Below are 72,089 nucleotides of genomic sequence, written 5' to 3'. Positions count from 1 at the left end.
TTTTGGGATGAGTGTCCACCTCTTGATTTTGGCTCAGGTCTTCATCTCAGGGGTCGTGGGTCGTGAGTTCAGGCTCCATGTTGGGCTCCACGCTGGGTGTGGAGCCTACTTAAAAACAAAACAAAACAAACTTACCTTCAACTTCCCTAGGTATTGGCAAATTGTTCTCCAAAGTGTGTCAATTTAACATCCACCGTCAGTACATCAAAGTTTCTGTTGCTTCACATTCTTACTAGATGGTATTATATTGACAGTTTTGAATTTTTGTCACTATGATAGATGTGAAAATTACAATTTATATTTAATTATAATTTCTATTCCCCCCGGTAGTAGTAGTGAGGTTAGTAAGCATTGAAATTTATTGACCATTGGGACTTCCTCTACTGCTTGCTTATTTAGTTAATTTCTGTTATTCTGACAAATTAATAAACATTTTATTTTTAGTGTGCTGGACACTAATCCTTCCTCAGTTGTGTATATGCAAATATCTTTTACTAGTTTGTGATTTACCATTTCACTTTGTTATTGTACAGAAGGTTTAATGTGTTTTTTAACTTTATGCCCAATTTATAATCTTTTTCTCCAGGCTTTTTATTATCTTGCTTGAGAAATACTTCCTTATTCCGGTATCATAAAGATATTTTTTATTCTAAATGTTTTGTAGTTTGTTTTCTGCCCTTAGTTCTTAAATTCACTTAGAATTATTTTTTTCTTTAATGATTTAAGGTAGGGGTTAAATCGTTTTTTCCTGTAGAAAAATAACTGCCCTGACACTGTTTATTGAATAGTCTGTTCTTTTCCCACTGATTTTGTAATGCTATCTCCGTGAAATATTATACTTAATTTTTTGTTGAATTAAATTTTTTTTAGAACTAGGTGATCCATCACCTTTAGCATGAAAGTTTTTCATTAAACTTAATGCTGTTTGTTATAATTTTTTAAAGAAATCATCAGTGTACTACTACGATTTTTTAAAAAGTTATTTTGTTTTCTTGCTATTGCTTTCTTTGTAGGAAATTCAAGAAGTGAAAACTCCTGAAGAACTAGAGACCTTTATGCTTAAACATGGAGAAAATATTATTGATACTTTAGGAGCTGAAGTAGATAGACTGGAGAAAGAACTGAAAGTAAGATGTATTCATAATAAGCATAATGCCGACTATTTCTGAAGTACTTACTCTGTGTCAGAACACTATGCGGATTGTATCACGTGTATACGTTTATCTTCTCAGTAACCTCATGGTGTATGACTAGTAATTGTGAATGAGAAAAATCATTGGGTTAGAGAAGTTGGGTAATTTACTCAAGGAAGTAGGAGATTGGGATTCGAACCTTCGTTGGTCAATTCAAAATACTGTGCTTTCAACCACTATCCTATAGTGCTTGCTTAGTTTCTAAAGTAGCTAAAGGTTTTTTGTTTGTTTTGAAGTAAAAAGCATTTTGAAAGTTTCTAGAGAAAGGTGAAAGGGAAAGTAGATTCTCTTCAAAAGTTTGAAAAACAGACTGTGACCTTGAACATACACACATCTTCCTTTTACTCCGTCATCATTTTATATTTTCTTTTTGCTTCTGTTCAGTTGGGGATCATTACAACCTGTTGGTTTTTTACTGAAATATTACTTGATAAGATTATTTTTAAAAATCTCAGTCTTCTCCAATTGTCATTTATTGACTCTTGAGTTCAGGTTATTGCAATAAATAAAACTTAAATGATCTTTAACATACATAGCTTCTTGAAGGCAATGCATTTTCTTCAGCTGATATTGACCATTGTTTAGTTTTGTTAAAAATTGAAGGGAAATAAAAATTTCAGGGAGACATTTCTGTCACTACTATTTTTTCTTTCAGACTCTAGGTGCCAGAGTAATAGAAGCACTTCAAATAATATTATTATGTTTATGTTAATACTATAGTTCACAACATGATTTTCAAGTTTGTAGATGAGCAGTTCTCAAATATTTTCGTTTTAAGATTCTTTATATTCTTCTTTTTTTTTTTTAATGATTTTTTATTATATTATCTTAGTCACCATACAGTACATCCCCGGTTCTTTATATTCTTAAAAATTATTCAGGAGCCAAAGAGCTTTTATTTATTTGAATTAATATTTATTAATATTTACTAAATTATATATTAAAACTGAGAGTTCAAAAAATACTCATTTAAAAAGCTATAACAATAAACTATTACATGTTAATATAAATAACATTTTAATGAAAAGTAACTATATTTTCCAAAATGAAAAAAACAGTGAAAAGAGTGATATTGTTTCACATTTTTGCAAAAATCTAAGACAGATTCCCGTATCTGCTTCGCATTCATCCTGTTGACATATATTGTTTTGGTTGAAGGATATGAAGAAAAGGGAAAAGGGAGGAAGTATTTAAAAGTATTCTTATAGCATTTTCAGATAATTATGATGTTCTTTTTGGATATTACACCAGTACCTGACAGCTGTAGCCTCTTAAAGCTTTGTTGCAATGTGGAATCTGAAACTATATCAGAGAATTTTTCATAAACTGTTTGTGAAGTTAGGGGCACAGTCCACAAGGTCACCCCTCATATCTGACACCAATTGCAAATTTCAAGGGGTTCCTCATATCACTCTCAGGTTTGATAATTCACAAAAAGGACTCACAAAACTCACTGAATGCTCTTACTTATTTATCTTTAAAAGATTATTTATTTTAGAGAGGGAAAGAAAGAGCACAAGTGGGAGAGGGAGAGAGAATCCCAAGCCGACTCTACACTGAGTGTGGAGCCCAATTTGAGGCTTGATCTCAAGACCCTCAGGTCATGACCTGAGCTGAAACCAAGAGTCAGGAGCTTAACTGACTGCTCCACCCAGGCGCCCCCACTGAATGCTTTTTTTTTTTTTTTTTTAAAGATTTTATTTATTTATTCGACAGAGATAGAGACAGCCAGCGAGAGGGAACACAAGCAGGGGGAGTGGGAGAGGAAGAAGCAGGCTCATAGCGGAGGAGCCCGATGTGGGGCTCGATCCCATAACGCTGGGATCACGCCCTGAGCCGAAGGCAGATGCTTAACCGCTGTGCCACCCAGGCGCCCCCACTGACTGCTTTTATACTCATGGTTATGATTTATTATAATGAAAGGATACAGATTAAAACTAGCCAAGCGAAGGAGGTGCATAGGACAGAGTCCCAAACACAGAGTTTCAGTTGTCCCCTTCCCATGGAGTCAAAGACACTGTTATTTTCTGGCAGTGATGTGCAGAGATTTTATTGGGGCTCCGTAGTTGACGGCTTGAGTGGCCAACCTTTCATATGCAGCCACTCCAAGGAGAAGACCACACTTTTAGTCCCCAGTCCCTTGTGGATATACAGCAGATACTGTGTGGCCAAAGATAAAGACAAATTATCAATCAGGACATTCCAAGTGCCTAGAGATCACCTCCCATAGCCAAGGGCCAAGGCCAGACCTCTCTCTAGGTATGATTAATTTTCTGCTATACACTGTTACTTGAAAATCCATTGGTCTATCTTTGTACTTTGAATGGATCTTTTAACTCATGCATGATTCTGGAATGTTATGAATTGGCCATTTGGAAAATACTAATTCCCTGAATTTATGCATATCTTTCAAATGATGATACATTTCTAAGTATTCGGAAGCTGTCGGGGTCATGGTGGTAGATACAAGTTTTTCAGCATTCTGATTTTCATTTGAAACCTTGCATTTTAGCATTAGCAACAAATATTGTTGTTTTCCTTGAAGTAACAGATTTATTTTGTTCATTTTTTAAAAAGATCCCTGCCCAGGTGCCTGGGTGGCTCAGTTGGTTAAGTGACTGCTTTCGGCTCAGGTCATGATCCTTGGTCCTGGGATCAGGTTCCACACCGGGCTCCCCCTGCTCTGTGGGAAGCTTGCTTCTCCCTCTCCTTCTGCCTGCCACTACCCCTGCTTGTGCTCGCACTCTCTCTCTCTCTCTCTGTCAAATAAATAAATAAAATCTTAAAAAAAGAAAAAAGATCCCTGCCAAATGCCCAAATTTGAATAACCATAGTTTGTTAGTTTTTCTTTCAAGTAAAACTGGGGTTTAGATAAGCTCACCTTTTTTTTTTTTTTTTTTTTTTTAAAGTAGGCTCCGTGTTCAGTGTAGGGCTTGAACTCACAAACCCTGAAATCAAGAGTCCATATGCTCAACCAACTGAGCCAGCCAGGAGCCCTAAATGGTGTTTAGATAAAAAAGTGTCAGATTCAACCCATAATTCAAGCAATCTCAGAGGTGTTTTTCCTTGTGACATCAGACTTCAGAAGGGCTTTGGAAATATTTCCCACTTTGTCACAGAATATTTTATTTATTTTTTGAAGATTGTATTTATTTGAGAGAGAGTGTGCATGCGTGAGTGCAAGTGGGGGAGGAGCAGAAGGGGAAGACTCTCAGACTCTGCTGAGTGCAGAGCCTGTGGAAGGCAGATTCCTGGATCCCGAAATCACCACCTGAGCCTCACCACCCAAGCTGAAGCCAAGTTGGTGGCTCAACCAACTGAGCCACCCAGGTGCACTTTCACACACTATTTAAAAAAATGTACTGAAGGGGATGCCTGGGTGGCTCGGTCATTAAGTGTCTGCCTTTAGCTCAGGGCGTGATCCCAGGGTCCTGGGATCGAGCCCCCATCGGGCTCCCTGCTCTGCTGGGAGCCTGCTTCTTCCTCTCCCACTCCCCCTGCATGTGTTCCCCCTCTCGCTGGCTCTCTCTCTCTCTGTCAAATAAATAAATAAAATCTTTAAAAAAAAAATGTACTCAAGGATTGAGGTTTAATAAACTGATGTTTTCACTACTCCATTAAGGACATTTTATTTTATTTATTTTTTCATTAAGGACATTTTGTTTTTTAGATCTATTTTAGAAAGAGAGCGTGAATGGGGGGAGGGGCAGAGGGAGGTGGGCAGAGAGAATCCCAAGCAGACTCTGCACTGAGTGCTGAGTGGGGAGCCCAACTAGGACCCTGAGATCATGACCTGAGCCAAAATCAAGACTCGGATGCTTAACCAACTGAGCTGCCCAGGCACCCTGATCATGAAGGACATTTTAAAGTGAAACTGGCTTTTTATTTATTTATTTATTTATTATTTTTTTTTTAAAGATTTTATTTATTTATTCGACAGAGAGACAGCCCGCGAGAGAGGGAACACAAGCAGGGGGAGTGGGAGAGGAAGAAGCAGGCTCATAGCAGAGGAGCCTGATGTGGGGCTCGATCCCATAACGCCGGGATCACGCCCTGAGCCGAAGGCAGATGCTTAACAGCTGTGCCACCCAGGCACCCCAGGCTTTTAAAAAAAAATTATGTGTCTGACAATAAAGGAACACAGTGACTATGAGTACAGTTTGGTGTCAGTTACCTTGAATTGTACAAAGATGCCATTATTTTTATCTAGCATTGCTTTTGTATGTCATCAGAGGAAATAGCAGCATTACTAGTAAAGGCAAATAACATCAGTGTTAGTATGAAAATAGTTTTGACCTTGGACTATCCCTTGAAAAGGTTTCAGGGGGAGCCTTGGTGGCTCAGTTGGTTAAGCGACCAACTCGTGATTTCTGCTCAGGGTGGTGAGATTGAGCCTGGCATCCGCATCAGCATCCAGGCTCTGCACTCCGCACGGAGTCTGCCTGAGATTCTTTCTCCCTCTCCCTTTGCCCCTCCCCCTGCTCGTGCATGTTCTCACATGTGCGTGCACATGAGTGCGCGCTCCCGTGCTCACTCTCTCAATCAGTCAATCAATCAGTCAATACTTGAAAGAAAAGGAAGAAAAGGTTTCAGGATCTTTTGACCACACTTTGAAAAATCACTGTTCTAAATATAATGCAAGATGATTGTTTTTGTGCAGGGTGACATGAGAATAAATAAACTTTGATTTTCCATTCTATTTGTTTTTATTTCCCTGACATGGATAAAATAACGGACTTTTAGACTAAATCTTTATTTTAGCTTTACTCTTCAGTAGAAACAGTAAGTCAGAAGCCAGATCTAAGTTAACAAATCGGTTATTCTTATATTTACTCTCATCATAATCAGATAAATTTATTGTTTTTATTTAGCTAACTTTGTGCTTTGATTAGAAGCTATTAAATCTTCAGTAGACTGAACTAATTCATACGTGTTTTTGAATTATAAGTCTTTCAAACCAGGAAACAAAGTTTAACCCATAATTTCAGTTTAAAAGCCTCTCTAAGGTCATAAGATATAATTTATCTTAAAGTTCTTCATAGTTGAGTCAAACCAAGAGAGTGCATGAATGTAATTCTTGTTTCTTGTTATGAAAATCAGCTGATTTTCTTTTGAAAACTACAACTTTAGCATATTCCTTTCTTTTTAGTATCTAAAAATGTTTGCCCTCTAAGTTTAAATTTAATAATTATTGAATTATTTTGAAAGATCACACTCAGTGATAAAATTTAGCTGTATAGCCATCTCTGTTGAGTAATGCCATTGATCTAATTATTAGAATAGATGGTATTTTTGGCATAAAATCTATAGCTTGGATAGTTCTGTGTAAAAACATGAAAAATAATAGAAGCTAATTTATAAAGTCCCATATTATAAATGTGAAATATATTTTGTTCTTACTTTGAAGTTCTTTTTTTTTTTTTAAAGATTTTATTTATTTATTAGACAGAGATAGAGACAGCCAGCGAGAGAGGGAACACAAGCAGGGGGAGTGGGAGAGGAAGAAGCAGGCTCATAGCGGAGGAGCCTGACGTGGGGCTTGATCCCACAACGCCGGGATCACGCCCTGAGCCGAAGGCAGACGCTTAACCGCTGTGCCACCCAGGCGCCCCATTACTTTGAAGTTCTTTGAACTGCTAATTAAAATTTTTTTGTTCTATCTCTATATTTCAGTCTGTGGATAGACCCTTCTATCCCTCTATGAAGTTTTTTGTGTTTGGGAGGCAATAATTGTGTTGGGAATTAATGCAGTGGGAAGATGCCATAGTATTTGTAAATTCCTAATAAGTAGTATTCCAGTTAAATGTTCTGCTCTTTAGTCTGTCTTTGACTTCTCGAATTGCATGCTCCTATAGCATTTTCTTGAGTCTGCAGCATTGCAAAATAAATTGCACAGTGTGCTTTTTATCTCTCCATAGTGAGTTTTGGAATAAATTTGTGGTATGTGAAGTGTTTGAGTTGGATAGTGCCTGGAACATAATAAATCATAAGTATTTGTTGAGGGACGCCTAGGTGGCATAGTCAGTTGGGCATCTGACTCTTGGTGGCTTAGATCATGATCTCAGGGTCGTGGGATCGAGCCCCACATCAGGCTTTGTGCTTGGCGTGGAATCTGCTTGAGATTCTCTCTCCTTCTCCCTGTGCTCGCTCGCTCTCTCTCTCAAATAAATAAATCTTTTTTAAAAAATGAGTATTGAACAAATGAATGAAAATTATAAGTTGAGCACCACTTATTTTCATTTCTATTTAACAATATTTATTCAGTTTCTACTATGCACATGATCTCTTTTTAGGCACTAAACATTAACATTTAAAATTTTTCAACAACTTGGTTTCTGCCTGCCTTTCCAGCCTCCTCACTAATCCTGCCCTTTTTGCAGCTTCTGTGGCTAACTACACAGTACTGCCAGTACATACTTCTCGAGCTCCCTGACTTTGCTCATGCTTTTTCTTCTGTCTACGTCCTCTTCATCATCTCTCTGGAAAACTCACTACTTTCAAGACTTGTTTAGATAATATATCCTTAGTGAAGTCTTGCTGGATCTCATGAGTTAAAGTAATAGATCTGACATTTTTGTTCCCAGAGTTAGCATTATAGTACATCGTAATGGTCAGGAGCTTGGGGTCTGGAATTTATCCTGGCTTCATCACTTCTAGCTACGAAACTTTGGGCAGGCTAGTTAATTTCTTCAGACTTCAGTTTTCCCATATGTAAAATGGAAATGATTGAGTTATTCGAGGATTTTAAAACATACACATGCACGTGAAACCCCTTACTTAGCACAGTACTTGACACAAGAGTAACTGCTCCTTAAATGTTAACTCTTATTATTATTAGCTCTAATGCTATAACTCGTAGATGGGTATTGATATACTTGGCTCCCTAGCTAAACTGAGTCCCTCAAGGTCAGGAACAGACTTATTTAATAATCCTAGCTCCACTTTCTAGCACAGTGCCTGGCCCAAAACTATATGTGTTGTTGCTAACATATATGAAACAAGTGAATATCAGTTTATTTCTTCTGCTTATTCTTGTCTTCCAGTGATTTTCTTTTTACCCCAAATGCGTATATTTCCAAAAGCTTTGCAATGTTTGGCACATATGAGATTCTTAATACATTATTGTATTAACGAACATATGAACAAACTCAGGGAGGTGGGGCTGCTTACCATGCTGTTCATAGTGTGTAATATTCCTCTGTTGATTTTTATCTTGCTAACATGCTACCATGAAATTGTTTGACCATATGTTTTCCGTGGCTTTAGTGATCTAAAGGAATAAAAGGAAACAAAATTCTGTCTTGCAATGAATAATGTGGCGGTGATTTTTCCTTCCAGAAACGAAATCCTGAAGTTCGACATGTAGATTTGGAGATATTATAGATTTGATGGGGTGAATCACCTTGGAGGAAGCCTTGGAAACAAGTCTGGCGAGCCTGCTCTCCCACACCAAAGGAGTCCATGCCATTCAGAAGCTGTTTTTTTAAGATGGAGGAAATATTCAGTGTGAAGGGCAATTCAGCAGTCTATAGACCTAATACTACTTCATACTTCTAAGAGACATATTACAAGTTGAATCAATTTGGAAATCACGTCTTTATGTTTCAGTAGGGAACATTTTAGTTATTTAAATTGTTCATAATTTTTCATGTTACCCTGTCAGTGTGTATTGTACCTTGCAATCATGTTTCCTTTCTTCACATCGGTAAAAATAAGCAGCATCCATAGGACTATGATTTTTAATTTTGTGACCACTGAAGATTTCACTCCATCAACACCTGCCAATCTTGAACATTCTGGCTAAATCTTGGTTTTTGAACAGTCACTCTGTTTTTTTCCTTGTAGAATGTGGAAACTATTTCTACATAATTCTGCCCTGGGTACTAAGAGGAGCACTCTCCTAACCTAGTTATCCATAAATGTTCATTCCAGAAATGGCTTAGTTACTGAATTGAAGGGAGACATGTCAGTCCACTCTTTTAGGTTATAGTAGTTGCCATTTTGTAAAATTTCTGTCTCTTCCCTAGCCTTTTTTCTTTGTTTAGTTTAATTTTTCCAGTGTAGGAGATACAAAAAACTCTAGATGTTTCCATAGGCCAGTTTGATGGCTGGTTTTTTTGTTTTTGTTTAACTGGCTTCGGTGTCATAATGTGTATTTACTAGGAGGTAATGCATTTATAAGCATTTTAACATTCTGTAAAATGGACTAGAAGTATTTATAATTTTACAGACAGGACAGCATTTTATTTTTAATTTATTTAAAAAGGCACTACTCATGTAAATCTGAACTGTGGGGTATTTCTTGCTTTAAAAGAGAAGTAAATCTCTTCTTTATGCGGAAACTTGTGGCCATGATTTTGTATAATATCATAGTCAGTAGTGTGTCTGTAACGTGAGTTTCTTGCAGTTATAAATGGGCATTTAACATAATATATGGTTAAAACATGATGTAAGTAGCTTTCTAGTGATCATAAGGTATCATGGTGAAAAAACATACAATTCAATAATGGAAAATTTAGTGCAAAACTACAGCTGTGTCTCCATTCATCAAAACAACTCATATGCACTTTAAATTGGTCAGGTAGTAGTGAGCGTTGTCCAGGCAGCAGTGAGCGTTGTCCAGGCAAGAGCGGTGGCTGGGTGATTTCTTGGCTGGATAAGTGAGTGTTTGACCTAAGGACCTAACTAATTGTATGAGGTCAGCGTCTAAAAACGTACTTAGATTGAAGTTTATGAATCACAGCAAATTGTAATGCTGGAAACAAGAAATAAACATTTGAGTAAAGGGTTTGTAATGGTAATTTTTTTATCTAGAAATGTCATTTATTGGAAAATTATGAAAATTTATATCAGTGTACATTTTTTTACCATTACAGAGCATTTTGCATCTTGTACATTTTAAGTGAAATAACATTCCAGTTTTATTTTTGAAGGTACAAAATTGTTACATACACACACACACACAGAATTTGATTCTCTTCGTATAGTTTCAAATTCTTTACCCCCCCCTTTTTAAACCTTTTTTGATCCATTATACTTCACTCTATACTTCTAATGTCTTCTTCCCTCCCCTTCCCTCTTCTCATTTGTTAGTCCATGTCACTGCCATATGGGGAAGGTACCAAATTATATCCAGTTTCCTCCCAGTAAAATTACTCTGAAAAATTTCATATAGCTACATGAGAGTAATTAACTCATTTAGAAAAAAACATCAAAGTTGGTGTGTACAAGTTACTCTAAGTGGTAGATTTTTTAAGGACTCCCTAAAAGAAACCAATTCCTGGTACTTCTTTGACAAAGTTTTCTAATCTGATTTTGATTGAGGTCATACCTATTCTTAATGATAGAAGGCTTATGTTACTGTCTTTTCTTTCCATTTCTGTTCTGCACTGCTGTTGTAAAGTTTAACAAAATCTGACATAAAGATGTACAGCATTATCTAAGAATTTGAGTATTTCTGTGGAATCAGGAAATGTATGCTATCACTGCTCTGTTTTTTTTCTCCTTTGAAACTAGAGTCCAATTTGAATTTTTAAAACCAGAGAATTTGAGCCTCTTTTTTTTAAAAATAAGAGAATATCTAGTTCAGGTTCTTGTTTTTGTGTTTTTCCAAATTAATCTACTTTAAGGCTTGACCTGATGATGCATAGCATTTGAACATGTAAGCATATAAATCTTAATATTTTCAAGGGAAATAGCTTCTGTGATAGAATACTTGCAAAAGCAATGTTGGACAGTGAAAAGAGCAGTCAAGGGCCCATGACTCTGACTTGTACTAAGCTGACCTCAGGAACTCAAAGGTGAAATATGCTTGTTTCAGCCCTGGCTGAGAATGGATCTCCAATCAGCTGTAAGTAGTAGGCCCCAGACTGTGTCAGGTGGCACAGTTTTTAGACTGTGGCAGTTGGGAGGATGAGGGAGACCTATTTTTAAGTGGACCGTCTTGGTGGCCAGTAATATCCAGTGCCAAAGAGGGAGATTCCTGAACATGTACTGAGGAAACTGAGATAGGATTAGACTGGGAAGTTTTCAGATTTTTTTCAGAAACAAAGTTAATCTCTGCGTACATCCTCCTACCCACACACCAAATAACAAATACCCAGAATAACAGAATGGCAGAAGACTTGAATTTTGGGTATATGATTTTAGTGTTACCTTAATTATCCCATAATTTGGAAAATGCTTTTTGCTAAAATTACACCATCTAAAGGAAATGACTTAAGTTTTAAATCTGATAACTTTTTGAGGTAGAATGCTGGAAACTACAGAAAATTGCACAGGCATTTAGAATTTATACTCTCTTTCTTAGATTGCATTTGTCAAGCTTTGGCATTTCTTTTAAATGTGATGACCCCCAATTTGCCAAACTGTCAGAAGTCAGTGAAGCAAAGAATTGAAGGTAAAATGTTGATTCAAAGATTCTCTCCCCTAAATCCCTCATCCCTGTGTCTGAAATGGAAATTTGGAAGGCATTTATGTAGAAGATTGGTCTGGCAGCCTTTATGTTTGCATTAAGTTTACTAGTATCCCTAGACTTTGGCTTTATGGAAAAGAAAATTTTTGTGTCTATTATATTGTATTTCATCTCTCTGATTTTGCTGGCAGATTAAGATAGTCCTGGTCCCTCAGGATGCTTTTTCCTTAATAAATATCATTGTAAGTAAGAGCAGTTCACTTATTAGTTTGTTTGTTTTTTCCTCCTCCTGATAAATGTTTCGTCAACTTAAATCCTCCTTTATTTCATGTACTAATAAGAACTAAACTGTAAACTGTAGATTGATATATTTTATCTTAAAAATGCCTGTATTTTTGAACAGAATTTATTTTTCATTAAGTATGCTTGATTAGTTTGTAAGTTTCCTGGTTTTACAAAACCAAAATATAACAACTCTTAATCATTTTATAATCAGTTTTCAGGATAAGGAGAACGGTTATGAACATACTGTTAGGATATCATGTGTTTGGTAAAAGCACGAACCCAAGATGTTATATCCCTTATTGGTATATATTATTACATTTTGACAAAATTAGATTATTTAAACATGTTAATTAGGTTATTTCTTCTGAGATGTGTTTATGTAGCATATTTAGAGAAAAAACAAAACACAAAAACACTAAAAGCTGCAACCTAGAGCCAGCTTATTGCACTGGGGCCCACGTTGAATTCTCTACTAATCCTAATATAGGAATTCCAACTGTATTTTCTTTTTTACAGGAAACTAAACCAAAGTAATTACCTAAAGTAATTTAGTATTTTGAGAGCACATATTTCCCTTCCCCAAGTCAAAATTTATTGAAAATAGAAGCACGGGGGTGCCTGGGTGGCTCAGTTGGTTAAGCATCTGCGTTTGGCTCAGGTCATGATCTCAGGGTCCTGGGACTGAGCCCAGCATCCAGCTCCCTGCTCAGTGGGGAGCCTGCTTCTCCCTTTCCCTCTGCTGCTCCCCCTGCTTGTGCTCACTCTCTGTGTCAAATAAATAAAATCTTTAAAAAGAAATGAAAACAGAAGCACAATTGTTTAGAATTTGCATAGCAAAATACAGAATTATATCTGTATCTTTAATGGCTTGTAGAGGCTTAAAAATAGACTTAAAACATACCTCTTGGTATTATAGCTATCAACAGGATAATTTGAGTTTTTTATGTCAGGTACCATCTTACATATATTAACCCATTTAATCCTTACAAAGAATCAGTGGAGTAGAGATGATTATTTACTTTTTTCTGCAGGTGAGGGAACTGAGATACTGATCTATAATGTCTGAGGATATGCACCTGGTAAACGGCAGGGTCTGAATTTGAACTCACATAAATTTGGCTCTCTGCAAGTCACTCTGCTGAGCACGAGAGCCCAAGAAGAGTAACACTTAATAGAAACTGGAAGCAAAATAATCATTTTTTTAAAAAGATTTTATTTATTTGACAGAGACAGCCAGCGAGAGAGGGAACACAAGCAGGGGGAGTGGGAGAGGAAGAAGCAGGCTCCTAGCGGAGGAGCCCGATGTGGGACTCGATCCCGGAACGCTGGGATCACGCCCTGAGCCGAAGGCAGATGCTTAACGACTGCGCCACCCAGGCACCCCCAAAATAATCATTTTATTGTAAAATAAGCCAGTGAATTCAGTAGACAGAATACCAAGCCACATCTGATTTAGACTGCTTCAAATAGGGGGATTGGTGAGGCGGGGTTGGGGTGGGACATTGACGTTTTATAGAAGCTGAGGAATTGGCTGTCACTTCTAAGATTTATTTTCAAACATTACTTACAGACCACCTTAGAGACATACCCAGAAGATAATACTTAGTTCAACTGTCAGTCATTGATTTGAACCACGTAGGAAAGATACTTAGGGAAAGGTGTGTAGGTTAGCGTTAACCAAAAAATTATAAAATAGCCTGAAGTTATATTTGAATAGATGAAACATTATGTGATCCAAAATTAAGGATGTTCAAACAGATACATTGGGAATATTCTCTCTTCCAACTGTGACCCCTAGTTACCCATTTTCTTCTCCCAGAGAAAACTAGTATTACAAGCTTATGATGTATGCTTGTAGATCTTTGGTGTATATATGCACACCCACATACAAATTTATAGCATGTATTTCCTCTGTTCTACACAGATGGGAAAATACTTATACTTTAAGGAATCTTCTTATAATTTAAAAAGTACACAGCCAATTTCCAGAGTTTTGTGTTCACTGAAAATTGTTACATCAAGAGGATGTTAACAGTATAGTGCTGTGCTTTACCGTATGGTAGCCGCTTGTGACATGGGCTATTTACATGTAAATAAGTAAAATTGAAAAATCAGTTCCCCAGTTGCATTAGCCACATTTTCATGTGCTCAATGGCTAATATGTGGCTAGTGGCTACCATGTTATACAGTGTAGATATAGAACATTTCTATTTCACCATTCTTTTTGGACAGTGCTAATATGATAAAGTAATTAGAATCACTTGAATTCTAAGAAGAATTCTAGGAATTAAAGAATTAGAATCTCTTGAATATTTGAGAGTACATTTCTAGTGTATAACAAAGTACAGATCTTCCTTAACCTACAATGATGTTATATCCCCATAAACCCATTGTAGGTTGAAACAATCATAAGTTGAAAATACATTTAATACACCTAACCTGCCAAACATCACAGCTTAGCCTAACCTACCTTAAACTTGCTCAGAACACTTACATTAGCCTACGTTTGGGTAAAATCATCTAACACGAAGACTAAGTTTTGAATGTCTCATGTACTTCTTTGAATACTGGAAGTGAAAAGCAGAATGCTTGTATGGGTACAGAATGGGTTAAGTGTATCCGTTTACTTTAGTGTTTACATGGCTAAGTAGGATTTGCTGCTCACTGCTGCTACCCAGTATCACAGGAGAGTGTCCTACCACATATCGCTAGCTTGGAGAAAGTATCAAGATTCAAAATTTGAAGTATGGTTTCTACTGAATGTGTATTTCTTTTGCACCATGGTAAAGTCAAACATCGTAAGTTGGACCATTGTAAGTCGGGGACCATCTATAGTATCTAGTTTTTGTTGTTGGAGGAAGGGGAAAGAAATTCTAGCTTAGTTCTTAAAAATGTATTGATGTATAATTAGGTCTTGGGCAGTAACTGAAGGCTACAACTTTTTAATGTTACCTTCAATATGTGTATTTCTCGTTTTAAAAATAGTTTGAACTGGACTTCATTTCTTATTCAAATGCACAATCAACATTCTGAACACTAGGGAACAAGTCAACCCTAAAAAAGTGTTCTTGAACCATCAAAAATTCTTACCCAGGATGTGATTCTGAGGGTCAGTGTTAGTTTAACATGGTGGCCCAGCGAAGAGCTAAGTCGGTATGACAGTATTCATCATCTGAAGGCCTTAGAGATGAAAACTTGGGATCAAAACTCCCAATTTCTTCACCTTGCCTTCAAAAGTCTCTTGTAATCTTTTCCTTTTCAGTAAATGGCATCTTCGTTTCTTCAGTTGGCCCAAATCTTGACTTTAAGTCTGGCTTCTCTGCATTTCTCATACAAGGGACAATTCAACACCTTAGTAAGATCCACTGACTCTACATTCGGAATACATTTACAATCTGTTTCTCAGAATCTCAATTATTACTTTGATGTCGGCCATCATTATATCAATTGAATTTCCAAATTATGGGGGAAACTGGTTCCCCCATAATCCTAGCCCACACATTCTATTTCGACACAGCAGCTTGTGATTTTTTGAAAATCTGTCCAATTGTGTCATTTTTTTATAATATTTTTTTATTATATTATGTTAGTCACCATACAGTACATCCCTGGTTTTTGATGTAAAGTTCCATGATTCAATTGTGTCATTTTTCAAAGCCTTCTTAATGGCTACTCATCTCATACAGAATAACAGACGAAGTCCTGACCAGGCCTACAAGTCCTCCATGGTGAGTTTCCCCACTGTCTCTCTGACCCCATTTTCTACTATTCTCTTGCTCACTCTTCCAGCCAGACTGATGTTTCTGCTTTTCATACATCCTAAGATTGCTCTCTGGGCCTTTGCACTGCCTAGAATACTCTTCCTGCCACAAACCCGCACAACATGCTGCTGCTTCAAATATCTGCTCAAATGCCATGTTACCAGTGAGGCCTTTTCTCACTGCTCTATATAAAACAGGGAAAACCCTCTCCATCTTCCCCTCCACTCCCCTAATTTTTCCCTGATTTGTTTTTGACCATAGAAGATATTATTTGGCATACTATAATTTTACCTTTGGTTATTTTTTATGTATCTCCACTAGGATGTAACATCCGTTGGAGCTGTGTCTCCAGAAACTAGAATGGCATCTGACACCTGGCAGACATTTGATAAGTATTTATTAAGTAAGTGAATGTTTCGTGTATGATGCCAGTCTGAAGTATAAAGATAAAAAAGACATAAACTTGGTCTTCTGGCTCAGTCTAGTTAAGTTGACAAGCAGCAGCCCATACAAATGATTTCAATTCAGTGTAATAATGTGCTTATCAAATATCATTTAACTGGATTGATATTAATCTTCATCAAAACTAGGTTTGTAAGATCGGCACACTGATAATGCTGTTGAGGGGAGTGTGAATTAGGGCCACCTATCTGAAGGTACCAAGAGTCAAAAATGTCCATACCTTCTGACCTTGTCATTCCACTTCTAGCAATACAATCTAAGGAAATAGAGTTGCTTCCGTATGACAAAAAATTTTTTTAAATTTGGGAAAACGAAGAGAGCATGGCATATTTATAAGGTAGAATACAATGCAATCTTTGGAAGCATTTTTTGCAGAACAATGACATGGCAAAATGCTTATGGAAGAGAAATATGTAAGAATACACACCCAGGACTTCCAAGTTGTTACAGCTAAGATTTGGGGTTGGGGTGGGAGCTGTTCCTTATTTTTTGTTATGCACACTAAAGATATTTTTATGAGCAAATATTTTGTGAATTTTAGAAAGTGCTTAAGATTCATGTTTTTAGTGAAAAAATAAAAACAGGATACATGACTCTATTCAGAATAGTTCCAATTTTGTGTACATAGAGGACTGAAAGGAAATTCACTAAGACAGTGCTCATACATGGTTAATTTTTCTTTTCTTCTTTGTCATTTACAGACTTCCTACAATGAAAGGCGTCTACAATGAGCCTGTCTTTTATAATAAAAGTATAATTAAAAAGGACAAACAGTTCTTCAATCTTCTTGAGATAATCGATAATGTTAGTGTCTCCTATGTATAATGGAATATTACTTAGTCAAAAAAGAATGAAATCTTGCCATTTGGAACAACATGTATGGAGCTGGAGAATATAATGCTAAGTGAAACAAATCAGAGAAAGACAAATACCACATGGTTTCACTTGTGGAATTTAAGAAACAGAACAAATGAACAAACGAGATGAAAAACTGTTAAATACAGAGAATGAACTGGTGGTTGCCAGAGGGGAGGTAGGTGGGGGGGATGGGGAAAACAGAAAAAGGGGATTGAGAATACACTTATCTTGACGAGCACTGGAAAATGTCTGGAATTGTTGAAGCATTATATTGTACACCTGAAGCAAATATAACACGGTGTGTTAATTACACCTGAGTAATGATAAAACAACCCTAAAGTGTGAGGGGCACCTCGGTGGCACAGTCGGTTAAGCTTCCAACTCTTGGATTTGGCTCAGGTTGTGATCTCATGGGTTGTGAGATCGAGCCCCACATCAGGCTCCACACTCAGCTTGGAGTCGGCAGTCTGCTTGAGCTTCTCTCTCTCGCCCTCTGCCCCTCCCTCTACTCATGCTTGCTCTCTCTCTCTCTCTCAAATAAGTAAATCTTAAAAAAAAAAAAAAAAAACCACAAAAAACCTAAGGTGTGAGAATCCTTGAATTAGAATTTTAATTTTAACACCTCCTTTCAAAAGGAGGTGAGAACCAACACTTTTAAAGGGAAAAGACTTAAGCTCATTTTTTTTGATTAGTTTTTAACTTGGGTTTAATACCAGTGGACTTCAAAGTTTCCTGTAGGGATTTCCACCCCTAGCAATAGGGGCATATACTGTTGGGAGTCAATATGGTGGTGTGCTTGATTCTTTGTTTATATAACCTGAAATACTCTGAGATCTCACTGTGGGTCACTGTAAAGACAGTATGTTTGTCAGAGAAGCCTAGGGCAGTTGTTCTATTGGAAAACTGAAAATGAAATGTTAATAACAGCCTTCTTGGGCGCCTGGGTGCCTCAGTCGGTTAAGCGTCTGCCTTCGGCTTAGGTCATGATCCCAGGTCCTGGGATTGAGTCCTGCATTGGGCTCCCTGCTCAGTGGGATGTCTGCTTCTCCCTCTCCTTCTGCCTGCTGCTCTCCCTACTTGTGCCCTCTCTCTCTCTGTCAAATAAATAAAATCTTAAAAAAAAAAAAACCCAAACAGCCTTCAATTACCATATATACTCAATAACTACTCTTTTCTTTTGGGGTATATAATTGAAAGATAACATTACAGTTGACCCTTGAACAATGCAGGGATTTGGGTCCCTGATCCCCTAAGCAGTCGAAAATTCACGTGTAACTTTTGACTCCTCCAAAACTTAACTGCTAATAGCCTGCTGTTGACCGAAACCTTACTGAAAACTGTTGATTAACACGTATTTTGTATCTTATATGTATTATATACTGTATGCTGTATTCTTACAATGAAGTAAGCTAGAGAAAAGAAAACATTAAGATCATAAGGAAAATACATTTATCGTACTGTACTGTAAAAAAAATCCATTATAAGTGGACCTTCACAGTTCAAATCCATGGTTTTGGAGGGTCAACTGCATAATAGTTTCGAGTGTATAACATAAAGATTTGATATTTGTATACACTGCAAAATGATCGCCACAATAAGTTTCCTTAATATCCGTCACCTTACATAGTTGCAAAAGAAAATGTTTTCTTGTCATAACTTTTAAGATCTGTTCTCTCGGCAACTTTCAAATATGCAAAACATTATTATTAACTGTAGTCTCTAGGCTATAATTTTGCCATAACTTATCAATTTTATAACTGAAAGTTTGTACCTTTTAACCCCCTTCACTCTTTTCTTCCACCCTTCCTCCCCTGCTTCTGGTAACCACCAATCTGTTCTCTGTACTTATTTATTATTTTTAAAGGTTTACATATTTCAGAAAGAGAGACAGCGTGTGCACCAGTCAGGGGAAGGGCGGAGGGAGAGAATCTCAAGCAGACTCCATGCTGAGCATGGAGCCCGACGTGGGGCTCCATCCCATGACCCCTGAGATCATGACCTGAGCCGAAACCAAGAGTCAGACACTCAACTGACTGAGCCACCCAGGCTCCCTCTGTTCTCTATATTTATGAGCCTGGCTTATTTCTTTGTTTTTGTTTTTCAGCAGCTGTTTTTTGAGTGCCCTGTGTCACTAGGCCCTGTACCACCTCACAACTACCTAGGCTGTGGGGATAAGAACGCCTCCTTGAGGAAGCGCCCTGCAAGGCCAGGCACCACGAGCAGGTAAGGGATAGAATGTGCACAAAAACATGGCTATTGTCTTCAGTTGATAGCTATGTCTAATCAGGGTAACACATCTATACAAACAGGAACATCAGAGTGCATTTTCATTCCTGAGAACCCTTCCCCTGAATGCTAGAGCAGATTGTCTTCAGCCTTCAATATTGAGTGAATTCCACTTTGCAACATTTCTGCCGGATCTAGAGAATCATAATCGATAAGAGTCTCATGCCTATTTTGAAATGATATGTATGGTGTCTCTGGTGGTTCCGAATATTTAACTTGCTTCCTCATAAGTGTAGCTTCAAGGTATTGTTTCTTGCTGGAGTTCTGAATTGTGATTTATCTGTTCTCAGTAGAAATATTAAATAAATCTGAGAAAACTCTAAAACCCATTTTTATTGTAATTTTTCTTTTTGAATTCTAGATGTAATCTTAAGATGATTTAGGAAGACGTGAAAGGAGAGGTGGCTGTTAAACTCAGATTGAAGCAATTTAAAATTTTTATAGAAAGTTCTATTTGATACGGAATTTCTCAGTTTATTCCGAATGTGAAAAAGTTTGGACCTCCTGAAGGAAAGAAATAGATGTTACAGCTGTTTCCACCTCATTTGTTCCAGTGGGACTTCTATTCTGCCCAAGCCTTGCAAGGTTCCTCCCCGGCTCTCTGAGCTACCTTCACTTCATTGAGGCCAGGGACCTTTCTGTGTCCTGAACACAGGCCTAGTTTTGCAATAGGACTACCTCTCAAAGCCTGGCGGTGTTTTCAGATTAAAGGGGTTCGATTTTCTTATAAGTTATTTACTTAATTTTTTTACTTTATTGAAGTATAATTGACATTAGTTTCAGGTGTATAGAATAATGAGTTGATATTTGTATACATTGCAAAATGATTACCACAATAAATCTACTTAACATCCATCACCTTACGTAGTTCTTCCTGTGATGAGAATTTTTGAGATCTGATCTCTTAGCAACTCTCAAATATACAAAACCATATTATTAACTGTAGTCACTATGCTATACGTTACTTCCCCGTGACTTATTTATTTCATAACTGAAAGTCTATACCTTTTGACCTCCTTCACTCATTTCTCCAAGCCTTACTCCTGCCTCTGGCAATCACCAATCTGTTCTCTGTATCTATGAGCTCTTTTGTCCTTTTTTTTTTTTTTTTAAGATTCCACATATAAGTGAGATTATAACAGTATTTGTGTTTCTCTGTCTGACTTAATTTCACATCTCATAATGCCCTCAAGATCTATCCATGTCATTGCAAATGGCAAGATTTCATTCTTTTTATGGTTGAACAATATTCCATTTGTGTGTGTGTGTGTGTGTGTGTGTGGTGTGTATCTTTATATATCACATCTTTATCCATTCATCATTTGATGGATACTTGGGCTGTTCCCATAATTTGGCTACTGTAGATAATGCTGCTATAAACATTGGATTGCATATATTCCTTTGAATTAGTATTTTTGTATTCTTTGGGTAAATACCTAGTAGTGCAATTAATGATCATAGGGTAGTTCTATTTTTGATTTTTGGGGGAACCTCCATACTGTTCTCCAGAGGGGCTGCACTAGTTTGCATTCCCACCAACAGTGCAAGAGGGTTCCCCTTTCTCCACATCCTCGCCATCCCCTATTGCTTCTTGTGTTGTTGATTTTAGCCATTCTGACAGGTGTGGGGTAATATCTAATTGTAGTTGTGATTTGCATTTCCCTGGTGATATTGTGCATCTTTTCGTGTGTCTGTCGGCCATCTGGATGTCTTCTTTGGAAAAACGTCTATTCGCGTCTTCTGCCCATTTTTTAATTGGATTATGATAATAGCCTTCTAACAGATATGAACTGTTACCTTGTGATTTTTGATTTGTATTTCCCTAAGGATTAGTGATGTTGAGCACCTTTTTATGTACCTGTTGGCAATTTATTTTTTTAAAGATTTATTTATTAGAGAGAGAGAGCATGTTTGAGCAGGGGGATGGGCAGAGGGAGAGAATCTCCAGCAGAATCCCAAACCCAGCACAATGAGCCTGGTGCAAGGTGGGCTTAAGATTGACGGAGGCGGGGCTTGATCTCCAGATCATGACTTGAGCAGAAATGAGTCCCACGCTCAACCGCTCAACCAACTGAGCCACCCAGGCACCACCTATTGGCAATTTATATGTCTCCTTTGGAAAAATTTCTGTTCAGGTCCCCTGTCCATTTTTAAATGGGATTGTTTGGGGTTTTTTTGCTATTGCATTTTATGAGTTCTTCAGATAATTTGAATATTAGCCCCTTACCAGATATGTGATTTGCAAATATTTTCTTCCATTCAGTAGGTTGCCTTTTCATTTCATTAAAGGTTTCTGTTGATGTGCAGAAGCTTTTTAGTTTGTAGCCTCCCTTGTTTGTTTTTGCTTTTGTTGCCTTTGCTTTTGGAGTTTGATCCAAAAAGTTATCACCAAGATTGATGTCAAGGAGCTTACCACCTATGTTTTCTTCTAGGAGTTTTATGGCTTAGTTATTTAATTTTTTTGATACTCATCTCTGGTCCAACTAAATTTGGCTGAAGTTCTCTTAAAAGATTTACATTTCTAAAACTTTACTGTAGAATGAACTTTCTCCTTAATTAAGATAGTCATCACTGACTATTCTATCCAAAAAACATTTCCTTATCTTCATTAGTTGTTTCATTGGCATTATAACTTAGGTTGTTTCTTCATAGAATCAGCTGGAACTGTTTCTTAAATTTTAACCTGCAAACAAATCACCTGAAAATCTTGTTAATGCAGATTTTCTGATTCAGGAGGTTTGAAGTGGGACTGAGATTCTCTGTTCCTAACAAGCTTCTAGGTAATTAATTTTAAAGGCGCTGACTCATGGACCGCAGTTTGATTATCAAGGACTAAGATTATTTTCTGATGTTTGGATATGCAGCCTACTGGCATAGAAGTATCCAATCTTTTCCAATAGATATATCTCCAAAGAAATATAGGTAGTTATTGTGGTTGTAAAACTGAAACACTTTTAAAAGAAAGATCACTATGAATTCTCTCATAAAGGAGTGCATTTCCTACCTCGTCGATTTCTTGGAGTAAATCTGGAATGGGTGGGAGGATGGGCTAAAAGCATGGTGGGTGTTAAGGAGGGCACTTGTGATGAGCACTGGGTGTTAAATGTAAGTGATGAATCACTAAATTCTACTTCTGAAACTATTACATTATATGTTAACTAACTAGAATTTAAATAAAAATGTGAAACATTAAGAAAAAGAAGTATGATGGGGCGTCTGGGTGGCTCAGTCCTTAAGCATCTGCCTTCAACCCAGGGTGTGATCCCAGAGTCCTGGGATCCAGCCCCGCATTGGGCTCCCTGCTGGGAGCCTGCTTCTTCCTCTCCCACTCCCCCTGCTTGTGTTCCCTCTCTCGCTGGCTGTCTCTGTCAAATAAATAAAATCTAAAAAAAAAAAAAAAAAAAAAAAAAAAAAAAAAAGTATGGCCATAAAATAATGTCAATAGTATTTTAAATAAATATAAAGGATCAACTGAGTGTTCCTTTAAAAACAATCCCTTGTGAGGCTATAGCAGTATTCTAACAATGCTGCCATGTTTAGTATATGTTTGCAACACTTGCTTGGGAGTTAACTAGAGAATTTGTCACCCATCTTTTAAAATAGGCTTGATAAAACAGTGGCTATCTTCATCTTTTGAGGATAATTTTGATTTTTTTTTTTTTTGGAAGCAGTTGAAACTAGTTGGATATCACTGATGGTTGTGGATGAGTGGATGAATGGATGAGTAAGCTGGTTATTTTTTCAGGTGAAAAATAACACTATTTGGGTTAAAAATTTTTGTTGTGTTTGTGGCTCATCAACTCATTTTGTAAGAGAAGCCCTAATTGTGCTATGAACATTGTTAAAATAAGTTTGTGTCCTTTCAAGGTAGTTAGTAATTTGAAGAATAATGCTCACCTGAAGATAAAAATTCTGGTTTGTTGGTTAAAGAAATCAGTCTCATTATTTTTACCATTTCAACTCATTCTAAGTATTCTTACACAAGATAAGATACTTGAAGTCATATAGCCGGTGCTTTGAAAGTATATTAGGGTTCAGATTCTGACTCTGCTACTTACTATATACTTGACCTTAGGCAAGTTGCTTTACTCACTTTGCTCCAGTTTTCTTATCTATTAAATGGTGATAATAGTATTATCCAACTGCATAGGGATTAAATAAGATAATGTGTAAAATACTATATTGTTTCAGACCTAGTAAGAGCCTGATTAAACCTAGCAGATATTATTGTCATTATTGAAGGCAATTAAAATAATTCATTGATTAATCATTTATTGAGTGCCTTCTTGCTAGGCATTTTTACATATTATTTAATTCTTTAAATATACCTTCACTTCTGTCCATGATGAATTAACAGCTATGGGAATTATCTTCTGCTGAAAGCAACTAGAAAACCTAGTTTTCTAGGTTTCTAGTTCTGCTGAAAGAAACTAGACAAAATATGTGAGGCAAGCACTGTTTTAGGACATTGGACGGCAGGTTTCTAAGCTGCAGCACAGAAATGGATACGCCAAACAGTGCCTGGAGAGCTTGTTGAGTTGAGATGAAACTGGAGTTCAAGGAAGGGAGAGCCTGTCAAGCACACTATAATAGACGATGGAGGTACAGAGAGAAAGCCATACGTATCTGTCATGAGATTCCCTCATGTCTTTGGTTAAGTACTTACCTCTGCACACATGTGGGAAAACTCCTCAAAACAGGGGAAATAATTATGGGAAATCAGTAGACCTAGCAATTCCCATCAAGCTGGAAGAGTTTGTTTTTCTATCAGTCAGAAGTGAGAAAACTTACCATATTCAGGAAATTTGGTGGAGCCCTGGAAGGATCACACCTCTGTGAGGTTAAGTTAACCCTAAAGGCTTCTCTGGATCTACCAGAGCGAAGCCCAAACGAGCCTCAGAAGAATCCCCCTGGGAGCGCCTGGGTGACTTAGATGGTTAAGTGTCCAACTCTTGGTTTTGGCTCAAGTCGTGATCTCGTGGGTCGTGAGATTGAGCCCCTCGTTGGGCTCCACACTCAGCGGGGAGTCTGCTTGAGAGTCTCTCCCTCTGCCCCTCCCCCACTCTCTTTCAAATAAATAAATAAATAATTTAAAAAAAAGAAGAATCAAACTGATCTGCAAATAACTTAATTGTGTGAGAACAAAAGCCAACACTTTATAAAAGAGTACGACACGATTCAGCAAGTCAACACAAGATTCACAACGTTTAGCGTTCAGTCAATAATTCGTAGCAGGAGGAGATGACCCACAACTAGGAGAAAAATCAGTCAATAGGAACAGCCCTGGAAATGACAGAGATGAAGACATTGGCAGACAAGGACCTAGGACAGCTATCTAAATACAGATTTGCTCAAGAATATAAATGAAAATGTGAACATATGAGGGCAGATGTGAATGAATATATGTATTCAAGAAATGAAGTGTGTGGAAGAGAAAAGAATGTGTGTGTATGTGTGTGTATATATATTCAAGAAATTAAAAAAAATACCATATCTGAAGAGAAAAATACACAGGATGGGAATAATAGAAGACTTGGCACTGCAGAAGACAAGATCAGTGAATTTGATGTGATGTACACACTCCAAAATAAAGCACAGACAGAAAAAAATAAACAGAGTCCATGTGACCTGTGGGACAATATCAAGAGCCTACCCTACGTTTGTATTAGTTTGCTAGGGCTGCTGTAAAGCAACACACATTTATTATCTTGCGGTTCTGTAGGTTAGAAGTCCAGCTAAGGTCTCACTGGCGTTGACAGGGCCGCATTTCTTTCTGGGGACTCTAGAGAGAGTTCTTTTCTTTCTCTTTCCCAGATTCTAGAGGCCACCTGTAGTGCTTGGCTCACGGTCTCCTTCCTCCGTCTTCAAAACCAGCAACAGTGAGTCAGATCTTTACATTGCACCACCCTGACTTTCTCTAATGCTCCCATTTCCACTTTTTATTTTTATTTTTTGGTTTTCCCTTTTCCACTTCTAAAGATCCTTGTGAGTACATTGGACCCACCAAAATAATCCAGGGTCATCTCCCTTTTTAAGGTCCCCATGCCATGTAAACCTAGCATAGTCACAGACTCTGGGGTTTGGATGTAGACATCTTCAGGGAACCATTAGTTTGCCTCCACGACATGTAATTGGAGTGCCAGAAGGACAGAGGAGAAAGGAGGGAGGATAGAAAGGACACACAAACAGGGCAGACAGAAAGGGAAAAAAAATAAGGGATGAAACAGAAAACCCAACAGCAATATGTAGATTTAAACTGAACTATATCAATAATCACAGTAAGTGTAAAATGGTCTAAATACTTCCAGTAAAGGCAGAGGTTGTCTCATTAGATAAAAAAGTTAAGACCCAGCTATCTGATGCCTATAAGAAATCCACTGTAATTATAAAGACTCAGAGAGGTGAAGTGGAACAGGACGGAATGAGCTCTACCACATTAACACCAACCAAAAGAAAGCTGGAATAGGCATATTAATATCAGACAAAATAGATTTCAGAATAAAAATTATTAGCAGGGATAATGAAAGTTATTTCTTAATGGTAAAGGGGTTAATTCTTCAAGAGGTCAAAATAATCCATGCGTTTATGTATGTAAAAGCAGAGCTTCAAAACACATGAAGCAAAAACTGATAGAACTGCAAGGAGAAACAGATAAACCCACACAGCACCCCTCACACAGTAATCAATAGGAGACCGAAAACCAGTAAGTATATAGAAGATGTGAACAACACTATCAAGTAACTTGATCTATTTGACATTTACAGAACCTTCCACCCCAAAACAAAAATGCTCACATTCTTTTCAAGGGCACTTGGAATATTTACCAATAAAGACCATATGCTTGGCCATAAATCACATGTCAACGAGGATAAAAGATTTATATCATACAAAATTATGTTCTTTGACCAAAATGGAATTGAATTAAAAACCCATAAAAGGTAGGATTAAAATATACGTCAGCAATAGCAAAAAGGACAGCAAGAGAGAAATGGAGGGTATTGTTGTAAGATCCTTACACTATTCATAAAGGGGTCTGACTTTATTTTAAGGCAGACTGTGGTAAGTTAAAGATGCCGATGGTCAGTCCACGAGCAACCACTGACACACACTTGCACATGCACCAAGAGGTACCGCTAATAGCAAGCCAAGAGTGAAGATAAAATGGAATCACAATACATAATCCTAAACAAGGCAGTAAACGAGGAACAAAGAAGAGACAAAACACAAAGAAGATGTCAGCTTTAATTCTTATTTTAACTCGAAAAGGTAGATATCATTTTACAAATAAGGAAACGAAAGTTCTGAGAGCGTTAAATGACTCGCCCAAAGTGACACACCCGGTCTGTCCTGGGGCTGGGATTTCAATCCGGGTTCCATGTCTTCCAAGCATTAGGCGTTTTCTCGAATGCCAAGGCGCTGCACTACTCTGTGTGTGTGTGTGTGTGTGTGTGTGTGTGTGTGTGTGTGTGTGTGTGTGTGTGCACGTCCTAGCTACGGGCGTGTGTAGAGTGATTTGGAGAACTAAACCTACGTCTTCACCATTCGTGCATACGATTGACATTTAAATTTCTGCATGCCTATGTAACTGCAATGCATTCTCACTTTCCAAATGACAGGAAAGCTACACAGCATTATTTCTTGCGTTGAGTGTTTGCCTGTCTGGACATGGTTAGATTCTAATTGAGGGCGTGGGACGAGAGGACGTGAGCAGCCAACACCACGGCTGCACGGCATCGTCTCACTGGCCACAGTTAGGACGACTGAAGTTGTTTCCCACAGATCTCTGCAAATCTTGACAAGCGTTCTGCTGTGTTCATCATCTATGTATGTACGGACACATAAGCACAGTACACTAACATGTTAAAAATATTTTGGAGCTCCCCACAATATGCCAGATACTGTGCTAGGTAAAAAATACAAAAGGCAGAAAAAATTAATTATGTCCCCTGACATCATAGAGCTCAAAGTCTCCTGAGGCATACAACTGATACAAAGAGTCCCACAAATATGCGATTACAGTGTTGTCATATGTGCTACGGGGGCAAGGGAATGCCATGAGAGATAACAGGATGACCCATTCGCTACCCCACCTCACCCCGAGTATTATTACCATGGTAATGCTGCTTGTCTTCCTTTCACATTTCCAGGATATTCCTGTGGCTATTCACTGTTATCCATAAATTCAATGGGAATAGCCATTTTTTCTTTTACCAAGCATACTGAAGACTTTGAAACTATCACAAAACCACCAAGCCAGAAGTTGACAATAAGTAATACAGTTTAGTAATAAAACAATTCTTTCAACTTGAGCATGCTTGGACCCAAAGCGATTTCTTTTTCACAAGGTATTTCTAGTGTAGTCTCTTGAGTAGGAAGGGCTGTCGCCTGCAATTATTTTGAAAGTTATTCATCCTTTCCTTTCCCCTCTGCAAAAAGAACAATATATTTTTTAAAGATTTTATTTATTTATGTGACAGAGAGACAGCCAGCGAGAGAGGGAAGACAGCAGGGGAGTGGGAGAGAAAGAAGCAGACTCCCAGCGGAGGAGCCTGATGTGGGACTCGATCCCAGAACGCCGGGATCACGCCCTGAGCCGAAGGCAGACGCTTAACGACTGCGCTACCCAGGCGCCCCAATAACAATATTTTTTAAGAGTAAAGATTCAACTAGGAGTTTTTCATTATAACACAGACTTTAACCATAGGATTTCAGAAGAAAACACTCAGGCACTGCATTAACAAATGGATGGGATGACTTTATTTTTATTTATTTATTTTAGAGAGAGAGAGAGAGGACAGCACGAGCAGGGAGAGGGTCAGAGAGAGAACCCCAAGCAGACTCTGAGCTGAGCACAATGCCTGAGGCGGGGCTCGATCCCAGGACCCTGAGATCATGACCTGAGCCAAAATCAAGAACCAGATACTCAACCAACTGACCCATGCAGGCACCCGGGTGTAGACAACCGTATGCTGTAATCAGTGTAACCCACAGCATGTAAGGGACATACCCAGATCCTACTGCATTCATTGTGAGCTGTGTCCTGGAGAAACTGAGTCAGGCTTGGCTCCTGGGGGAGCCCACTTTCCTGTCTCACAAGACCAGATCTTGCAGGGGCTATTTCCAATTCTCTCCAATCACAGCTCCCTGGCTAGAGCCCAGTGACCAGCGGTAGCTGGTGGGAAAGCCGCCGTCATGTGGTTCTGAAAAGATCACAGTTCTCCTGCTCCGTCTCCTATGTCTTCTCGGGTTAGAGGGAACTGGAGACCCCAGGGCAGAGCCTAGGACTGACCGCTCACATAGGGCCTAGCCCGCACTACACAATACATGCTTAAAAAAAGAAAACAGGAGAAAGAAAAATAAAAGGAAACATAAAACAAAATGGGCGTTTGGCTTCAGAGAGCTCAAAAGGGACCTGGAACTAAAGCTAGTTTTTGTTAGTTGTGAGCAGGAAGAGACAAAAAGCAATGATTTTAAAAAGCATTGGATCATTATCTGGTTACTTGTTTGTAAAAGTAGCTTTATTTTAGGAATGGATTTGAGTGGCCAGATTTTAAATATTCTCCCCAAGTATTTTCCTGGTGAGGCACTTAGTACCTACGCCATGGCCACATCTGCTCACTGAACAGACATGACTGCGGGGAGCAGAAGCCCTCTAACGGCTCCATTTGCCTTTCTGATTAGAGCAAAGGGGAGGAGGGAGAGCAGGGAACGCAGGGGATGACGTGGGTGGCCGAGTCTGCAGCGTGAGCCCGCCTGCAATGTCAATGGGCAGGTTCGTCTGGCTAACAAAATGGGAAGGACTGTTTCCTGCACAGAATAATTGTCCTCCAAAAATGTTCCTTTATAAATATTTTTATTAGTACATTATAAAGTTTTTAATATTAAAGAACCCACCAGATTGAAGCTTGGCAAAATTTTGCGAAGGTACATGCATTCATTTGTAGGGGATCGTGGGGGAACAAAGCTGTTTTGTTTCAATAATGATATAGCACAATGCTTTTTTAATAGTGGAATTTTCATTTTGAAAATGGCTCATCCATTTGTCTTTCTAATACCCTCCTTCTAGACTAATAATTTGGCCATTTCATTTTAATATTTTAGAGCAGTATATTTTACTCTGAAGTCTTTCCTATGTAGCCAACAAGTGCTCTCAGAAGGAATGAAGAACTGTAAGATAAGCTATACAGGAAAAGGTGGTTCTGAGCAGAGGAGAAGGTGGTTCTCGATTAAGAGTTCTTAACATGGAGACCACGGATAAGCTTTAGGAAATTCAAGGATCCCTGGGAATGTCCTAGAAAATCCTGAGTGTCTGTTCATCTAGGGAGAGAGTCCCTAGTTTTTATAGGATTCTCAGAGTGGTCCTGACCCAAAAGGATTAGAATCACTCTAGTAATATGAGTCAACAGTAGACTGAGTTACATTGCAGTTGTGAACTAAACCTGATATCTTGGTAGCTTAAAAACACAGCTGGTTCTCACTCCTTAAGTTACTTCATCTAGCTTCTGTCAGACAACAGACACTTGTTCGAGAGCTTGCTCTCTCCAAGGCTCGCAGGTAGGATCCCAGAAAGGGAAGGAGTCAGGTTCCCGGACATCACATGTCAGTACCTCTGGGCAAGTGCCTCACTTTTCTTCCTCCATCAGATTCTTACCCTCATTGCAGGCAAAGAGGGGACAGAACCCTGGTGGGGAAGTGACAGTAAGGTTGAGAAGACATATTCTGTGGATAAGTTGGAACAGAGAGTTTGGAAACGTTTTTGTGAGTGTGGGACCGGTGCAGGGGCAATGATGACAGGAAGGGGTGGGGGAGGTGTCTTATATCGGAAGTTCGATTTTGAACACTACTCTTTATACTCCAGGAAGCATTCTAATATACTTACTGTCTGTAATTCACCTATTTTCAGATAGAAATAGCTTTTAATAATAAAGCACTGTTAAACTTTCAAAGATAAATGCAAAGGGAAGAACAGAAAAGATGGCTGACAGTGGTAGAGAATTAGCATACAAGAAACGCTGAGCTACGGGAAGATACAATGGAGAAACGTCTAACACTGGGCTCCCTGGCAGCCAAGGCAAACAGGGAGACACCCCTAAGAAATTTGCACAAGTGGTTGTAAAACCACTGTTCTAGGGCACTGCATTATTCTGATATTCATTTAGGCACTGCTAGTAAATAGGTCCATGACCTTGAGCAGGTTACTGGAATTTTCTGGGCCTTACTTTTCCTTAAGTGATGGTAACTGCCTGTTCGATCAGAAGATCTTTAAATTCCTTCTATCTGTAACTTCTCGATTATTGATGACATTTCAAGGTAAAGGCTTGTTTTATACTTTTCACCAGGATTAGACGCTTCTCCATTAAAATACATGTTTATAGCTCCTTGGAGATTCATGAGAATTTTCCTCATTAAATATCCCTAAAGAGAAATGTGACAGAGGTCCCCAATCTTTACCAATCCCAGAGCTATCATATATTTCATATATCACGTGCCTAGTTTTGGCTTTGACCTTCTTCTGCAGTCACAGAAAAACAGTCTATCCAAAAATACACCAGAAACCGAAAGGGTAATTATTTAGCACAAAATGCTAATAGAAAACACAATACAACCCACAATCAAACACATTATTATGTTTTTTTTCAATTGAATTGAAAATGCTTCTGTGTTGCCAGGAAGGAGAATGAATCATTGTCACTGGTACAAAAAAAGAGACAGAGTAGAAGACATTTCATATACCTCTGTTCCTCCTATCTCCCCAGGGCCTGGATTTCTCCTTAGAATCTGGCAGAGGCTGAAGAGTCTCTATTTTTCGTCTCTTATTGTTGGAAAGTGGACCCTCGCTTTTTAAAAATGCCGGCATTTAGAATTCCGTGTTCTTGTCCCTGTGCCGCTCTTCAACCACACAGTCTACTGTTTGTTATATTTCGTTTTCATTAGTGGTATTCTGAAATATTTTTGTGCTTTGATGAATTTTGATTTTTATGATTAAAGAAAGTAAAAAAGATCAGGATCAATCTGGTCTATAACATTTTTGGGAAATGGGAACGAACGTCTATTTTAAAGCTCGATTTCAAAACCATTGCATAAGCCAATTTATTAAAACTTGACATTTGAGAAGTACAAAGACTCAGGTTCTATTTTAGTTGTCCCTCATTCCGCCTTATTGATGACTGACTGACTGAAGCATTGTTTCTTAAACATCAAGACCAAGGCATCCAGAGGGCTGTTAGCAGAGGCACTGAGACCGTGTCTCTGATGAGCTAGGACCGCAGCAGGACCAAGCCTCAGCCGGGACCCAGAAGTTGCACCAGTGTTCACCTGTGCCCCCCCTTCGGGGCCTCGTGTGGCAGGCTTCTCAGACAAATCGAGAGAGAGATTATGGTTTGACCAGCCAGGGCCGGAAGAGGTAAGACGGAGCTGCTGCTTAGCCTCAGCGTTGCAACTTTTCCCCTCGGTCTCGAAAGCCTTACAGGTATTACCTTCAAAGGTGAGTTTTACCTCTGCTGCTCACCTGCAGGCGGACCGCCCGGATGGCTACTTGGCTTCACCCCTGGGCCACGACTGGCTCTGTAATCTTGGGAACTTCTGTCAGTTGACTCATCCAGAGAGTGGGGACAGTATTACCTTACCTCATAGACTCACGAAGAGGATTCAGCGTGATCATGTTAGTGAAACACTTAACCTGCTCACTAAATAACTATTCCAATTTACTAAGAATTGCAAGGTCGTTTATGGAAAGACGTCCACTCCCAGGATTCCAATGAGGTGGAACCCAAGAGCTCTTAGGACCATCGGACTAGTGTCCGTGACCGTGTCAGTTGCGCCTCACATCGTCCCGCTCTCCTTTCTCCACCGGCTCGGTGTCCCAGGATGCTGACTTGTATGGATACAAATGGGTTCCCCGCCTTCTGGTTTCCAGATGCTTTCAGCTAGAAGGGAGCCGCGGCAGGAGATGGAAAAGAGCGGGAGATCAGAGTGCTGATTCCGCGCTTCCTCCCCGCAGGCTCTGCCGAGTCTAACATGGAGACCTCGCCTCCCCGTGAGGAGCCTTCCCCACACAGCCCTCTGTAATCCCGGTGCCACCAACCACTCGCTCGGCCTGCCCCTCCAGGCTACTGACAATCCCCGGCTGGCGCTGGGTCCGGACACGGCCCTCTCGCTCGGAGCGGCAGTCCGTCCTGCCCACACCTTCTCACCAAAGTCTTTATTAAACGCTCCTCCGATGGATGGGGCCCTCTGTCTGCTGACAGACTGCCTGGAACACCCCGTGGGTACCCCCAGGACCGTGTCTGTGGGAGGTCTGAAGAGCAGCTGTAAAGGCGGGGTGGGGGGGAGAGAAAACAGGAGAGTTCAACGAGGACTTGGGAGTAGCTAAGTCACGTAAGAACCGGTCTTCCCGAACTGGCATGTACTTTGGCAGACAGTCGGTCGAGCTGTCTGGGGGGACAGAGGCACAGGCTCGGTGGCACCGTCTCTCGTCTTGTGCCCGAGTCAGCTTTTTGAGTAAAGCTTTATTCGCAGGAACAAGTTGCTCCGTGGAACTTGGGGTTTTCTCACAATTCATTTTCCTCCACATAGGGATCCAGCCATGGGCGGTCCTACTTCGGTTCTTGGGACGTGATGCGTGATACAGTGCCAGGCACATCGGGCTCTCCGTAAATCTACTGTGTGAATGATAACCAACTTTAAAGGGATTCTATCATAATACATGTGGCTCCTTCATTATGTAAACCATGTACTGAGCAGCGTACTCTAAAATTGACCTACCTGGTATTTTGACTATTCAGAAGAGTTCATATCAATGGAGCCCTAGAAATGTAGCCTTCTGTCTGGCTTCTTTCATTTAGCATCATGCTTCCCGGGTCCATTCATGTTGTAGGAGGTGTTGCTGTTTTTTTCCTTCTTTATGGCTGAATAATATTCCATTTTGTGGCTACGCATTTTTTTTTAAACACCACATTTTGTTTACCCATTCATCAATGGACAGACATTTGAGTTGTTTCCACTTTTTGGCCATTATCAAGAATGGTCCTGTGAACATCTGTATACGTTTTTAGTTCTCTTAAGTATATACCTCTGAGTAGAACTGCTGGGTCACATGTTAACTCTTTAACTTCTAGCAACTGCCAAGCTGTTTTTGAGAATGCCTGCACCATTTTACATCCCTACCAGCAAGGTATGAAGGTTCAATAGCTCTGTATCCTTGCCGACATTTGTTACTGTGTGTCATTTTCGTTGTAGCTCTCTTAGTGAAGTGGTATTTCATTGTGGTTTGATTCATTTCCCTAATGACTAATGATGCTGAGCATCTTTTCATGTGCTTATTGGCCATTTATACATCTTCCCTGGAGAATGTGTATTCGTTGTTTGCCCGCTTTTAATTGGGCTCTTTGTTTTTATTGTTGAGTCCTATATCTTCTGACTACAAGTCTCTTACCAGGTACATGATCTGCAAATATTTTCCCCTAGGTTGTGGGCTGTCTTTTCATTCTTCATAGTGTTCTCTGAAGCACAAAAGTAATGAAGTCCCCTTAATCTATTGTTTTCAATGTTGCTTATGCTTTTGGGTTTCACACTGAAGATGCTATGTCCTAATCCAAGATCATGAAGATTTAATACTATGTTTTCTTCTAAAAGTTCTATAATTTCAGCTCTTTCATTTAGGTCTATCATCCATTTTGATTCCTTTTTTTGCATATGGTTTTGAGGTAGCGGTCCAACTGCATTTTTTTTAAGTAATCTCTACCCCCAACATGTGGCTCGAACTCACGACCCCAAGATCAAGAATTGCATACTCTACCAACTGAGCCAGCCAGCCACCCCTCCAGTTGCATTTTTAAAAATATTTGAGAGAGAGTGAGCATGTACTCATGAGTCGGGGGAGGAGCAGAGGGAGAGGGACAAGCAGACTCTGCACTGAGCTCAAACCTTGATGCAGGTCTTGATCTCATGACTCTGAGATCGTGACCTAAACTGAAACTAAGTCAGACACTTAACCGACTGAGCCACCCAGGTGCCCCCAGCTGCTTTCTTTCTGATGAGGAGATCATGTGTTCCCACCACCATTTGTTGAAAAGACTATTCTTTCCCCATTCAACTGTCCTGGCATTTTGTTAAAAACCAATTGGACATAAATGTAAGATGTCTATCTGTTGGCTATCTGGGTTCCCTGCATTTCTATATGAATTTTAGGATCAGCTTGTCAATTTCTGCAAAGAATTCTGCTGAGATCTGGATAGGAACTGCAATGAATCTGTAGATATTTCCAGGAGTATTACCATCTTAATATTGTATTAAGTCTTGCACTCCATTATCATTATTACTTAGATCTTTTAAAATTCTTTCCATTGATGATTCGTAATTTTCAGTGTACAGGTCTGGCACTTATTAAATTTATTCTTAAGTGTAGTATTCTTTCCAATATTATTGTAAATGGAATTGTCCTTAAATTCATTTTCAAGTTGTCTGTTGCTGGTGTCTAGAAATACAATTGATTTTTGAATATTGATCTTATATCTTGTAACCTGAATGAATTTGTTCCTAATACTTTTTCAAGTATTTAAATCTGAAGCTTACCCTATGTGTCTGGGGTAAATATTCAAAATATTTGAGAACATTTGAAAATATTTAAGAACCCAAGTTAGTTAACAATCCTCTTTAATGCTTTAGAATAATAAAATAATTTAAATTCAGTTTTAATTGACACCCCAATTGAAACTCAAATTATTTGGACCAAATTACTGCTTCACCCAAAACACCTGGTTGAAATGTTGCATCTTCTAGTGAAAAAAATCACATCTTTAGATTTTCCCTAAAATGAAACAAGTGTTTTTAGTTTTTAGTCTGATTTATGAAATGACATTTACCCAATTTTATCATTCTACGATGGCTGATATGTCACATTCATATTTTATGTAATAACTAAACGTGGGAAGCCACAATCATGCCACTTTATTTAGCCATGACGACTTCGGTTTTGTACTCAGATCACTGTTGGAAAACCATAAACAATCAACATTTGTTCATTTTTAAAGGTCAGGAGTAGCAGCTGTAGGATTTTTTCCTCCGTGATAGAAGGATGCCGTTGCGTAGGAAACAAGCCGTGTGTGAAGTGTGGACGTACAGAAACACACAGGGCAGAGGTCCCTTTGGCTTCCACGCCACTCTCCGTCATCACTGCTTGTCCTCGGTCACGGGATCAAATGACTTTTTTTGGATGATTTTTGATTTGTTCCCTGACATAACTTGAGTACCTTTTATTTGGGTTTTAAGTATATAATATTTTCTTGGCATTCAGAGACAAGCAGAAAAGCCTTAGCTTCAGGGGGCATAAAGTTCTTTAAAAAAAATAAAACAACAAAAACAAAACAGAAAAGCTTCTTCAATGAATTGGAGAAAGATGCAGAAACACTTAACAGAGACTTGACATTTATTGTGCAATTTTATCTCCAACAGAACGTGTGGCATTCTAGAGGTATATGAGGTAATAAAATCAATACTCCAATTAGAACACCTGAAATAATTGGCTCTAGTAACAAATGTTTCTTATAATTAAAAATATTGAATGTTTAAAAAACTCTTATAACATTTTAAGTTCCTAAAAGAAATGTGCCTAACACTTAAAAAACAACTTACTTTTCTATATAAATTGTTCACAAAAAAATCTTGCTGTTCTATATTACACTATGCGTTTATAGTTTTATTAACATATCCCTAGTGGGTATTAATTCTACACAGTACAATCAAATAGAAATTATTCATAGAGAATCAACAAGACTCCAACAATAAAAATATTAGGATCAATGGATTTGTCACAGTTTCTCCACAAGTGTTCATCATAGAAAATAGAGTAAAGGCAAGTTGGCCCCAGTGTTAGGCTGCTACATGAAGTTCCAGAGAGGAGAGACAGAGAGGCGATGCTTACATTGGGCAGGGTCGGGCTGGACCGGTGACCTGGAACGTTTCAGGACCCATCTCACGGTCTGACACGCCCTGTTCTCAAGGAACACAAGCTAGGCCCGCATGGCCTTGGCAGGCTCTCGAACTTAACACAGCCAAAGAGATGTTAAAGCCATCACTACAGGCAAGAATCGACAGATGACTGTATTTTCCTACAAAATCTTCACAACAGTTCTCACAGTGACATCATAAATGAAATCCCTCTCTTCCAAACCAGACTCATCAATTCTAAGGCTACAAATACAACAAATGTGAAAAGTGAATGAAACGTTAGCTAACCGATGCCCAGTGCCATTTCTAACATCTAGGAGTTCCCGAAGATGATCACTTCGCTGACTTCCAATTTTTGCTTTTATATATCCCTGTATTTTTTTTTTTACAGGAAACCTATGAAACAAATGTGAACAAATTAGCAATTTTAATTTATTCACTACTTTAAAACTTTTTCTAGTCTTCAACACGGGATCTTACGTAAGTCAAGTCTTACGCAGAAACCCGGGCAGTTACCAGAGGAGATACGGTTTATAAGGTCCTATTTAAGCATCAACATACTTTAAAAGTGGTTTTTAGTAACACAAATAACATCTTTTCCTTGATGCCATTAATTAAACAAAATCCATTCCCAAGTGTTGACGGGCTTTGAGAACTTTGCTTTGACTACTGGGGAAACTGAACTAGTCACCCTGCTTACTAAGCCCCCCGTGGCCCCCTTGTGAGCGGAGCACCGCGGGCAGCGTCCTTGCGATCAGCCGGGATAACGGCCGCCACCGCCTGGGAGCGTGGCTCTGAGGATTCAAAGGAGAGAGCGGTTAAAGTGCTTCGCGGGGTACCTGGCCCACGAGAACTCAATGGCACCAGCTCCAGTTAGGACAGCTGCTGCGAGTGCTTTCGGGTGGGCCTGAATCGTTTCCCAACGGGGCCATTTGTACGGGGGCAATTATTCTGAAGGAGTCTTCTTAGCAGATGTATTTTCATTCTACTTTGGGGAACTGTGATTCAACCACCACCCAGACGTCAGTCAGCTACGGATGGTCACGAGGAAAACGTCTCTGGCCACTTTACCACAAAGATTTGGTCAATCTGGTGCTTCAGGAGGCAACCTGACCAAGCTGGTCACTGGGGGAAGCAAGCCCAGTCCTCTCAACGTTTCCTGCAACTGAACACACGACGGAGGGCGAGAGCGCGATCGGTCACGGTTTTGAATTTTACACACGAGGAGGCAAGGGCCGGTGGCGTGACAGGCTCGGCCTCCACACTGCCGGCTGTCCATCCCTCACTCTCTCAAAGACACAACTGCCACTGGCTGACGATGCAAGTAACATTGCACAGGGCCATCAGCTGGGGAGCATTTTCCTACATTATTCCAAGGGAAGTGATTACTTTATTCACCACTTATACATAAGATTGAAAGAAGCCATCGCTATGTTTACAAAAATACATCATAATGATACATACCGCTGTTTAGACACATGGACATTAGAGTTCTGACTCAGGCGTTCTAGTTGACACGTATTGCCAAGCAGTTATGGCAAGTGTCGCCACATTAAACATACAGCAGCAAGACTTGCACCATATGTGCAAAATTGTTTTCTATTACATTTCTAGAAATTTGTGTATGAGAGCTGTCAAAATTATAGATCTGTCCTGTGAAATGACAGCACTGAATGAGAAAAGTTAGGTTTAAATCTTTTCTAAAAATAAAGTTATCCGAGAATGAGATCTTAACAAACTACTGAAATCTAAGAAAAAAATAAGGAGGTAGTCGGTGGGTATTAGGGTTAGAATCTAGAGCACAGGTTGTATGATAAAATCCAAAGGAGGGCAAATGTAGGCTTGCTTTTCTGAAAATTGTGCCTGTTTCATCTCACATGATGCTCTGTCCATTTTCTGAGAGCAACAGGAGGGAGGACAAGATTAAAGGTGGTAGGAAATGTAGAAATCACAAACCTGCGGATTCCCAAGTTTGCATTATTGTCTAGATTTGGGGATAATGTCTCATACTCCAAGAATAGCTACTGGCCTACAGAAACCATTCCACACATCTGACACGTGGAGTAGCTGGACCAAATAATACACTGTAACAATTTATACCTCTATAATCCTGATAAATCTCTTAGGTCAATGTGTTTATGACTCACGAAGGGCCAAGAAAGATCCAGAATATAAATTCACCCACTTGCTCTACAGCTGTGAAGTAGCTACGTACCGCTCTCAATTCCCTCACCAAACGAGAGGGCAGTAATTTTTTGCACACGCACTGTCATTATCCTCCTACCTCCCTAGTAAAACCTTCTGAAACACCAATGGTGACAGGAACCTGAACCCTGTGGTGGAAATCGGCAACGCTAACAGAGAGATGCCCAGTTTCAAGGGCTGGATGAAATGTTTTCCAGTAAAAAGGGAAGGAACAAACTTTCACGTCTACAGATTTCCTCCAAAGCATTTAACAGTAGGGTTACTAACCCATGACACCGTGACCAGCGCACCTCCAAGAGACAGTGAGAAGTGTGCCTCCAGTAAAACTCTCAGACAACAGTGCTCCCCTCCACAGCTCCCTGGCCTACATCCTCCGATGTGGGTCACTGGACGGTTGTCCTGAGCCCAGTGGAACGGCCTCTGGGCCTTCAGGTCAGTTTGGAAAGTAGGCATACTCTCTGTGGTAGCATTTGGATTTGGGAAGTCACAGGCTGCGATCGTGGAGCACGCCTAGCTCAGGTAACAAGGCCAAGTTGAGCCTGTCGTGTCGCGCCAGCCCTGTGACCGCCCTCCCTCATCGAGGACGCGGAGCACAGCTGCAAACTGAGTGGCTTTCATTCAATCGTTTTATACCAGTGCTGAAGGACTCAAGGAGGGGTCTGCACGCTGACACGAGACTGAGTTTCCAGTCATGAGCAATCTGTCCAATTGCCAAAAAAAGGTAGAGAATCAACTCAAGAAAATAAGCAACGCCCTCAGGTCTCTGAAGAGAACAGAAAGGAAGACGGAGCAGCGGAAGAGCATCCAGTCTTGCTCTGTAGACGGCACACGGGTCTCACCAAAAACACGTGACCATCCTTTGTGAGGCCTGATTTAAAAGTGAGGTGACCATGAGGGCCCCACCATGAAGCAGGTTCGCGCACCAGCCGGAAAGCTCAGGTGGCGGCACGGACCACACACGGAGGGGACGGCAGAGCATCTGTGCCACAACCCAAGGACTGTCACCGTCCAGCTCAGGCAGGGCTAGGCTAAACAAATCTAGCTACACACACAGGGCGAAGAAAGCCGTGGAACACCCGACCTCGGGCTGCTGATCTTAGGCCCCAGGCGAGGCGCTCGAACCTGCTGTGCAATGCTGAGGAAGCCAGTCCTCTGCCTGGGTCTCGGTTTCCTCATGGGCTAAGAGATGGCCAACATGTAATCCTGATGTGGAATTCGTGAAATACTGGAAAACAAGTAATTCACTTGGAATTGGGGGCACGGGAGGGAGACCAGGTGTGCCTGTGGAGCAAAGGCTGTGTACGACCATGTGGCCTGGGGGGCAGATCTACCCTAGTAGCCTTCTCAGGTGATGCTAATTACAGCCAAACCGAAGGTTCCCGTCACCCTCTCTCGCAGCAGCTGTGGAGAGTGAGGGCAGACACGCTCTCAGCAGCCCCCGCAGTCAAGACCAGCACAACACAGGGCTCCACGATGATGCTTAGATGTGAAAACATGCTGAATTTTCAAGCTTGCAGGAAAGAGAAGAGTTGGAAGTTTTTTTTGAGCAGTGGTCAAATAATTGTTGCTAAAGGAAAAAAAGGACATTGTCCTCAGCAGTAAGGATAACTAAAGCCTAATGCAAGAAAGCAAAGGTAAGATGGAAAGACAGAGGAGGTTATGGTGATAGTTGTGTCTGGCCAAGATTTCCTGTCACCAAAGGATCTCGTAAGGCATTGACTTCAGACCTCTGAAAACTCTCTGAAGTCTCCTTCTTCCTTGGATAGCCAAAGACAGTAGCCTCCTGGTTCCTCTAACCAACATCACATTTGCCCTTATCATTTCTTTTACCTATACAATTTGCTAACTTGCCCAAAACAGGATTGAAGCATTAGTTCTCCCCACACCACTGAACAGATCTGACAAAGGACCATCTCTATAAACATTAAACTTTTCAATGGATGAAACTAAGAATCCTAACAAAAGCTAAGGACGGACCTATTTCCAGGACCGCGCATAGAGTTGGTGTTAATTACTGAACACAAAGGATAATTTATTGCCTCACAAAAAATGGTTGCAAAAACCCCTCTTTATAAGCGGATGCTCATAAACCTTAAATGAATTTCCAACCAATTTTCCAAACCCTTAGTCATGTTTGTAGACATTAATAACCTTCAGTAACTTCTGCCCGTTTAGCCCTATGCTCGACAAAGACTGTAATAATCGGATTAGTGTGCTAGAGGAAACTGCTCCTGCTATCCGAACCCGAAGCCCTCGGAAACAGATTCTAGCATCTCCGTAGTTCGTAGGTGAGGAATGCTCCCAAGGACAGTACTAATTTCACGGATGGAGATCAACAAATTAAACAGGAGAAAACAAGTGGGAGTGGTTTAGTGTGAACTCAGCCAGAGCTTGTAGTTCAAGGGAACATGGTGCGGGAAGGGGGGTGGGGAAGGAGGCACAAAACAGCAAAACAGTTGGGATGAAACATTTTCATCAGGGACAAGAAACAGAAGCTTATGCAAATTCTAAAGATCTACTCAGAGAAAAGACCCTCACATTTCAGAGAAATTACAGACAAGCCCATTGCATAGCTGTCAGAATGGCCTTGAAGCTGTGTGTATACAATTCCAGAACATCTGGTCAATTCAGTGAATACCATCAGTGAGACCACTTGTTTGGTCTCCAGTGCACCAAACAACTAATTGATTGAAATTCTCATTGCTCAACCCATCACTTTGGCGTTGTGTCAACAAAGTCTGAGTTAAGGCTGTGGAAACTGTGGGTCTATGAACCTACGAAATCAAGCATTTGAAAAGGGTTTTGGATCTTTGGAGGTTTCCTGACTGACATAAGGAAAACTTACGGTTTATAAACTCCAGAGATCACGTAGTGCTGTTCTGATCAACATGGTACAATTTTTTTGGGGGGGATTCTAAAGTAACTGAAAAAACCCCACCTGATTTCCAACAAGTCATTGTCTAGCAGTGACCTCTCTTCTGGCTTTTTCATATAGGCTTTGTCAATGTTGAGAGAGCTCAGTGTCACTTATCCTATGTCTTTGCTGAGAAGTATGAATTCAAGTCTTTGGAAAATAAAAAGACAACTTATTTCAATTAAAGTAAGAGAATGTTTGTTTGTTGTCCCTTAAGATAACTCCATGTCTACCTTCTCTTATGGGCAGGGACTCTAACCTGCAGGGACCAGCTCAGCTCAGGAAGCAGAGCTTACATGACGTTTCAGACAGGTGACCGGCAGCTCACCTACTGTTTTCACCCTCACTGTCTAGCTAGGAATCAATTCAATTGTGGTTTTTTTCCTTTTTATAATATCCTGAAAGCCTGTTGTAGGTTCCATAGACTTCCCAAACAACCCTAAAATGGATTTCTATTTGGGAATTGTGGCAGTAGGTCAAGAGACTTAAGGTTTGATATGTGTCAAGTCTGGCAGAAAGACGTGCTTTGGACTCTCAGGTGATGGTAACAGGACACTGACAACTGGAACTCTTGAGAGGACCAGCTGCTACAGTGTCAAAATTCTGTCCACTAATCCCCAGACCCATCCTGGGAATTTTTATTGAAGACCTCATCCTGGGAAGCCTGGTGATCGATCCCTTCATAAAACGAGCCGCCGTTGTGCAGGAAAGTCCCCACTGCCCGCCCCTGCCGGGCGTGCCCCACGGCGTCGCTGAACACTTTGTTTATTTGCTCCTCCGAGGGCATCCACCAGTCAGGGTTGGAGGTACAGTGCATCCTAATGAATTCTGTGGGAATATACACAACAATAAAGAGAGAGAAAAACAGCTGGTTTTTGCAGAAGATGATGGACAGGCTGCTTACACATTTACAGAAGCTCTATAAGAAAAGCTGTATGGGCAATCCGATGTAATGCTATGATGATGTCACTTCTTAGACTCAACTAATTACATGTAGTCTTCTACTCATGCGCAAAAGTAAAAACACATCAAGTGAGAAGGTGATCCTCCTATGGAACATCTGCTACTGAAATGAAGGGTCAATCTGATCTGGAAGATGTACTATACACCGTGCTTAGTAAAAGTTACGGACTACATTTCAAACCTACGTCGGTATCTGCTCACGGTTTTAGCATGTTCTCTATTTCCGGAAACAGCAAGTATCATTAGCATGGTAATCTTTAACCAGCCACTAATCTGCAGATTAAGTGCAATGGGATAACAAAATCTCAACGGCTGAGAAACTGCCTGAATTTTAGTTCAGAAGAGGTTTCCACGTTCTTAACGTGTATTACAGGTCATACGTATTTCTCTAATTGGGGTAGCCATACATGTACTGACAAATATTTCTTAAATGAGATTTCCTCTAAATATTTAATTTCACCAGAAGGCAATCAGCATGCCTACAAGGGTGAATGTATAAAAAGTAACTAAGACTCCAATGAAACAGACTCGGCCTCCCTGTGGGTTGAGCTCACACCATCCTTTCTTCAGTTTTCTCAGGGGCTCGGGGCACATACGTAACTCCTACCTGGCTATTTTAATATGGACACTTGTAAACTGAAGTGAGCATTTTGGAAAAAGTTCTAAGTCAAACTCTGTTATTTTTGCACAGCTGACTGAAAGTCCAAGGTGACTGTCATTTACACACCGTTTCTTCTCCAACATTGCACCCTCTACAACAGGTCTGGTTGTAGGACTGGATTTGTCTGAAATGACTGTGTGAAATCCTGGCCCTATTTGCCCTTAGGAGTAGCTGATGCTTTGCAAGTATTTGGACCCCCCAAATCTCAGGAACTGAACTGTGCCCATCTCAGTACAGGCTCTAGCTTAGCAGAGAAGCAGGCATCCCCTCCAGTTCTGTGCCTGAGGGGAGAGTCCCAGCCCCGGCTGCCTTACTCAAGGGAAAGAGCAGTGTTTATTCAGCAACTCATCCTGCAAAACTGCCAGATCAGACGGCGTAGTCTAGGGTGCAGGCCTGGGAACCACTGGAGGCTAACTCCCTAGTCCTCTTCTGTGCCCCTCGCATCCCTACTGTAACCAGTAAATATCCAATAACTTTTGTAGTTTCCGTCTCCATCTAGATCCCCCACTCGTATCAACACAAGGAAATAAAGGCTAATGGATGGGGCGTTGTGACCCTGTGGCTCTGAGAGTGTGCTGCTCTGTGACACCTGTCAACCTCCACTCTCTCCTCGGTGTCCACTGTGGAGACAGGACTTTCTCGAATATCAGTAAAGACTACTAAAAGCTCATTCTGTTACACAGACAGGACGCATCTTCACAGGCCCTCTTCCCTCTAGGGTCAAACCACCTTCAGGAGCGGTCAGCTGGGGTTTGGTTCCATTCCAGAGCACCCTGTTTTCCATCACTAAAGTGTCCAGTGGTCCAAGGTTTCCTTGGCTGTTCTAATCTTGCTCACCCAACACGGACATCCACCCCGGGAGTCACCAGGTCTAAGCCTTTATGAAAGGAATCTCATCTGGGTCACAGGAAGGCCCAAGGAGTTCAGCTTTTGGGACAAGCATGTAACTGTTCTGATCAGCTGCCCCTGACACAATCACCGTTGTTTGCCTCTGTCTTCTCCGCCCCACGGCAGGGTAGAAGCCTGTGGGTGTAGCGCCAGGTGAGGCATGAGCTGGAGGATATGGATTCTGTTTAGCCAACCTGGACTGTGTCAGTGTCACAGAGGGTCAGGCAACGTTCTCAGGGCAAGGCACGAGGGCTTTGGGATGTATGCTAATGCCTCAGTTTCACTCACTTGCTGCTTAGAATGTAAAATGTTGAATAAGAATTTCTGGGAAGGGATACAATGTGAGGCCCCTTGTCCTGACTCCCCCTTATAGGCCCCAGGGCAACTTCTTGGAGTACAGTGTTCCCAGGAGAGCCCCAAGCTCACAAACGCCTCTGTTACTCCTGGTGAGTAACTCTGTCAGCTCTGATGATGTTGAGGAATAAAGGAAACTATGGCTAGTTTGCTAAGACAGGCCCTGGAATTTTCTATCACCCACTCTGAGTAAGTGGAATTTTCAGACTGGCCAACAGGGGGTGCTTGGCGCACCTGTGCCTAGTTGTTACAGGTGTTTTCATTCCAGGTGGTTTTCTCAGGCATGGGCCACCTGCACGAGAATCACCTGGGGGTGGTTGTGCCGAGCAGCAATGCATGCCTCTCCCATTCCCACTCCACACCTGCTAAATCGGAAGCTTGGGGTGGGCCCGAGGAATTCCCGCTGTAACAAAATCTCCATGTGCCTCAGGCACACTAATGTAGAACACTGTGGGCATCCCAGGAGGGGAGCTGGAGTGTCCCTTCTGTACACCAAGGCCTTATCAGTAATAACGTCTCTTCACTGTGACCTCCTTGCCAGGAAATATTTTGATCCCTGTCTGGAGTAAATTACTAATAAGTTTTTCCAACCACTAAAATTACTATTGAACTATACAGGTTAATACTTGAGCTTTTGGGTATCAATTTTTCAGGTGTGAACAGTGTTCCTGTTGGCACTAGAATGCTTCTACTTGTCTAAGTCTGTGTTTACTTGCACCTGCTGAATCAACTATACACCTCTTGACTCCTCCTTCTCATCCTCTGCCCGGCCCTACCATAGTGTGGATCGGCTGCAAAGTAAGCAGCTCTTAATCCTGAGGAAATGGTTACTACTGAAGCAATGTTTTTAATATAGAGACTTTAAAAAAACTAACAGAATAAAGTTTGACTGGGCAACAAATACTTTAGGCACCCCAATTTTAAGGAAAATTAACTCTAAATAAATTTAAGCAGTTGGGGGCAAGTCCTCTGGAGAAAGTAGCTGGGGTGGCGGGGAGAGGGCGGCACAGGCTGCAGATGGAAATGGGATATCTCATTTTCCTAATTTTTAAAAAATTCTGCATCTTCCCTTCCTCTGTGCATTTCCCCATGCTCCAGTTTTGCTGGAGGTAGCCTTCTGTGGCAGCAAAGAAAATCTGAATTTAAAGCGTGAAACATGAGGTGCTATGCAATGCTTATGGGCCATTAAGTGAGAACGCCAAGACTAAAGCAAACGAAGAATTTTAAGGAACTTCTCGATACCAAGTAGATGGGCCACATGAAGCCTATAAAATACAGTAAAGGCTGAACACTTGCACGGGGGAGCCACAGCCAATGCGGTGAAATGAGATCACAGATGGTGACACTGAGCGGAAGGATGCGGTACCTCGGAGGCATGTTACTTTAACTGGATCCAGAGGGCGTCTTTCAGGACCTGTCTCTCCTGACTGCACTGACCTTTTCCTTTTCCCAAGGCCGCATGAGTACTTAAGCTCATCGGTTGTGAAAACAAATCTGATGAGGTATCGAAGGAGCCGTCTCCCGTCTTTCTTCGAAGAATTTACAGCCTCGTCCCACTGTTTGCTCGTTATGTAGACAGGATAGTTGTTCAACAGCTGCTTGCTTCCCTGGAAAAGCCAAGTATTTTCTCGTTACCTACTGAGCCAGCCGCCGGCCAGCCGCGAAGGCGATCTCCATGTCAAAGGCAAACATGCTTTGTAACCGAGTGGCTCTGCGGACAATGACCCAGGTACTGAAGAGCACGGGTAATTGCGCGCACTCAGAACGGGCACTTTTCAAATTACATTTGCATTTTCTATAACAAGAGCCAATGAGGTATAATGAACACCTTTGAAAGAGGAGCTATTTATAACTTGCATTTTAACAGGTAGGTTAAAATGTGTCAAGATCCAATGACAGGGAACACTATTTAAATATAGCCCGTAACTTTCCCTTTCAATCTATTAAAATATGCAAAAATGACTTTGAAGAGTGTGATCAAACAGGTCTCTTCATCCTCTGGTTGGCGGTTGAGTATTTTTAGAAATGATGCTGGTGGTCTATTTTTGTAAGGTACTACGTGTGTTTAATTCACCTAACACCTGATAGCCATTGCCTAACCGTGGAAACGGCATTAAAAAGTGAATTCGAAAAGGGGAGAATTGTGAAACCCCCCAAAAATCACCATTAATAATAATAATGCAAACCAGGTTTCCTCAAATGATAGCTTCTGCAAATGCCATTATGTCAACTCAAAATTTTTCTTCCTTTTCATCTTCTTAATTTATGTCTGCTATAAAATTCCCAGGCTCAACAGCTGCAGTGGGACTAATTACAGGAATTTCTGTAACATTTATAAGCCAGGTTTAGTCAATTCCACCTACACAACCATTACTTTAGTTCCAGTCGTCCATAAAATTCTACAGTCCAGGACAAATTAATTAACCCATGATCGTGGTTTTAATGTACTCCTTCCCCAGTAATTAAGGTGTACAAAATAAAGAAGGAAAACTCATTCAGTTTTACAACTCTGCAAATTTACTACAGGTGATAAATTTGGCACTGTTTGGGTCTGATAGGGTTCTATTTCAAAAAGTGCTGTCGTTGAAGCCCTGAAAAGGGCAAGTGGCCCAGGAGCCAACAGGAAAGAGGCAGCCAGCCTGTGCTCTGGAGCGGTCGTGGAGTCACACCCATGAGAAGGCATCACCGCGGTGTTCCTACTTCCTTCAACTAGCAGTATGTGACTCAGTTTCCTTAAGGGACGCAGTTGAGGTGCGTGGTTTGTGCTTTGAATTTAGAACAGTTTGAACTGAATCTTGGTTCCGGGATTTGTGTTTCTTGAGCAAGTGACTTCAACTGGCTGAACCAAAGCTTCCCTGTTTGTAAAATGGGAAGAACTAAATTATCATGGGTTTAAGATGTGAGTATATGGGGGCATAAACCAGCGCTTGGCCCTGGTGCTATTGATGGTCAAAAGACGGGCAAGAGCCCAGAGGTTCCAAAGGGCCCCTCAGCCCAGGCTGCTGTTTCCCGGCAGGAAGGGAGAGTCAGGGTGTGCACATGTAGGGGGTGGGTGACAGGAGTCTGTGGTGGACCAGATGGAGAAGCAAAGAGGAAAGATGTGGAATCCAGGGAGTCAGGCAACCAATTCAGTGAGCCAGGCTGTGGGGCACTGAGGAGTCAAGGTGACTCTCAGATGAGATGGAGATGTCCTTCCCAAAGATAAAGAACAGCTGGTCACGGCAGGGAGGAGGAGGTAGACGGCAAGGAGGAGAATTCTTGTGCTTCCCACGCACAGGGAAGGAAGGGGTTAGGGGGGTTCTGACTCGTTGAGCCCTCGGTCCTCAGGACAGCCGGGTGGGGCCTGGGGAAGCTGGCATCCAGGGCTGGTTGCCTCAGACCACAAATTGTGTCAAGAGTATTTCTGTACGAGAAAATTAATAACTGTCACCATCTCCTGAGCCAGTGACCCCACGCTCCCGGCAGCCCCGGCCCCTCACAGGTGCTGCCGCAGAGCTGGGCCGGGCGCGGGCCTCTGCCAGGTGACTCACATCTACACTGTGGCCCTGTCTGCCCAGGTAAGGAGAACGGTCCCAGCTTGCAGCTCTGTGGTGAGGAAACCACCCCTCTCCCCACCTGGAGATAAGCCCACGAGGGCTGGGGTTTTCAATCGGCTTTACTTGATGCTCTGCTTAGCGTGAGAACAGCGTCCGACACACAGTAGGCGCAGTAAGCATTTGTCGAACGACCACTGCCGTAGACACCAGCGTGGGGGGCACCAAGCACACACTCGATAATGGCGGCTACAATGAACAGTTCTTTTTTCTTTCCCTTCTCTCTTTTTTTTAAATGGCTGCGGCCCCGGGACCTTTGAAGAGCTTCTGATGAATATTAATTGGCAAAGTTAGAGAACTTCAAGAAGAGCAACAAAGACGAGGGGCCATTATAAAGTGGGTACTGGGGAGAGAGCTTCCGCCAATCCTTAATTTAAGACCACGCTCTCAGTTATGGTTCTTGTAAGTACACCTGTTAGCCTTAGAAAAGGAGACTGAGCAGCTGGTTGTTAAACCTTCTATTTATTTAATGTTGTGCATGTATTTTTTTAAATTTTATTTATTTGAGAGAGGGAGAGAGCAAGAGAGAACAAGAGAGAGAGTGCGCACAAGCAGGGGGAGGGGCAGAGGGAGAAGCAGGCTCCCCGATGAGCAGGGAGCCTGACTTGGGGGCTGATCCCAGGACCCCGGGATCATGACCTGAGTTGAAGGCAGATGCTTAACTGACTGAGCCACTCAGGCTCCCTTAATGTTGTGCAAGTTTTAGAAATAGCTTTCCCTTGGGTATCTGAGCTCATCGGGCAAGCCAGGCTTCCCACAGCAGTTTGGCCAAGGATGTTAAATCCTTTTCAAGGTCTCACAAGGCAAAAGCAGAGCTGGGAACCTGGTCCCTGAATTCAGAGCTTGCCCCTAAGACCAGAGTTGAGTCTGTTTCAAGATGAGAGGTGCCTGAGATGACGGAGCTCACAGCCTAAGGAAGGAGCTTTCTCGAATCCTTAAAAAGAATCCACTTATACAGAAGAGCTCAATAGCTCTCCATAAAACGAAGCTCTCCTAAGTGTAGAAATGCCATTTGGAGGTAATTTTCTTCAAGAAAAAGGAAAAGAAAGAAGAAAGTCATTTACAGCCTCAAACAACTCAAATGCTCTCTGTGTTATGGATGAGATTTACCACATTATTTTAGCGTAGTTAATAGAAATAAAATGTGATCAATACTACTGAGAAAATGCCCATGTGCCTGAAATGACAGTAAAAATAGCATAATAATGATGATGATGGGTAATAAAAGTTTAAATATTCCCATCTAGAGGAAATGTAGATATGTCCCCTATTTTTATGTTTTTATAGAATTCTGAATGCATATTCTCTTCAATTAGCCACCAACAAGTTATTAAACTAATCTATGAGTCACTTTGAAAAAACCAAAATGAACAGCATTCATTTAATGTATTCACAGACTCACAAATAAATGGAAGACCTATGTATGCATTACTATTTAAGTAACTTCTAAATTACTGTTAGGAACAATGTGCTCTGTGAGCACAGAGAAGGTGTGGCAACCAGGGACAGCTTCTTGGAGGAAGTGGGCTTTCGGAAGTGCTTTTTTTTTGTACAATAGAAATGTCAAGTTCAGAAATGTGGACCCTATTCTAGGGAGCAATGAAAGGATTTTAAGCATGTGACATTCCTTTTGAATATTTAATTTAGAAAATTAACCTTCCAGTGTGGAGAAAGAAGAATCCATTTAACAGTCCAGGTACAAAGTGTGAGGAAGGAGGTAGAGAGAGGAGAGACTACCAAGATGTCAGGAACCAGGAAGGAGGAGGAGTCCGTGATGCCTCAGAAATTTCTCTGGAGAAAAAACTGGGGTAGGGATGGGTATTCAGAGGCCGTGCCGAGTTCGAGGTTACAAGGGCATTCCACTGTTGGTCAGGCAGTTGGGCACTGTGGCTGGGAGTTGGGACTGGTAGCCTAGATCTCGATTTGGGACTTGTTAACCTGCATGTAGCTGGTGTTCAGAGAAAGCACATAACTGGGCGGAGAAGGGCAGTGGTCGGTGAGGGAAGGGGATGAAGGCTGACACTCTGGACAACAGCGGATGCAAAACTCCTTACAACAGAAGAAAAGGACAGGGAGCCAGGAGGCAGTCCTGACACTGAGGCCAAGAGAGAGCATGGAGGACGAGGGTGAGGTCCTGGGGAGGACCAGGGCTGGAGGAAGTGCCCCCGAACTGCACAGTTGGGAAAGTCACCAGGGCCACAGGCAGAGGACTCTGGGAGGCAGTGGAGGTGCAGCCGTGGGGGTTGGGGGGCGGAGAAAGCAAGGAGAAACTAAGACTGGAGTAACAAACACAGACCAGTCTTTCAAGTGTTTAATCCCTAAGAAAAATGAGGTCACTGTTCTGGAAGTGCCTTCAACAACAGGCACTGGGGACGTGCGTGGGATGAGACCTGTGTCCCCCTTCACGGAGCCAGACGCATCTCGGAGCAGAGTGATGTGCTGACAGAGGCTGTGCTGGAGATGGAAGGAGAAAGAAAAATGATGATGGAGGGACAGAGGGAGCATCAAAGCAGGCCTGTTTTCGGGTGGGGAGACCTGAGTGTGTCGGACCCAGCACCTCCATGCACAAGACAAGGAATGACTGATGGCTTGGAGTTCTAGAAGCGGGGGCAGCGGAGGTGAAAGAACAGATGTGAATGGGTGGTGCCGGCCAGGGGGAGGGGCACTGCTTCCTGGGTGAGGGCGCCAGGTGTGCAGGAAGGTAGAAGTCAAATTCACTGGATTGAGTTCAACTTGGTATCACTTACTTTTTTGCTGAACTCAGGAGGGAGCATGGTGGGGCCAGGGATAGGGCCTGGAGGGAAGGAGCAGAGCTCTCTGAAGTAGCTTCTCCAAGCTTCAGGGGAAGCGAGTGCCCACCAAACGGTCTCACGCTACACCCAGAGGTGAGAGTTTCAATGTGCACAAGACTGCCTCTACCTTTTCCACCCTCTGGTCTCTCTTACGTGCTGAAACGTGGAAAGGAATGTGTTCTCGTATTTCTTCAGCAGCGAGGCCTGGGGTCAGGGTGGCAAGGGCAGGGGCACAGCTGGATCTCTGACACGGTGCGCACGAGCATGGAGCCTCGAGATGATTTTAACTAGACGCAGGGAGTGTCGAAGGATGTGTGAGGACGAGATAGGAGAGAGAGGGTCAGGGCCTACCGCCACCGGCATGAACAGCTCACCTTGCTGAGTGAAGGAAACTTAACTACGTGAAAAGAACTTATCTACTGTTATCGATCCAAGACGTTTCTAACCCCAGCAATTGCTTCTTCTACTGGATTTAGGTTCCAAAATCCATAAGAAAAAAGTAACACATATTCAAAACTAAGCCTTGAGAATCTTGTAAAAATGTGCCATATTTCCACGGACCTACCCTTCCCAGCAGAACAGACCATCTGTCCTGCACTTTGGAAGAGACGGTGGCTGCTTCTAGTCCAGAGGAAGAAACGTTCTGGAGCCCCAGGGTCTGGAACACGTCCACCTAACACTCGAGAAGCTCACTCAGTGTGGGAGGTGCCTGAGAGCAAGGGGCTTTCTGGAACCCTGGCTCTGCCAGAGAAGGGCAGGTCGGTGTCTCCATTTCAGCCCCTCTCCCAAAAGAACGCCGCGAGCCTGGCCTCCGCTATCTGCACCGCTGTTTCTGTATCTCCCCCTCTCTGCGTGCAGCGCTGAGTCCTGCTGGGTCTGGATACTGCCGCTCTTCCTCCGGTGTGTCCACGCACAGGCAGGAAGAGCCACAAGCCTCAGGGAGTCAGGGCTGTGTCTTGCTAGCCAATCTGCTCTGGGGTATCCGCCCACACTATCGGGAAGCTTCGTCTTCGGGAAGTTCCAAACAGAACCACGTCTACCCTCCTGCTGGAAACCTACCTCGGTGGGCTGCTCGGCGGGCTGAGGGACCAGGAGCTGGTTGTGGTGCTGCAGGACTGTCTTCAGGTAATCCAAGACGGTCTGGCAGGGCACTGCGTGCAAGAAACGCAAGGATTACAGATGAGCTACCCTGTGACAAGAAAATGAAAATCTCTAATGTTTAAAAAGAGTTTTGATGTAAACTTCTAAAAAAAAAAAAGACTTATTTTCTAAAGGAAATAGCATCTTCTTTCTTTTGACATCCGTAGTTATTTCAGTTTGCAAATACAGAACAGATGCTATGGTTTGGGGAGAATTTTTAGGGCTCAGCACAATTCACTGAAAACTTTCAAGTCATACTCACTCTAAGATGAATTTGGGTCAACGATAATGATCAATGAAGAGATATTATCGTGTTTTCTTTGACTCAAGTTGTAACATTAGCGCCCAAAGATGCTTTTAAAAATCAAGGTACCGCAAAATAATGTTTCACCAGCTTTAAATCGATAATGCTCGTTTTAAACAACAGATTCATTCCTAGTTCTGCAGGAGGCAGGAATGCCATGCAGTGTAAGCCTGCTTCCCCATGTGCATACAGCTGCCCGGAGCCCCTACCAACCCGGCCCAATGCAGATTTGGTTACTGTGTCTTTCGTTAACTGTCGCACTAATTTTCCGAGGCTTAATCTCATAGATTCATTGAATAATTACATTAAAACTGAACAGATATTTACCCAACATGGAGCCTTGACATTTTTTGTACCTCTGCATAAGTAATTCCTACATCTTAAGATTTATATTAGAGCCCTTTCAGTAGTAGTATTAACTAATTGCTTTTAAAGGTCTTGGTAGCTTAGTTAATAACCTAATTTATAGGAATTATTGCCACTATCTGTCTCAGCTGTGGGTTTTCTTAGACTGTTTTTGTCACATTAAAGAAAATAATAAATATTTAACCTAAACCCCAAATTTAAAGTATCACTGCCTGCCTTCTGCACTTTGTTTTTCCCACTTTTTTTTTTTTTTAAATAGCAAACAGAAAGTAACCATATTTATCCACACTGCTAAAAGCTTTGGATTTTTTAGGTGACATCACATTGTAACGTAACAAATCAAAACGTACATCAACCTCCTTTTGAAGAATATGAATGATAACAAGTAAAAGTAGCTTAGGAGGTTTTTTTGCCAAAAAAAAAAAGTATTTTCTTAAATAACCATCCTTCTGGACCTGTGTCTTACAGTCCTTGAATACAGTCTTCAAATTGGAGAAGCATTTGCTGAACAACCACAAAGTCAACGAAAAGAAGGCAGACATGTATCAGTTTGGAGCAGGCCTTTTGTCAAACCAAAGTTCAATAAAACCTGTCAAATACCTCTAATTTCACCAGCCTATTAAAAGTCTAACCCACATTTACTCCAAAGACACAAATATAGTGATCCGAAGGGGCACCTGTACCCCAATGTTTATAGCAGCAGTGTCCACAGTAGCCAAGCTATGGAAAGAGCCCAGATGTCCATCGACAGAGGAATGGATAAAGAAGAGGTGGTGTGTACATGTGTACACACACACACACACAGAGGAATATTATGTAGCCATCAAAAAAAGAAATCTTGCCATTTGCAACGATGTGGATGGAACTAGAGAGTATTATGCTAAGTGAAATAAGTCAGAGAAAGACAATTATCGCGCGATCTCACTAATATGTGGAAATTGAGAAACAAGGTGGAGTATCACAGGGGAAGAGAGGAAAAAAATGAAACAAGACGAAATCAGAGAGGGAGACAAACCATAAGAGACTCAATCTCAGGAAACAAACTGAGGGTTGCTGGAGAGGAGAGGGGTAGCGGGATGGGGCAACTAGGTGATGGGCATTGGGGACTGCATGAGCACTGGGTGTTCCATAAGACCGATGAATCACAGGCCTGTACCCCTGAAACCAGTAATACATTATGTGTTAATTAATTGAATATAAATTTTAAAAATTTAGAAAAAAAAAGTCTAACCCACTTTACTGAAGCCACAGAGAGCAAGAATGAATCTTCTGTTAATGGCATCAACTGTGGGGAAAAGCAGAAGCTGATGGAGATAGGAAACTGCTGCTTGAGTTCTGCGTTTTCACTCGCTCTGTGGCCTGTGGGACCCCATTTATCTGCTGTGTCTAGGTCTCCTGCACCCAGGGCTGAGTGTGAAGCTTGCAACAGCAGTGCCTTGTCCTTCGTGGCTTGTGCTTAGAACCAAATGCAGCCGTCCACACGCCGCTGCTTCGCCAAGTGACACGTGCAAGGTGGTATTCTGGATTTAGTTGGGAAGTTTCAGTAAAATTTACAGATACTCATCGACTGATTAGGATTTGAATGAAACGTCTTTTGTAGGATTTGAGTGAAACTTCTTTTGATCCCTTACCCATATTTTATAGTCATGAAGAAGTTTATGAAGGGGCGCCTGGGTGGCTCAGCTGGTTGAGTGTGTGATTTTTTTTTTTTTTTTAAGGTTTTATTTATTTACTTGACAGAGAGACAGACAGCCAGCGAGAGAGGGAACACAGGCAGGGGGAGTGGATGAGGAAGAAGCAGGCTCCCAGCAGAGGAGCCTGATGTGGGGCTCGATCCCATAACGCCGGGATCACGCCCTGAGCCGAAGGCAGACCCTTAACGACTGAGCCACCCAGGCGCCCCTGAGCATGCGATTCTTGATTTCGGCTCAGGTCATGATCTCAGGGTTGAGAGATCGAGCCCCGCATCAGGCTCTGTGCTCAGCAGGGAGTCTGCTTGAGAATTCTCTCCCTCCCTCTCTCCCTGCCCCTGCTTGCGCGCACACACTCTCTCTCAAATAAATAAATCTTAAAAAAAGATGTTTATGAAAAAAATGTTTAAATGAAGCATTAAAATGCTTACAAAACTGAATATTCAACACGACCTCAACCATGTCATGAATAATTACGTATGTAAAGAAATTGGAAAAAAATAGACCAAAGTGTTAATAATAATAATAAACAACGATTACATTTTAGCAGTAGGATCAGGGTAGTTATTATTACCACAGTCCTTGTAAAAACCAGTTTTAAAAAATTTCTACAGTGGGCATGTGTAATAACAATTTAAAAGTTGTCTGAAGAATATCGACATAATTGTCACCTCGCCTTCCTTTGCTCTGTATTACCTTCAGTGTTGTCGGTACAGCCCTGGGAAGGCCTGGAGGCCAGCTCTCCCACTCTCTACACTCCCAGGATTTAGGCGGCAGTGCTAAGCTATGAGCAAGGCCAGCTGATTCAGATGTTGGAAGACAACGGAATTTCATATGCATTTACTGGCTGTAGGGGCAAGTGGGTCCTGTAGGCTGATATCTGGGCACAAGGATGATGGCCAGGAGGCCAAGACAAAGCTCATATTTAGCGAGTTACAGAACAGAAACAGCCACCGGGCGTGGCACGGGACCCCGAGTCACCCCCTCCCTGGCCCTTCCCTGGCACGCTCCTGCCCTGACCCTCACAAAGCAGAGGCCTCCAGGCCCCTACCTGGCCCAGGGCTGGAGCATGTCCCTGAGGGGACAGACTTGGAACGTCACTCCCTACTGGCGCTCTTCGGAGGGTTGCCTAGATGTATACATGGGAAGCTGTAGAGGCAAATGAAACATTTTTGGAGAAAAAAAATAAAGTCTGTGTGGAAAGTAGAGAGAGTTATATCTATTCAAGAGGGAAGAAAGTGGAAGGAAAGATAGTACCCTGACCCACAGCCACACCATGCTGCCTTCTGGGAGAAGCTCTGGGCCCCGAGAAGAAAATCACGGAAAACCTCCTGTTCTCTTGCCCTGCTGTCCTGTGGACATGCTGTGGGATTTCCTAGTAAACACACGGGGCCCCTGGAGAGAGGGAACAAGGGGCCTGTGCTTCCTGCAAGATTCCTGCAGGCCAGGGCAGACACTGGTCCTCTGGCTTTCAAGGGAGAGAGAGTGAGGTCAGGGCTTCCAGCAAAAGAGCAGCGGGATCCTCGAGGAGCTAATTATGCCCCAGATGCCTCCACATCCAATTGCCTCCTCACGCGCATTCTAAATATCAAGCAAGTCCCTCTTGCCGATGGAGAAGCTACCACCCCAGACCCACCGGGCGGGTTTCATTTATCCATGTACGCATTCCGCCAAAGAAAGGCAGATACACCTAGCAGGTTTAATGAGACAGTACCCGAGGAACCAAACACTGTAAAAACTTCTATTAAAGGGAAGTGAGAACATAAAGGTACCCCAAATGTCCCCAGTATCTACCCTATCAGTAATTATAACCCCCCCCTCCCGTGTAATAGCATTTTAAAATGCACCAGAGAACCCTAGGAAGAGTAGAGTGAGAAAGTTAGTAAGATCTTTGGTGTCAGTAAAGCCTGAGAGAAATCGGTTACAAATGCTCCACTGCGTATCTGAGACTCTAGACCAAGGTACTGCTCTCAAAAACAAACAGGGCCCCTCGCCTGGATGGCTGGATGTCGTCATGGTCAGGGTGAAGTTCACCAAATCCACACAGACTGGGTCTAATATGTTATCAACTAGAAGACAAAAAGTTGTGGAAATGGGTCCTAAAGTAATTCCTGGGTGCTTTTTTCTCCCCCATGTACTTCTCTGGCTCTAGGAACTCTGTGGTTCTGGGAAGTTACTCAACTCTCTTAGCCTCTGTTACCTCATCTGCAAAATGGGGGGTAATTACCTGCTGCATTACACTCACTGTGAGGACTGAAACAACGCCTGTAGAGCAGAAAGCACCCAGTAAATACTGCCCGGTGTAAGCAAGCCTTATTTTACGACTAGGAGCCTAGTGAACTCCTTGGAGGTCACTTAACTGACTGTTGTTGCAGCTATTAAGTAAAGCTCTTCCCAGGAAAACTGCTCCAATTCGGTGTTCTTCCCACGTTAGGGATGCTTGGGTCTTGAGTACCTAATTTTCACTGCAGAGCATTAAAATCTTGATCAGAGTTTCTCTAGCATTATTGAATCTACTTTGCTGTATCATTGTTCTTAAAGACTCACAAAATACACCACCTATGATTTTAGACGGAGACTGAAATTATTTACTGTCCTCTGATGACCATACCATCTGCAAGCTTATATCCTCCATAAGTGTCCTTTTCACATCGTGTCTGTGAAGTGTAAGCTCCTGAACTGTAAATAAGTAGAAAGAAACGATGAGCTTGCAGTACTCAGCCTTACAGAGGCACGGTCATGCTTGTGATTAGGACCATGTCCTGTCTCCGTGTAATTTCACTGACACGTGGAGATGCCCCAACATACCCGACACTGGGCTCGGATTTGGGACACACAGATGAAGGTGGTTTCATCTCTGTCCTCAAAGAGCTTACATGGCCTGCCTCTCCTCATATCAGGACACCCGGGAGAGATGGAAAGAGTAAAAACGAATATACAAAGACCTCCCCTGATACGGACTTTCACAGAAGTAGGCATGATGTGCAATGGAGAGTGGTTAATTCTGGGAACTGGGGGAAGAATTTGTTACAGAGGCGAGTGGCCCCTGAATTGGGTACTGAAGGATGAGTAGGAGTTTCTCAAGCGCGGAGAGGAGAACACGTTCTTGAATTGGAAGGAACAGCAGGTAAGGGAAGACCAGAAGCCAGTGTCAGGCTGCTCAGGCATCACCGACTGTCACCTGGGGCTGGAACACTTGGTATATGGCGGAAACTGGGATTCAGATCTCCAAAAACGGACAGGAAAACATTCAGGTAGTGAAGGGCCCCATGTGTCATGATCAGTGCTGGAATTCATAGACCACGTGAGGCCTTTAGAGGCTTTTCAGCAGCGGCTGATCTGGGGCTTTTCAGTGGGGAGGCTGGAGTCTGGGAGGAGGTGAGCGGCTACTGCAAACGTCATTGCTGAGATAGGCCCGGATGAAAACAGTGGAGAGGAGGAACCCAAAGTGACAGGCATCTGAGAGGTGGAGTCCAGAAGGAGGCTGATGTGACATTGTTAAGCGTTACGGCTGGATCTGAGCTGGCTAACCTGGCTACCTGCGTGCTGACCTCTTTACACGGTAAGACTACTTACAATCTAAGAACACCACTTAAGAATTCCGTATTACTAGGCGCAGGACAGTTTCCCTCTCTCTGTTCCTTAAAGTTGCTATTTATTGAGCACTTACTGGCCGACCTGGGAGGCACTCAGATGCTACCTGGTGAACTTAGTACTTCCAACAGTATTATTAACCTCACTGAGGTCAGAAGAAACTGAGGCTCAGAATGGTTAAGTGACTTGCCAAAAATCACAAATAGCAGAAGCAGAAATCCAAACCCATTCTCTTTCACCACACGTTGCCCTACCTCCCTCGATCTCATGGCCACAGCAAGAGTTGTGCGGACTTCTACCAATTTCTAGTGAAAAGAACTCGATCCTGTACTCCTCTTCCTATCATTTGCTCCAAGTTCTTACTCAGAATATATTCACGGGTCTTCCTCCTGTTTAGAACCCCCACACTACAGGTGGTCCCTATGCTTCTGAGGATCCGAAGCCGCCCTGAACATTTCCCCACAGGCACTTGTGGGCGTGTGTGAGCGGGGCTGGAGAGAGGGCCCCAGCGCGGCCACACCGCTTTCCCTCCAAGGGCTTTTAGCTGTTGCAAAATTAGTTACCCACAAACTTGACATTCCTGATCTATCTTTTAAAATCCTTAGGAAATGACCCCTGTGGGCTGACAGGGTCAGAGCCGCACGATCCAAGGTGAGTTTTCTGGTTTGTACCCTCGAATGAGTGCAGTCGATCCTCATTATTTGCAGATTCCACGTTTTCCAATTTGCCAACTTGCTGCCGTGTATTTGTGACTGTCAGGCCCACGCGTGTGGGGCTCTGGCAGGCACCTGCGGACTTCTGCGGGTCACCGAAAATCCCAGCGGCCCGAAGCACACACTCCGCTGAGGTGGAACAAGGGAACGCCGCGCCTGCTTGTTTCAGCCCTCGCGCTGTAGCAGGTGTTCTTTCCATGGGCCACGTTTTCATAGTTTTGTGTTTTGGTGATTTCGCTGTTTCAAGGGGACCCTGAACGCAGAACGGAAGGGCTGTCTAGTGCTCCTAGACGCAGGAAGGCCGTGACGAGCCTCAGCGAGACAACAGGTCTTAGATAAGCTTCCTTCAGCAGGAGTTACAGCGCTGCTGGCTGCGAGGTCAGTGTCAATCCAACAACACTATATATTAAATAAGGTCTCTCTAAACAAAACCATACATAAATGTGCATTGACCGGTTGATAAAAATGTGACCTGAGATCCTCAGAAGCCCAGCTCTGTATTTCCCCTGGGGGGACACTTTGGGATTCAGTGTCGACCGTGACTTTATAGAAGGTAACTACAATGAATTGTGAGAATCGACTGTATTTTGAGGGTGAAAAGGGGTAATAAACTAGATCTAGAATCAAGAGGCTTGGATTATAATTCTAGCTCTGCCACAGACTTTGCCTGTCCTGTTTTCAACCTCTTTGCCTATAAACTGGGAAAATTAATACTTGTTCAGAGTTATGAAGATAAATTGAGAAATTATAAACGTGCTTTTTAAAAAGTAGAAAGTCCTTTAAGAATGTCAGTAGTATATTTCTGTATATTTGGCACTTGGAATGTCTCAAGGTATTTTTAACAGGTCATAATTATCTTACTTTGGAAGGTATTTTCTAAAATTACCATATATCATGATTCTAAGACCCACATTTTTTCATATTTGCTTGTACAAAGGGAATTCTAAGGGGCAATTATGTTTCGCAGTGTCGTCTTCTTCTTTCTTAGTGGAATATAGAATCGGTGCGTCTTGCATTCAACGAGGTCTTAAATTAGATGGCATATGGTATTTTATATCCAACCTCCCTTATGAGTTCTCTCGCCTCGTGCTGACCCTAAGCCTTCTAAACAAGTGTGCCAGCTCTAACCTGACACCCTCTCCAGTGAGATGTCTCCCAACATTTCCTTTTTAATAATGTCTCAACTTTTCATATTCCTGATCAAAATATTTCCTTCTGTGGCCTGCTTATTTTATTTATTTTAAAGATTTTATTTGACAGACTGAGAGAAAAAGAGAGAGCGTGAGCGCACAAGCAAGGGGAGATGCAGAGGGAGAGGGAGAAGCAGGCTCCCCACTGAGCAGGGAGCCCGATGTGGGGCTTGATCCCAGGACCCTGAAATCATGACCTGAGCCGAAGGCAGATCACACTGAGGTGATCACCCATAATCTGGTTTGTTGTTTAGCCAAAGAGGGAGTTTGGGCGGTGTGGGCAAAGGGACAGTGATGCCTTCTTTTGCTTCAGGTTTTCATTGTAAGTGACACGATCAACTGGATGGCCAACGCTACAGCGTCCCTATGTAATGAGTACATGTGTTAAGTCATCACAAATAAGCTAACTTTTTTTTTTTTTTTAGAGAGTGAGTGTGTGTGCACACGGGGAAGGGGAGGAGGAACGGGGGAGAGAGAGAACCTCAAGCAGACTCCACGTCCAGCATAGAGCCTGACATGGGACTCAATCTCACAACCCTGGGATCATGACCTGAGCCGAAATGAAGAGTTACACACTTAACTGACGGAGCCGCCCAGGCACCCCTTAAATAAGCTAATCTTTCTTGAATTTTACACTAATTTTTTTCTGTTCATAACTGACAAACTGATTTTTTCTTTTTTTTTCTTTTTATAAAGATTTTATTTATTTGAGGGAGAGAGAGAAGAAGAGTGCATGCACGAGGGGCAGAGAGAGAGGGGGAAGCAGACTCCCTGCTGAGCAGGGAGCCAGACATGGGGCTCGACCCTGGGACCTTGAGATCATGACCTGAGTCGAAGGCAGACACTTAACCAACTGAGCCACCCAGGCGCCTGGACAAATTGATTTTTGTTTATATAGCTGGGTTTCAGGATGGATTATTTACAGTAATCATGGTTCTCCATGCAAAATGGCTTCTGACTCAAGTTCATGGAGGTGGCTATCAACAGGGCTGGACTGTTAACCCTAACAATGGTGATCACAGCCTAATTTCAAGTATCATTCAATATTGGACCATCTAGAAGGTTCAAGAAATTGCAGCATTTTTGTCTTTCTGGGAAACAGAGACGGTGATTAGCGGCAGGTCAGAGATGAGTTATCCGTGACACAGACATTTCACCTGGTACAGATTCGGAAATGGGAGGAGGACTAAATCCCAAATTTATTTGGTATTTGCCAAGGACAAGCATTTAGGACTGGGACTTAGACAATACTACTCTGGACATTTGTGTTACCTGTCCTTGCACTCTGAAACTCTTAGCCACAGTTCTGAATGGCTGATATAAGTATCTAAAATTCGCTCATCTCCAGGACACTATTTTCTCCCCCAGGGAAAGAGGAGGATGGGGAGCAAGATGGAAAATACTCCTTTGGGGATGAAACTCCAAGTTAATCAACCATAATTTATGGAACTGTGAAAGCTGTAAAATCCCACAGCGTGTTAGCTGCAGCCCTCTCTCAGACTTAGGAGAACCCAGTAGAGCTCTGGTTCCGCTGCACTGAGTTCTGTCTTCTGCACTGGCTGCCTGCCTGGCTTGGGAAGACACCACGACCTTTAACCCCACAGCTCAACTGCAAAGGGAGAGAAAGGATTTACTTCACCTCTTGCTTCTTCCCCACAACACAACTTCACTAAATCTAATTCCAACATAGTGGGAACCAAACCTCAGGTCTATTTGGCGAATGCTTTTAAATGAAAGGACGGAAGGAAAATAAATTTCTGATTTGGCAATTCTTAACACTTGCTTTTGTTTTTGTTTCGTATGTGAGCTAACAAACAAGTGGGTAGTATTCTTCAATATTTCCTTCTTTTTAAAAAAGTCAGCTGCCAAATTGGGTGTTTCAAAAGACACGGAGTTAGGAAAAGAATGAACTTTTTATTTCTGTATCTGTCTTAAAAAATTTGAATGTGTTATATATTTATTTTGAACATATTAGTATAGTAGGACATGCATGTAATTAACCAATAATTGTGTACATTGGATACATGCTCAAAAATTTGTATCAATGGGCTGCATTTAAAAGGGTTTGAAGATACTGTTCTAGCTATTGATCTTACTATCTTTTATAAGTCACAGACATGCAGGAGTGAATTCAAAGATATAAGCAAAATCGGTACCTTTTTAAATAGTAAAAAAATGGCTTTGCAACCCAAAGAAGATCTTGCCATAAAAATGACTTTACTACTCCACAAATCTAGTGTCTCTAAGAGGCAGGAAATGCCTGCTTTGCCAGGGGGCACAAATAGTTTGGGATCAGCTTAATTACTGGTCTGTCTTTGATCTATTCCTTTCAGTTTACAGTTGCTTATTAACTTTAAGGGGGAGCCTGCATGCTAAAGAGAGACTATGCCCATTGAAACTTAAGAATGGCAAGAAATTAACGGAACAGAAGAGACCACTTGTTCAGTACTACTCACATCCCCCCTCTGAAAGCATCATTCCACCTTACTCTCTTACTAATAAAACACATAGAGTGAAGTCTTTAAAAATACAAAAGCCACTTTTAAAAAAGAGGGCCGCTTTTTGACAAAAACTCAGGCTCATGGCGCTGGGCCTACTGCAATCTTCACCGAAGTCTGGAATCACTTTTATATGGATAGACATATACAGGACGGTGATCTTTAGGTCTATACCCGACTTAAACATAGACAGGACAAGGCTAGTAGTTCATCCTGAAATTTCTGTTTGGCACTGGAAGGAGAAGGCCACCCTGTGGGCATGCCTATTTTCCCCAACCTTTCTCCCTTGTTGGCCCAAACGGAAGAATAGATACATCCACACACATGCATTCGTACACACACACAGAGCTGAGACAACGGAAAGGAAGGATCTGCAGGTGGCTTGCAAGGAAAACGGCACGGTACCTGGGATGCTCTCTAATTTCCGCCGGAGCTCTTCATTTTCTTGTTGCAGCGAAATAACCTCCTGCTCCAGCTCTTGGCATCTCGGACAGTAGCCTTCCTCTTCCTCCTCCTCCTCCTCCTCCGGCAGTGTAGAAGAGGATGGGTGCCCGTGGGATTCGGAGGTCGCCGGGGAGGTCCAGCCACCTAGCGTATGCACGGGGGAGGCTGACAGAGGATCCACGTCGGCCAGGTGGCCGTACTCACTGACCGATGAGGTGTTTGGAGTCGGGAAGCTCCCCGAGAGCAGGTAATTTTGTAGGGAGTCAGTGAAAACCCTCAGAAAGGCAGAAGTCTGTTGTTTCCTTTGCATATATTGCATGTCTATGTCTACGTTATCTGAGGTCTGACTGTGGACCCCTTTCCCAATGGGACACTGCTCTTGTCTTTCAGTATAACTCGAGCCTTCCTGCTTTACGCAAGAAATCATGGATTGGGAATGGTTGGAGTCCAGAAGCTTTCCTCCACAATTTAAGAGACTAAGAACTCGACTGCATTGCTGGGCAAAGGCATCCAAGATCATTCGACTCTCTGAAACACATGAAAAGACACATCAGAGACGGATAGCCAAAGACAAGGGATAAGTGAGGTCCTCAATGTTGAGCTTAACATTCAAAAATGTTAAAAATATGTATTTCTACTCTCCATCCCAAACTGAGGTGACAGGGTAGGATGCATTAGCTTCCTGTCATTCTGTGACCAGAGGGGTGCCTGCAGACTTGCCCCCACCCCCTCACTCTGGGAAATGTCTGGACTGTGACTTTGGGCACCGTATAGAAATTTCCCTCGCTGTGGCATTAACTGGCCTGCACAGGTCTGAACTCACACCTTTGGCTTCATTAATATCCTTACTCTAATGAATCGAGCCAGCCACTGCAGACTCAATTCCTCATTGATAGGAGGGCTTACAGCAATCATTACTTCTATTTCTGGAGTGCCTTCATGCCCTTGCTATTAATCAGCTGATACAATCCCTGCCGAGAGTACGTTGCTCCCAGATGCAAACTGGAGAAGAAAGATAAGTCCTTTTGAAGAGCTCACTAGACATCTAAGGTAAAACAAAGAGCGGCCTATAAGGCACATGATGATGAGCCCGAAAGCAAAACTGTGTTATCCGACATCTGTGTTCACTATGCTTTCTTTTCATTATCTGTGAACTTGGATTTCTTGTCAAGGCCAATGTTTAGGCCAATCTATATAAGTATCATGTGAAAAGCAGTAGTGCCTCTTCTTAGAGCCTCTTCCATTAGATTGCCAAGTCTCTTAAAATGGCATGTGTCAAGAGCGGTGGTTAGTTCACAGAAACGGATTCGAAAGCATATTAATTGTCAATCAATGAAAAGTAAAAACCAACGGAAAGCAATCAGTTTAGAAAAACAAAAACCCCTCAAATTGTGAAAACATATTTTCATGTTGTCAGTCTAAGGGTCTTGAAAATTCACCCTAAATGCAAATGTCACAAGGTACATTCTCTTCTTTCCTGACCACCACCCAGAACAGACTATTTATAAATACAGGCTTACAAAGAGGTGGTGGATGCCTCTCCCTTCCTCTCTCCCTACCCAGAATAACGGCCACAAACAAAATACTGTGGATTTTAGATGCCAGTAACTATTTGTGATAGAAATGTAGCTACCTGCTGTCTTTGAACATGTTGATCAGCTCTATTTTTTAGGGGGGGGGGGATAAACTTTAAAAATAAAAAATGGTGAGATGCCTGAGGGCTTCTATGGGGACAAGATATTTACGGAATATAACAGGCAGGGCCTCTTGTAAATAAATAGATCTTAGAGCATTTCATATTTCCTTGGCTGGAGTGGCAAGAGCACTCTGGGCAGGCTGCGAGCGCACAGGACGATTTTCTTCCTGGCATAATGCTTTCCCGCTCTTAGGAACAATACTACCCTTAGACACAGGCAGGAGGGCCCCTGCCCTAACCATCCTCCTCCATCCCACCCACTCCCCATGGTGAGGTACCCAAGATCCAGGAATTCCTTACTCAAACTGCTTCGAGGGCCTGTGTTGGACTCTTCCCTGAGCCATTCTCCCAAAGACAGACCATGGTGCCAGAGCCTGGAAGTTTGGACTGGGGCATCCATTCCTGTGTATGTGAGGTTCCTCCTAGTGGAAGATGAAGCTGGGGGTGGGGAGAGAAGGCCATGGGCTGGCTGAAAACTCCAAAGTCAAATCTGGTCATTAAGAAGGTGTATTTATCAGGGTAGGTGAATGGAACATATTTTATTTAACAGATTGTTAATTATTTAGATATATGGTATGTAGGCCTGCATTTGTACTCTTGTCCTAAATTCCACAAGTATTAGGCACAGGCCTGTTTTTTACACAATGATTTTTGATTCCTGAAGAAAGAACCAGATGTCGGGTATAGTTTCAGGCTAAAATTGACTGATGGGCTGGGTACCGCGCTGAAGCAGCAGCCAGGGTAAAGTCCACTTGCTATCTGGGAGAGAAAGGGATGTGGATATGGGAAGTAACTTTTTATACCAAAACACTGGAATTGATGCCTCTGCCCCCTGCCAGGTGGAAGGGAAGAATGGGGCCCATGATTTAAAACAAAACGTAATGGGGAAAGACCTCAGATATTTGGGTATTATTTCTTTACATTGACCCAAACCAAATAAACAAAGTAAACAGTTGAACCATATAAGTGGGAAGACTTAAGATGTTGCATTGTCACTTTCACTTCTGGGTTTTGTTCTTTTATTAGTAAAATCAAAGGATGATATTGATTGAGAATTTTCAATTCTAGCACACTAGCAGTTTTCATTCATTTTAATCCTATAATCCCATTCTAGACCTGAAGTTGTATTTACTGTTTGCATTTTAATCAGCACAGTCCCAATTGATTTACATCCTGTACACCTTTAACATAACCTTGATGAAAGGAACAAAATATGAAAAGAAAGGCTAAAACAGAAGTGCCTATAAAGAGTTGCTCGAATATATTTGTTCAATGTCCTAAAGCACACTCAGGAGCTTTCATCATATTGATAAATCACATTAGGGTATAGATTTTAAGGAAAAAAACTGACTTAGGGACAAGCATGATTTGTTTTCTTAATTGAAGGATAAACTTGTAACATGATGAGAAAAAAATCATTATGTAATACACTACATTATGAAGATAATGTATTAAAGTACTCTCAGAATATCAGAGAATAGCTACAACCATAAAACAGTTCTTGCCTTCAGTTTTTAAAAATGCTTCATTCTGAATATGTTCTAAGAACTGACAGATGCAAAAATAGCAACCATAAACCTTAAAGTTGAATTTCCCCTCTTTTTGGTACCTTAAAACATTTAAATAGTGTTTTAACATCAATACATGGAAGACTATGATGAAAAATATTACTATTACACTTGGCAGAAAACAGCACATCTTTCTACTTACTACATATTGCAGCCAGCAATACTTTAGCTTTCCAGACAGAATATAATTAGAAATGCAAGTACTGTGCAATGCCCATTATCGCTAAGAAATGGAGAAAAGTTCTGTTTTCATATGAACACAATTGAATGGTCACTGACCCATGATTCTTAATTGAGCAAAGTGTGAACATGTATTTTGAATTTTTTTAAAACTGTTTTTTCCCCCTAGTTACAGAATGCTCTCCTCAAGCAATAGGAGGAAGTACAAAGTCAACAGTTTACCAAGGGGCTTTAAAACTACCTACTTCGTTCCTAACTTCTCTAAAATTAAACACCGCAAAATGTTAATAAATCACAATCATGAAGCATTGTAAAGTGACCACTTGTAATTTATTTTGCCCTACTGTGCAATCTGTTGGGATAATATCGTGTTGCAAATTGTGCCTAGTCTGATTCCAAAATCTGAACCCGTGATTGTTTTTTTAATTAAAAAATTCATTTCTAGAAATTCTTCTAAATTTAAGTGGTTTAATCCATCCCAAATCTGATAAGTGAATAAGAAGAGGGATGGGAACTCAGCAATCAAACACAGGCGCTTTACTTTAATGTCCTTCTTTGTAAGTAAAGCCTTGAATGGAATTTGCCCATCACAGCATATACCCAAGAGTATTCTGTTACTATGAAGGAGATCACAGTCACCGAGATTAGTGGTAACCTTTTGATTTTAGCCCAGTGAAGGGTGAAATATATTAATATTAAAAATGCAGAAGCAGAAAAAATTTTTTTGTGATCTACTATCATGTATCCATACGTTATATCTACCAGAAGGATTTCCAGCCAGTTCAAAATAGATCATTTCCTTAAAACATTAATACAACTTCTTCTTAAGAGAGGACTTCACGGCATAGAAAATAGAAGTTAGAAAATGAAAGCATCTTTGGGAGCGTCACCCTTGTCTTAAATCAATGAACTATGTCTTTTAAAAAAAATGCCATCCAATTTTTTTTCATAATGGCAAACATCAACACAGCAAAACAGGATGCAATTTTTCTAAATAAATAAATCAATGATGTGTCAAAAATTAACAGATGAGTTAATATACTCGGTGCTATCAAAACCAGATGGTGCTTCCTAATATTCATCCTGCTCAGTCAATCCCTGAATATTTTCTGGACCATCGGTATATAAAATAGGACGCTGCTATTTGTGATGGCAAACAAAAGCAATCATGCCTGCCAAGCACATACTATAACAGGCAGCATTTCAGCTCTGCTAGACAGAAAGTAATTAGAATGCTTTTAATGTCCAAAAGAATGATGCTGATAGGCTGCCACAGATGTGTAGATTTATGAATATTTATATGGTGGTTTATAGCTGACACTTTTATCAGTTGAAGAAGATAAAATATCTGCCTGACTCAAAAGCTTGACAGTCAGGTTAATAAAATCTCATTAAAGAGAATGACCTATGCAATTATATAGGATTTATTGTAATTCATTTTTGATTGTACTCTGCTTAAAGATGCAATTTCCCATTTCCTGATGCCAAATTTAGGCTGCATATCAAGATCTACGTGGGTTTTAACTCTAAGCCTCCCACAGAGGAAAAATACGCTTTTAAAACCATGGTATATTACCCCTTTTAAGGAAAATTATACTCTTCATGAGATTTTATAAGAATGCTGAAAAATCTATTTTTAATCACATATTTCTCCTCTCCATGGTTTATGGCTCTTAATGGCAAATAAGATTCACTTCAACCTTTTCATCTTTTCATTGCATTTACTCTGGACACTCAGTTATATCTCTTCTATCCTTGACTCGATTCATCACATGGCTGTCTTGACTACTTTCCGTTTACTAGCAAGCTGGAAAGGCTGCAATAACACTTTTGTGAGGGTGCAACAAGCAACTTACCACCTCCCCAGCTCCCTCCCCAATATGCTTAAATGGTGTCTGTCTGTGCACACATGCTCATTGGTTCAAAGTGGAACCACTGTTCCTCAAAGAGCCAATCAGCACTTCAGGTGACTGTCCCTCTGATGGCCACTCACATCTCTGTGCCTGTTAAGAGATGGCTTTGTCCATCAATGATTAATATTATGACCACAATTCATGAGGTCTAGTACTATGGCCTTTTTTTTTCTTCTTTTATTTTTTGCTGCCAGACCATTTTCCTCACTGCATGGAAGAAACTTATCATCCAATTCCCGTCTTTCCAACAAGCACATGGCATCCTGTCCTTGGTGCTATCAAGCTTACCTCTCTATGACCTTAAAGGAAAAAAAGGGAGCAACAGCACCTTGAGAATAAAAGGAAATAAAAAATATAGGGAGTTTGAGAGGGCATCAAACAAAGCCCCCTTTCACTCTTTCAGATGCAATGATGTTGTGATTTCCACCTGGGGACAGAGACAAAATTAAGAAGAAACACTGAAAGAGAACATTTAGAACAAGGTGAAAAGGAAAAACCACACAAACTCCTTGTGAACGAAAGACAGCAAGGACACTGACAGAGTAGGAGGGTGCATGGAAAGGACAGCAAGTGGCTGGTGTAGAAAAAAGAAACAATGCAGGAAAAGCAAGGTTAAAACTATGGATGATAATGGAAATGAGGGGGCAGATTTATAGTGTACAAAAGGAAGTAAAAGGTTGAAAGACAGCAAAGACTGAAAGGAGGAAGCAAGATGAGATGAAAGACTGAACAGGCAGATAAAAAGGGGGGGAACCCCCAGTGAACATGGTGGAACTAAGGTTCTGCAAAGGGGTCGGCAAAACAGAAAATGGGAAAAGAACCCAAACCGGGAAGAAACAACATATAAAACAAAGATAAAGCAGAACAAGAGAATAAACATGGGCATGAATTAGAAGAAAATAAGACTCCACATCCAGAGAGAAAGAACACAAACCTTACTAAGAAAGGGAGAACACAGAAGAAAAATAATGGACAAAATGGAAGTGAGTGAGTAACCTAACAATGAATATAAAAACACAACAGAATATCGGCTTAAAAGCAACTGGAAAAACAAAACAAAAAAAAGGCCACCCCACAAACAATAAGAATACCTACATACGAACCCCACTCAAAGCCCTCAAACATCTCCAAATCAGTGAGAGATATGACAAAACAAGTCTTCACTATTACCTGTAATTAGATTTTCTTTCTCAAAACCAATCCTTCCTGCGTCAAAATATTGACAAACAACATAACATTAACACAGGCATCTATAACTCATTTACAGACAATGCTCATATTTTCATTAGGACAAAAGCCTTGGATCCACTGATGCACATTTGGGGGGGCTCTAAAATGCCATAAAAGGCTTGAGCAGGAACTTTTAGTTCTCAGAAGCGAGATAAACGCGGCTCCGCGCCCTGAGGGAGCGCAGAGTGCCCTTGGGCGCAGGCCTCGGGCTGTGGCCTTTCCACCACCCCACCTCCCCGGAGCCTAACCCGAAGGAAAGCTGGCTTTTCCCAGGGGGCCTCCTGCAGGCTCCCGGCGGCGAGGAGCCTCGTTCCCTGGGGTGGGTGCTTCCCACCAAGCATTTCTTCAGGTCTGGGGCCCAGAGGCTCGGGAGGCTCGCTACCCCGCAGTGCAGCCCCATCCCTCCCGGCCGGGGGCGCGGGCGGCGGGCCCCGAGCGCCCGGGGGAGGGGTGTCCCTGGGTTGGGGGGAGGGGAAGGACGTCCCTCTCCCTAAAGTGCGCCGCAGGGGCAAGCGCCAGGTCCACCCGCCTGGCTGGTGCAGAGGAATCCGCTGTCTTACACCCACGGGTTGGGACTCTGGGGTGGATGGGGAAAAAGGGGCAGAGAGAGCAGAGACAGCGCGCGCACGAGAAACACAAGCGCACAGAAAAAGAAAAGAGAGCCCAAGAGCCAGCCGAGTGGACCGCGACAGAGTAAGAATGCATCAAAGAGGTGGGGGAAAAAGAGGATCGGAAAGTAAGGAAGAAGAGAAAGAAGGAAAAACAAGCGAAGAAAGAGAGAGAAAGGAAGAAGTGGAAGGAAAAAGTGCAGCAGCCGAGGGTAAAGGGAGGGCGTCCCCGAGCGCCGCCAGAGCCGCGCTAGCCTCTCCCTGAGCGGCAGCGGCCGCCACCCTGGGGTGTCCGGCGCGCGACCTCGGCGCCGAGGCTGCCTCCCAGACCCCTCGGCCGAAAGATGCCGGCCGCCGCCCGCCGCCGCCCCACTTCCTGGGCGCCACGCCGGATCCGAGCGCGGAGCCACCTGTTAGGAGGCGCGCGCGCCGTCGGAAGCTCCGCACGCGGCGGCGGCGGGGAATCCTCTAGAAGTTGCTGCCCGTGCGTGGAGGCCTCAGGGTTGCGCTCCGACGCCCCGACTCTCTCTCAGCCGGGACTGCACTCGCCCCTCTCCCCTCGCGCCCCTCCCGCCAGGCCCGGCGCGCGAAAGGGTGTCCGCCATGCCCAGCTTCTGGTTCCCGAGCCCCCACCCCTCCCCGCGGCCGGGCGGGAAGGAAAGTTGCGCCCAGGAGTTGGTACCTGCACTGAGCTCCAGGCTGGCGCCGTCGCTGCCCGCGCTGCTGCTGCCCGCGGTGGCCGCCGGGCCCGGGCCATACCTGACGACGGCGGCGAAGGACGAGGATGAGGAGGCGGCGGGGGACGCCGCCGGCGGCGCCGGAGTCCTCAGGTGGCCCTGGGACGCGGCGGGCGTGCAGGATGGAGACGACGACGAGGCGGAGGCGGCGGCGGCGGCGGCCCGGCCGGGCCCGGGGGGGTAGGAGCTCTGCGCCTGGAACTGCTGCTGCTGCTGCGGCGGCGGCGGCTCGCTGCTGCTGATGGAGACCGCGGCGTGCGGCGCGAAGGGCGGCGGGGGCGGCGGCGGCGGCCGGACGTGCGGCAGCTCCACCAGGGTGGGTCTGTCGTAGCGCTTGGCCAGCGCCGGTCTCTTGCCGGGGAACGTCTTGAGGACGCTGTAGGGGCTGCGCTGCTTGTAGATTTTGGGGACGCTGGGCCCCTCCTCCGCCGGCTGCATCTCCTCCTCCATCCTGCGCCTCGGGGCCGGTCTCCGGTCGCACGCCCCCTCCCCGCCGGGCGCCGGGCTCCGAGGGTGCCTCCGCCTCCCGCCCGCCGGCTCTGCCCGAGTGCGCGCGTGTGGGAGGGTGTGTGCCTGTGCCTGGGCCGCCGCCGCCACTGCCGCCTGTCGCTGAGGCTGGCATCGCTGAGCCCCCGCGCGGGGGGCTGCCGCCCGAACGCTGATTGACAGGCCGCCTCGCCAATGCCTGGAGGGAGAAAGGAGGTAAAGAGCAAGTGTTTAGGGTAATATCTGCTAATGATAATGGGGGCGGGGGCGGGGCCTGGCGCCACCGCCGCCCGTGGGGTCCGCGCGCCGGGTGTGCGCCTCCGACGGGGGGAGGGAAGGGAAAAGCCGGATCCCGAGGGCGCGCGGGTAAACAGGGCGAGGTCCCGGCCAGCGCGAGACTTTGGAGCCCCAGGTGCGGACTTGAAGCTTTTGCCGTTGCGGGCGGGGTTCGGCTTCGGAAACGAGCTCCTGGCGCCCCCTACGTGACCCCAAACTCTCGGGGTTGCACGGAGAGGCGGGTAGTAGTTGGCGCCGGGCGTGTGTGCCTTGAGAAGGTATTGCAGCCAGTTCTGCCCCTCGGAAATTGCTCCCCCAATCTTTTGGAAAGAACATCTTGAAGGTCTTGACCTAGGGTCGCTGCGCGTTGTTTGCGCGTCTCGGGGTCTGCCCACACCCAGCACATGACCTTTGAGCTCGTGCAGATCACAAGAGCATACGGGCTCTCGCACTTTCACATTATTTTTATTAATTTCCTGTAGGGGCCCCCAGAATGTAACAGAATCATTTACCCCATTCTACAGATGAGTAAACCGAGGCTCCGCGAGGTAATTGCCCAAAGCCAGACACTCAGGAGTGTGTGGCCGAGTGCAGAGATGCATCCAGATCATCTGAATTCATATCCTCGCTTCTTGTCATAGCACGTAGACTGCAATGGAGGGAGAAATCTGACCTGACACCTCCCTTTGGGATGGTGATTAGACACTTGTGTCATTTAATATATACGTAAACGTGAGAACCAAGGTGGCCCGATTGCTCGCTCCCTGTATCGCCCAGCGAGCTCCTCACGGCCTCTGGGGCCACCAGGCCAGTGTTTCTGGAGGACACACAATTCCAGTAATTGTTTGAATGAGAGAAGAGCTTCTGTGGTTTGGAGGA

At 42.5% G+C, this 72,089-nt stretch overlaps 2 protein-coding genes across 2 annotated transcripts in view; one reads left to right on the top strand and one right to left on the bottom strand.

Annotated features, from left to right (window-relative positions):
* SLC30A9 (solute carrier family 30 member 9) overlaps positions 1 to 11,862 on the top strand; it is an 83,274-nt gene extending 71,412 nt beyond the window's left edge. Inside the window, exons 17-18 of the mRNA XM_040624949.1 lie at positions 1,014 to 1,127; positions 8,532 to 11,862. Coding sequence (XP_040480883.1) covers positions 1,014 to 1,127; positions 8,532 to 8,576 — 159 coding nt within the window. The 3' untranslated portion in view covers positions 8,577 to 11,862. The remainder of the gene's footprint in view (positions 1 to 1,013; positions 1,128 to 8,531) is intronic.
* Positions 11,863 to 41,935: 30,073 nt separating this feature from the next.
* On the bottom strand, positions 41,936 to 70,898 carry BEND4 (BEN domain containing 4). Its single transcript, XM_040624842.1, has 5 exons — positions 70,394 to 70,898; positions 62,478 to 63,044; positions 51,636 to 51,727; positions 45,558 to 45,798; positions 41,936 to 42,153 (listed from the first exon to the last, which is right to left on the bottom strand). The coding sequence occupies exons 1-5, from the start codon at positions 70,896 to 70,898 to the stop codon at positions 41,936 to 41,938; spliced, it is 1,623 nt and encodes a 540-aa protein (XP_040480776.1).
* Positions 70,899 to 72,089: the final 1,191 nt, after the last annotated feature.

Source organism: Ursus maritimus, unplaced genomic scaffold (genome assembly GCF_017311325.1).
Source record: "Ursus maritimus isolate PB19 unplaced genomic scaffold, ASM1731132v1 scaffold_8, whole genome shotgun sequence".
NCBI classification, from domain to species: domain Eukaryota; kingdom Metazoa; phylum Chordata; class Mammalia; order Carnivora; family Ursidae; genus Ursus; species Ursus maritimus.
The sequence above is the reverse complement of the archived record's forward strand: the minus strand, read 5'-3'. Positions and strand labels throughout refer to the sequence as shown.

Bases quoted from the DNA above. Each gene is read 5' to 3' on its own strand.
- BEND4 (XM_040624842.1), bottom strand. From the start codon at position 70,898: ATGGAGGAGGAGATGCAGCCGGCGGAGGAGGGGCCCAGCGTCCCCAAA. The intron at 63,045-70,393 runs GTACCAACTCCT...CATGTGTTTCAG, and splicing joins CAGCCTGGAGCTCAGTGCAG to AGAGTCGAATGATCTTGGAT. The intron at 42,154-45,557 runs GTACCGCATCCT...ATATTCCCACAG, and splicing joins TAAAGTAACATGCCTCCGAG to AATTCATTAGGATGCACTGT.